Source organism: Sturnira hondurensis, unplaced genomic scaffold (assembly GCF_014824575.4).
Source record: "Sturnira hondurensis isolate 20B ecotype Veracruz unplaced genomic scaffold, ASM1482457v3 Scaffold0001989, whole genome shotgun sequence".
NCBI classification, from domain to species: Eukaryota; Metazoa; Chordata; class Mammalia; order Chiroptera; family Phyllostomidae; genus Sturnira; species Sturnira hondurensis.
Window position 1 is genome coordinate 733,549 of NW_028074620.1, and position 72,089 is coordinate 805,637.

At 35.2% G+C, this 72,089-nt stretch overlaps 1 long non-coding RNA gene across 1 annotated transcript; it reads left to right on the plus strand.

Annotated features, from left to right (window-relative positions):
• The first annotated feature begins 1,634 nt into the window (after positions 1-1,634).
• Positions 1,635-10,167, plus strand: LOC118981607 (uncharacterized). Its single transcript, XR_005065376.1, has 3 exons — positions 1,635-1,714; positions 1,836-1,842; positions 10,155-10,167. It is a non-coding gene; the product is annotated as an uncharacterized LOC118981607 (long non-coding RNA).
• The last annotated feature ends 61,922 nt before the right edge of the window (positions 10,168-72,089 follow it).

The following is a 72,089-nucleotide window of genomic DNA, read 5'->3' on the forward strand; positions in this document are numbered from 1 at the left end:
TCTGAAAACATATTTTTAACCTACAGTAACCTATGTCCAATTTTCTTTGAATGAGTTTATCATATCAATTTCAGTTGACTTTTCAATATTTAGTATTTTAAAATATTATTTATCTACATTTAAATATTAATATAAATGAGATTGCACTTAAGTGGCGCAATGTGTTGGAAATAAGTTGTTCCTCTTCTAAGCAAAATTTAAGGCTGTATACTATGAAAAGATAAAAGAACAGAAGCTTGAATTGAGGAGATGCCTCAAACACTTAAAATTTGGGAACGCTTTATCTCTAAAATAGTGGAGATTTTATTAAATAGTATATAAATAATTAGATTAACAAAACTTTTTTCAATGACAAAAATTTAATCATTTGAAATCCTGATTTAGTTATTACTCTGAGTAACTTAGTTATTTCTGGTATCCTTAAATTAGGAAGGTGTGTTGGGATTGTTTGTAGAATTGCATTAATTATTTTATAAATAAAGCCATCTTGGTTTTTATGGTCTTTTTCGGGCTTTTTTTTTTTATTACGGACCTGCCGTAACATGCATCTACCACTCCATCTTCATTTTCAGTCCAATGAGAGCTTAAACAAACTTGCCAGGATCTTGAAGACCAGCAGATCGTTCAAGAAATCTCCAAGGAATCACTCAATTTTTTTTCTCCAGCCAGAATCTCATCTGTTTCAAAAGTGGAATCTGCAAGGATAAAGGGGTGCGGTGCATGTCTTCAGTGTAAGAGAAGCAACGGCAGTTTTGACTTTCATACACTTTATTATCTTAGTCCTTCTGAAAATGTAAGCAGATACAGAACTGTGAGCTCCTGACTGCCTTCTTTCTCTCCACAACGCCCCCCTACCTTCAGGACCTGGCAAAAGTAGGAATAGATTCTGAATGTAGCATGCTCCTGACTTCAGTAACCCATATTTGTTAGCTTATCTTTTTTTACAGGTAGCTATTAGCAAGTAGAAAGACTATTACAGCCCTGGCTTGTGTACTCAGTGGGTTGAGCATGGGCCTTCAAAGCAGATGATCATGGTTCGATTCCCAGTCGGGGCACATGCCTGGGTTGCAGGCCAGTTCCCAGCAGGGGATACATGAGAGGCAACCATACATTGATATTTCTCTCCCTCTCTCCTTCGTTTCCCCTCTAAAGATAAATAAATGAAAAATTTTTAAAAAGACTTACATTTCTGAAAGACAAATATATCAGAGAGAGTATTAAGCATTCACTATGTTTCAAAGGGCATCTCAAGGACTTATATTTTATTTAAAACTCACCTAGCCCTGAAGTTGTATGTTTTATTACATTTTACAATCATTTAGTCAATTTATCTGAAAACTAAGTAAATGAAAAAAAGAGCAAAGAAAGATGCATGCATGTGGTCCCTCGGTGCGTGACCCAACAATTAGTGTTGAGAGAAAGAGGTTTTTATTTATAGGATTCCAACCTCCAGGGGCTGGGCGGGGGGGCACACTGGGAGCACTGCAGTACAGAGACCTATTCTTCCATGAGACCCAGCACTTCCCTTGCTCTCCACCAGGCTGTAAAGCCAAAAAAAAAAGCCCAATAGTTCCCCATATCCTTATCTGTTCTTAAACTGCATCACAAACAGTTCTCCATCTCCGCTAGAATGTACACTCGGATTTCAAAGTTGCCATCTTTTTGTAGCAGCTCTGTCCTTCAGGATCTGGGGTATGTTGTCCTCAACCTCCATGTAACAGTCCAGGAAAACATGTGCTATGTTGCACTGGATTATGGTGAAGTCCAGGAAGGCACAAGTCCCGAAAGAGTGGCCTCTTTGTGTGTCCCAAGTCCCAGGAGTGCAGGTCTGTGAGGCAGCAGGTTAGCATCTTATAAGACAGAGTTCTTAGTGGCTTCAGAATCAGCTAGAGCAGGCACAATCAGAGCAGCAGCTTTCAGTGTCCAATAGCTACTGGCTGCTCCCTCACAGCTATTCCTCTTTCATATTCACCCAGGCCACATGGCTGGATCTTCAGAGAAATAGGCATAGCTCCTCCCTCATGACTACCTCCCTTTCAGGCTGCATGGCTGCATCTTTCTTTCTCCCATGGTGGACCAGCCTTTCACTCTCTGCCTGCCCTTAATTTAATCTCTGACTTGGAGTTTTCTATGTGACCTTATCTTCATCCCCCTCTATAATGAGTTACATTTGCCAGTTTCCCATATCTTCTACCTTCTCTTGGCTGCCATCTTTAGTCAGGGCAAGAATGACTCAAGGATCTGGGTCCTTGCCTTCCTCCCTCTCATGTAGGTGCTGTACAAACCCCTGGCTATGTCGTGACTCCCTGAATACTCTCTGGAAGTCCTGTATGCCTTTTGCTCAGGGTGGTAGCCCACTGTTATTTGGCTACCGACTTGCCATAGTTATGCCAACTATCTTAAGTTACATATTGTCCACTTCCCTGTCCCCCAACCAAGGGCTATGGGGGCTTTCTGCGGATCTCCCTGTTCTGTACCCCATTTCAAATATATCAAGTGATAGCAAAGAAAGGTTTTTATTCTAGGAGAAATAACTCCTGTCCCCATGCCTTCAACCTTTATGCTTTGCCCTTATGACAAATATATTAACTGGGTGGTATGGTAGCCTATGGGAAGAAATCTCAGCCCAAGCAATGGAGCCTGGAGGAAGCAGCTGGAAGGAGATGTTGTGGAAGAGATGACATGCTTAGATTTATTGAAGGAGCAACATGGGATAGTAGTTAAGTTTAACATCTCTGGAGGCAGGCTGCCTATCTTCTATCATGAATTCACTATTTACTACTAATCGTGGCACCTTGGATACATTCTTGCCTCTCAGCACCTCACATTCCCAATTCCACATCTATAAAATGGGCATAAAGGTACTTACCTCACAGTCTGCAAGGGTTCAATGAGAAAGTTAGTCTAAAGCACTCAGTACATATATGAATGTTCAATAAATATTAACCAAATTATTGACAGTTTAATATGAGTCGGCTATTTGAAAGGTAAGAAGTGGGGCACTGGTAGGGAGAGTGTTATAGGCAGGACTGGCATGCTTTTTTCTTTTTTGTTCTCTGCCCCATAATTTTTTGTTTGTCTATAAAAAGGAGATAAAGAATGCAGAGTTTAGTTCTGGCCAGTGTGACTGTGCTGGTTGAGGGTTATTTCATAAACCAAAATGTTGCCTGTTCAATTTCTGATCAGGGCATGTGCCCAGGTTTCCAGTTTGGTCCCAGTCAGGGGCACTGTAGGAGGCAACCCATCAACGTTTCTCACATCAATGTTTCTCTCCCTCACTCTCTCCCTTGCTTCCTCTCTCTTTAAAATTAGTGAGCATGTTCTTGGGAGAAGATAAAAAAAGAATACACAGTCCAGAATATGTCTAAGATGACAGAGATGAGTTCATTTACATACTAGGAAAAGACAATGTAAGAAAGAAGATATTAAAAATTGTGGGTCTCCTCTGAGAGTCTGTGAATATGGTTTCCAAGTGTGGAAAGAAAGTACATTAGATATTTAAAACAAGTTTGTTCCTTTATAAATATCTAAGATATACTTCCAAGTGAAATGTCCACTGTTGAAAAGGCCAGCAATTATGTAGATTTGATAAAAATTAATTCAATAACAATTTGTGAAAAAAGAGCACACATTTTAGAATCAGGTCACAGAGCATCTTAAATTCATCATTCCTTATCAACTGTGTGACCTTGAGTAAGTTACTCATTGTCTCTGACTTTTACTTTCTGTTGTAAACATATAATAAAAGGATTATTATGTGAAATATATATGCACAATTAGGAATACAAAGACCATTTACATTTTGAAAAAAACAACCAAGCACTAGAGTATAGTTATTGACTTTTAAAAAAAATCTGCACAGCCCTCCCTCCAATTTGCTGCTAACCCCGCCCTGCCCTGAAGTAATGCATTTTTGTGTTAATTCCTCTATTTTTATTTATAGTTTTATCCTACCTGTATGGATCCTCTAATAGTACAGTACACTTTTGGTTTCCTTCAATGAAGATCACATTGACTTCTTGTTTTGTGACTTCTTTTGCTTAATATATTTTTAGGATTGGTCTGTATTGAATATATAACTTTAGTTAATTTATCTGCTATGTTGCATGGTGATCAATGACATGAATATGCCACTGTTTATTTATTATGTGTATATTTTATTGTCTGTGGCATCCTACCCTTCCATACCCCTGCTCTGTACTTGCCCACATGCATCTCTCAGCATGTGGATATAAACCTGGGAGTAGATGTGCTGGATGATGCCAGGTGTGCATCTGTGGGTTTATTATTGAATTAATGCCTGCGTTGTTCCAAAATAGGTGTACCAATTTATATCGTTACCAATAGTGAAACTACCTAGTTCTTGTATTTGACTGTTTTAATGTCGATGACTATATCATCATTGTCATTTTTTAGTGGCATGTTAGGTTGGTGACCTTATCACATGGTATTGATTTGCATTTTCCTGATTGTTAATGTGGTTGACTATTTTATCATATGCCTATTGTGCATATGAGCTTTCCTTCTGTGAAAATCCTTTTTAAGACCCCAAGAGATTCTTATTTTAATTAGTTTTAGGTACTAGATCTTAATTGGTCATATGTGTTTCAACTATCTTGGCTCAGTATGTGATGTGTTATTTCACTCATTTACAATATCTATTGAGGAACATGAATTCTTAATTTAATGTAGCAAAATTTGTCAATGTTTTTCTGTATGTTATTATTTTACATGCCTTATGTAAGAAAATCTTCCCTACTCCAAAGCTGGAAAGATATTTTTTATATTGTTTTCTAAATCATTTGTTGTTTTTCCTTCATTATTAATACACCAATCCACCATGAAGTGATTCCCCTGTTGTATGAAGTCAGGGTGTGTGGTGGCCATGAAAATGTGCTACTCAAATATCCACCCCTGGGGAGTGGAACTGAATCTACTGCACTGGTGTGAGGACTCACTTCCTGATGAATTAGTGGGCAGGGATAATGAGGTGCATTCCTGTGACAGAGCAAACACCCCTTACTGGTGACTTTACGTTAAGGCTGCCCGATTGATTTTTCCAAACTTTAAAAAAATTGAACTGCAGTGTGGGACTCTACCAGGTTTCATCTTTTTTTTTCTCCCAGATGTTAGACCTACATTACAGTATCATGTTTATTTCTGCCACTGCCAAGCCTTTTACCTTTTCCACTCCTGTGTGTTTCTCCCAACACATTTCCCACATAGCAAATCTTATGTTTGCTTCTTTGAGGATCTAGTTTTAATTATTTATTTTTAAATAGATAACCAATTGTCCTTACACGTAAGCTTCAGTTTTATTATCTGTAAAATGCAACTTTTAACATCTGTCCAACAAATTTGCTTTGAGAGTCAAGAGCTAAAATAATCATCACAGTGCCACAAAGTTTTATGTGGGTGAATTGTAGTTGGTTGTCATGAACTAAGTCTACTCTTAGGTGTACTGGACCGTAGGTTGTGTCTGTGCATTTGGGCAAGCCCCATGACATTGAGTCTTCACCATTTGAAAAATTTAAAGAAGATAATATCTAGTTGGTTAGTTTGTTTTAGCTGATTAATTACTGTATTTGACAGTTTTGTACTCTGTAACTAATTAAACATTTTAATGTGCATGAAAATATTTTAAGACTGTGAAGAATTATACAAAAGTAAGTGGCAAGTAGGCATTAGTAATATGAAATTAATACTTACAAGCCAGTGCTATACACAGTATCACCTTGTATTTGTTTACATCTTTTCCACTTATTCCTTAGTCCATCAATTATATGCAAGTTAATTTTTCTCAGTGACAGCTAAAGGTAGATAGGTCTGTACATAGATAGAGATATTACTGTAGTAAATATTTCTTAACTCCATAATGGAACATTTACTTGGTGTAACACTATAAAATATAGCTACACATTTATGAATTATATATAGTTTTCTATTTCTTGATTTCTACTCTGATAGTTTCCTTGGTGTGATGATAGCACACTATGTAATATATGATAGTTTCAAACTTTGAAAAATGGCATCAAGTACTCATATTGAATATAAATACATTTCCAATATTTAGGCACTGATTGACTAAACTAGAAATAAGAAATATGGAGGATGACTTTGTTTACCTGCAATTACAGAAATTGTCTTGACCTTCAGAGATATGATTCAAACCTCATTTAATTTGATTAAAACCTTGATTTAATTTTAACTTTATGTTACTTAATGTTAGTATTATATTTGATATTATGTGTATTTCAATATTTTTCTCCATCGAATTTCATTTCTACAAATATTGCTTCTTAAAATATTCTCCATTTAAATATAAAGTAAAGATTTGTAATATCTGGTTGCTGTATTCAGATAGCAATCTCAAGAAATATTTGACACAGATTCCCATATAGCCAAATAATACAGTGAGTATTCAAATGATTATTACAGTGGAGTTCTACCAATATTTGCTTGTGCATATGTATCTATATATAACTGATTCTGAGGTAACTCTGAAATGGATTTTATGGCTTGATGACTGATGTCCAAATAGGCCGATTAATTCACTAATGAATTTTAGAACTCAGCATTGCCATCGTGATAGTATTTCTAAATAATTGTAAGCCCCACCTTTTTAGTAAAATAAAATTTTAATGGATCAAAAATTAAGGTGTAAAATCACTTGGTTTCCTGTAAAAAATTTTATTTATTTGTTTGTTTTATCTTATTCTGAGAAGAAAATTTGTAAGGAAGATAAGAAAATCATAAAACCTGAATAACTTCAAAATGTACAAAATGCATTATCATTACCCGGTAAAACTGAAAACTTTGAACGATGTTCTCACACTGTGTGCCCAGAAATTAGATGTATGTAGATATATCTAATATATATTAGATATAGTCCAATATGGCTCTCTAATGCTCTTCTAATGAAGGGTTCTGTGGCTAAATGTTTACTTCAACAAAGTTAATCAGTTGTTCATCATTGCTATGAAATGAAATGATCATTTATTCTCCACTTTTGGTTAATACCATATCTCCAAATATGGTATTGCCTAAGCCATATTTCCAAATATGTATTTCTGTGCTATTTCATTCCATTAGTCTGTTCAACATCATTATGCCAATAACTCAAAATCTTAAATACTAAAGTTAAGAAAAGTCTGTTTACTTTGATCTTCTTCAGGAGTATCTTAGGGTACTTTTTTATTTCTCTTATTATGTTCTATAAAAACAGAATGAATAAACAAAAATAAACTTTGATTGATATTACATCGAATCTATTGCTTAATTTTGCAGTTTTTGACATTGTTATGCTATTAAATATCCAAATTAATTAAAATGGATTTATTGAAGGGATTGTAATATGTAATTCTATTTAGGTCATTTTTAATCATTTTAATAGAGCTTATAACATTCTCCTAATAATTGTACACATGGTTTATTAGATTTATTCCAATGCATTGAATATTTAATTGGTATTTAAATAGTACATTTTATATATTATCAAATTATTTTGTGGGCTAATTTGTTATCAAGCAAATTTGTAACAATCTCTTATTAATTAATACAAGTAGTTCTTTTTTTTTAAGGATTTTCACCATACACAAACATCACCTGTTAAAGTCATAATGTAGTTTTTGCCTTTTAAATTCAATCCTTACTGTGATGGTATGGTCATTGTTTCACCAAAAAGCATAGTTTGCTTTAATAAGTCAAAGATATGTCTTTTCATTCTTAGTTTGCTAAAGCTTTTTAATGAATGGTAATTAATTTTTCAAAGAAATGTTGTGTGTAATTTATAAATTATATGATTTTTAAGTTTATTAAAAGGTAAATTACTTATTTTCTCAAGGCAATATGTCCTAGAATAAACTCAATCTGTCATGATATGTACATTTTTAAAACTTTTTTTTATTTAACTCTTGTTCAAGTACAGTTTTCTTTCTTGTATTCCCAGTCCTGTCCCTCCCCCAGTGCTCCCCACCTCCCTCCCATCTCTGTCCCCCACCTTAGTTATTGTCCATGTGTCCTTTATACTTGTTCATGTGAGAACTTTCTTAATTTAGTTTACCAAATTTTAAGATTCATGTATTTATTATTATAAATTGAATTGTTTTTAGTTTCCATGTCTCATAAGTTCCTCTCAATTTTATCATTGAATACTTCCTAAAATCAGTTGAGAACTATTATTTCTTTGTTTCATAACTTATAAGAACTTGTGTATGATTGGAAATATAAAGGAATTCACCAATAAGTACTTTAGGCTTAGAATTTCATGATTTCACTGACTAGTTTCTTTAATGATCCTTCAAGTCTCTAAGTCTCTATGTTGTGTTTTTCTGAGACAGTTTTTTTTGTTATTCTTGTTATTGTTATGTGTTTTAGGATGTTTCCATTTCACCAAAGTTTAAAAATGTATTGGTAATAAAATCACTCATGATATCTTTTTATCTCTTTATCTCTTTAATGCCTTCAAAATATACAGGTATAGTGCTCATTTCATGACTAGTCATGTATTTATACCTTTTTGTTGTTTTTACTTGAGTTTGTCACATTATAATTTGCAGGACTACTTTTTGGCTCTGATCATCTTGTCTATTGATTTTTTTTCTATTAGCAACATTTCTTAAATTTTCTATTTTATTATTTTGTTCTAATTATGTTTTGCTATTTTATCTTGTTGACATCTACTTCTGTCTTCAATGAAATATCATCTTTGACCTACTTAACTTGGGGGATATTTTAAAATTATTAATCCCATTGATATTTTTAGTTATCTTCTTGTTATTGGTTTATAAATTAATCACTTTGCTGCTAGAAAATATTTTTCATATGATTTCAAACCTTTGAAATTTAAATCTGCTTAGTGTATAGAAATATAATAAATTTTTACTTTTCTTAAGTGTTTCATTTGTATTCAATATATGTATTGTTGAGTCATTTCATATCCATCAGATTAAGGTTTTTATCATCAAAATAGTAAAAATTTACATTTTATCTTAATGTATCAATTATCATTTCCTATTATATTGAGTGAATGAAAGTTTAACCTTATAACGCCTTACTAAAAAATGAACTTTCATCTTTTTCTGTTATTTTATATTATTTTAGAACACGTTTTTTTTCATCTTTTTTTAAACTGGCATAACCGTTTTACTAAGTCAATGTGTACAAATGTAGTCTTGTCTCTCATATTATGCCAGTGTACTTTTAAGCCCCCACTGTTTCTCATTGGTCAGAATTTCAGGATATCTTTCTGGAAGCTTTTCCCACACTTCAATTTATCCAAGAACTCAAGGGACTCAATCTAATCTAAAGTTAGTCTAGCTTCGAAAACTCTAAATCGGTAGGTTCTGGAGCCTGGTCTGTTTATTTATGTCACTAGTGCAGCCACTATGGAAAACAGTATGGAATTTCCTCAGAAAACTAAAAATGGAACTCTTTTTTTTTTTTTTTTTTGCCATCTTATAGGGGCTCTGCTGATTTCCAAAGTTGTTTTTCTGTGCTACTCTCATTTCTCCAGCACTTTGTCCTGAGACCTCTATCCCACTTTGTCTCCCTGAACTCAAAACAGCCTCTTAACTTGGGGAGTTTGCAAGCATCCTCCTGACTTTCCTCTTTTTTTGTCAGGGTTGCAAACATTTCAAGGAAGCGAACTGGGTCAATCAGAGGGCTCAATTTGTTTGTTTCATCTCTCATGAATGTGGTCTACATTGCTTGATATCCAGTGTCTGGCAAGCATTTGTTTCTATCATGTCTTTGTTTTTGTTTTTTGTTTTGTTTTGTTTGGCTTGGTTGATTCAAATGAAAGGATAAATCCAGTATTTGAAAGGATAAATCCAGTCTCCTTTCATTGTAGTCAGAAGACAAGTCCTTGTGCTTCTAATTCTCATTTTTATTGTTTTCATACTTGGAAATATTTGGTCTATTTTTAATTTTCCTACTAATTTATTTTTAATCTATTTTTTTTAGTTTTGTTTGACATTCTCATTCATCTTTAAATTATATTAACATATTGTTTTATATTCTGTCTATAAATATTATTTTTATTATATGTGCACCTGTTTAATTTTGTCTTTGTGTTTTGATAGTTTTGTTGAAAACCACATTTCTTTGAACCTAATCTGTAAATTTAGATAGTTGGTGTTTGGGAGGAGGTTCAGTTATTCCAGGAAAAAATTTGCAGTGGATTTTGTAAAGTGTTTTAGCAATGTTGTGTTCCTGACCCACCATGTATGTCCTTGGCCTAAGTTCACCTGTAGCCAACTGTACATAAAGACAGCTTCTAACAACTAGAAGTTTGTTAACTAAAGTGACTGGATCTCTTGTTCCCTAGCTGTAGGCTTTCTATAACACCACACCAACTGGCTGGGCATCAGAAAGGCAACACTCAGAAATATTAAAGAGTAAATTTCTAAAACAGTTTTTAAACAATAGGGGTAGAAGTCAATGAATTGGTCCTACACCCTTTATTTCCTCAACTGAAATTGCTGTTGGGACATGTTCCAAAGGATTTCTGGGGTAGCAACTGTAATTGAGCCCCAGTTGCTGGCAACTATTTACTAATGGCTTTTTTACTGGTTTTCTCTTTTTTGTGCTTTGCTTTTTTTTTCACTTCATTACTTGCCCTTCCTGGAATCACCTTCAAAGTAAACTACTTGCTTCTAGGTTTATTTTAAAGTCTTCCTTTTTGCATTTGCTAATGTATTAGCCTTTTCTATAGAAAGAGAACCAGCAGGACGTGTGTGTGTTTATAGATACATAGATGATAATGATGATGATGATAGATAGATAGATAGTATATAGATCCTATAAGATATGTATTTATCTACTGAGACTATCTACTGAGACTTATTATATGGAATAGGCTAATGCAATTATTGAAGTTGGGAAGTCCCACAATCTTCCATGTGCAAAATAGAGACTCAGGAGAATCAGTGATACAGTTCTAGCTTGAGTATGAAATGCTGAGAATCAGAAGACCTGATGGTATAAGTTCTAGTTCAAGTGCAGAAGACCACTGTCCTAGCTCGAAAAATGAGATGGAAAGAGCAAATTTCCATTTACACTACTCTTTTTCATACTCAGGCCTCCAACACTTTGGATAAGACCCAGCCTCATTGGAAGGAAAATCTACTTTACTCAGTCTACTAATTCAAATGTAAATTGTATCAGAAGACACCCTCACAGATGCAACTATAATAATATTTAACCAAATATGTGGTCACCCTGTATCCCAGTCAAGTTGACACAAAAAGTAACTATCAGAGGTAGGAAACTACTATATGACTTCCCCCCGCCCCACTTAGGAAGGCGGAAATTGTCCCTTTTCAATAAAGGGTAGAGTGTAGATATCCTTTATTTAACAGAAGTATCTCCTACTACACTGCTTAACTTGAATGAACCTAGTTCTTGTTATCTTCAAGTCAATTAGAATTTCAAAAGTGGAGATCAAATTTATGAGGTTTAGGAATGATCACAAGACAAGGGCTTGCTTGAGGACATAGCATTTTTTTCTGGGTTCCCTTATTGGCTTAGTCTTTGCTTATAGTATTTTGAATAAACTTTTGTCTTTGACAACTTGGAAATTAATTTAAGAAAATATATGGTTTTATGTCTGCAATATTTGCATATATGTATAAATCATTCAGTACAGGAGTCAGTAATGTGCCTGGTGTGGCATACTGATGGACATAGCTAATCATAGCTTTTTCACATTAAATTGAATGATGGTCTTTTTTAAAATTATATTTGCATACACCAGGTTAAATTTTAATTTAAATTCACCTAAAATATGTTCTACTGAATTTTTAAACATGAAGTTATAGACAACAACAAACTCTCTCTAGAATTAATAGCAATGTTTCTCAAGGATTTACATATATATGATCTTTATGGTAGATATCCAGTAGAGATTGTATTAGTCCTTGGTTTTGTTTGTTACATTATCATTCAGTAAAGTTACACTTGAAGTTAATTGGGGTAGTGGATTGAAATTCACCATGCAACACTTTTAAAAAAACTAGAAATGTGCAAAATTGACCGATTCTCATGATATTTAAATATATGCCAATGTACAATATATTTGGACTCTATTCATTTTGTTGGACATATATTATTCTTTAGGATTCATTTTATTAAATGTAAAATGCATGCAAATATATACCTCATCAAATTTTTGCTTTTGATTTTGTTGGTTGCTTTAGATGCCAGCTTTTCCTAAAGTATATAAAATATCAGTAGTGTGGCTTATGATTATTTGAAAATTCATCATATATTACCCTGATCAAAAATTAAAACCCACCTGCTCAATAATAAAATGTTTATTTTTTGCAGTGGCACCATGGGGTTTTGTTAATTTATTTGTTCAGCAATTATGAATTGATCACTTATTATTATTTTATTATTTTTTTCATTTTACTTATTTATTTATCTTTAGAGGGGAGGGAGAGAGGGAGAGAAACATCAATGTATGGTTGCCTTTTGTGCATCTCCTGCTGAGAGTTGGCCTGCAGGGAACTGGACTACAACCCAGGCATGTGCCCTGACTGGGAATCGAACCGCGATCCTTTGGTTCGCAGACCCGCGCTCAATCCACTGAGCTACACCAGCCAGGGCCTTGATCACTTATTATGATCAAGGCATAAGGACTGTAACAGTGACAAGTTAAACAGAAATAGTGTCTACTTTCATGAAGTTTACAGTTCAGCAAATGAGACACGATACATAAAAGTAACAGCATGCAATTACACATTTTAGTAAATTTAATGAAGGAAAATAAAGGTTATCCCAAGAAACAGTATCAGCAATATCTGCCTTAGATTCATAGTCAGGGTGTTCTCTGTTGCAGTAGTGCTAAGACGTGAAAGACAAGGTGCATCAGTAAAGATTTTGGCCAAGAGTGGTTCTATAAAAGGAAAGAATAGGAGACAAAGAAGAGCTTTCTTGAAAGAGGACAGGGTGGTATGAGGGGAAGTAACATATAAATGAAAATCATGTGGTGGTCAGAGGCCAGATCAAATGAGATCTTTATGCCATGTTCAAATATTTGAGATACATTTAAAGTAAAATGGAAAGCGAGCTGTTTGGGTTTTTAAACTAGAAAATTATATGATAAAACTTTTACTTCTGAAACTTACTTTGGCTGCTTTGTGGAGAAAGGATGAAAAGAAACAACATTGGAAAAACAGAGGACTGGTTAGAAATACAGAGAAAGCTTAGACTCAAAAGACGAACTGACTGAATTTCATTTCACCATTCTATGATTCCACGTTGACAGTTTAATCCTTGTTGCTACATTGTTAAGTTTAAATAATACTTCTAATATATGTGATATTTTCTCAAGTTGTGGCATCATATATAAAAACATCATTTACATACTAATCTCTGTAAAAAAAGAGAAAGTTGCTAGCAATTACAAAAGCTGATTTTTACAGTTCTACTATAGGAAAAGAAAAAAAAAGATCCAGGAAGCCAGGGTAAATAGAAACTCAGTTGTAGGGGAGACTTTGCCTTCAAGTCCCCCCATCCACCACAGATGAAAGTAAACACTATCTAGACATGATCTGCTTGGGGAGGAGAGGTGGTCAGTTTCTCAGAGGAAAAAGGCCAAGAACCCCTTCTTCCCGGGGCTTTTATTGGGTTGTAATACACAGGAATACAGGTTGTAAGGATCAAACAGTAGATAACATTGCAAAGAAATCTGAGGGCTTAGTCTGAGTCAGTATCTGTCAGGTAAGGGGGTTGCAGAAACTCTGGGAGACATACTCATTTCCTGCTCAGACCCTTAACATATGAATGAAAACACTCTTAGCAAAGCAGGTTTCACAGGATTTTTAGGAATTCTTTCTTATGCCTGATTACCCAGATACCTCTCTAGCAAGGTAAGGAGCTGCACCCCTCCCCATCACAGGTTTTCAGACTTAAGTGGATTAGAGCCAGGAAGCACTTCTCCCAGAGGACATGAGGACTTGGGCTATGTCAGAATAGCAGGGGGGCAAGGGTCCATTGCTCCCTCTTTGTCTCAGCCCCCCTAGTCCTTCCATGATGATCTCCCAAGTGATCGAGTCTGGCTTAGGTTGCCCCTCGCTGTGAGGGGTCTTACCCGTCATGGACATCGACCATGCTTTGGGGGCAGGGGAGTAAGCTGAGGCAGCCTTTGCTACAAGAGACAAGGTTTGTCTCCTGCGGCTCACATTCCAGAGGTTGCTCACTGAGTTGTAGCCATGGGAGGCAGTTACAATTCCTGAAACCAGGCAGAGCAGTTCCCAACACTCAGTACCCAAGAAGGATGTTGTTGGGAAAAGAAAAGTTCAGGTAGCGTGGTAAAAAACAGACTAATTAATTTCCCCATCCCCTTTATTACCCTAAGTATGTAAATGTGCAAAACTAGTAGAGAGATATCTCATTACTTTTATTTTTGTCATTTTAATAAAATATCATTCAATACAAAATACTTTATTGTTTTTGTTTTGCTTTCTGTCCTTCCTGATCAAGATACTGCTAAAAAATAAGCAGGGTGAAACCCTTACTTCTATTAACATACTTTTAAAAATAATGCCATTTCAAACATATAAGGTATTATGAAAATGCTGATTTGTAGAATATAATGGAAAATTCATAGTTTTTATTTTTTTATTTTTTAAAGATTTTATTTATTTATCTTAGAGGGGAATGGAAGGAGAGAGAAAGAGAGAGAAATATCAATGTATGGTTGCCTCCCATGCGTCCCCCGCTGGGAACCGGGAACTGGCCTGCAACCCAGGCATGTGCCCCGACTGGGAATCGAACCGCGATCGTGTGATTCATAGGCTTGTGCTCAATCCACTGAGCTACACCAGCTAGGGCAAAATTCATAGTTTTTAAATCCTTCATCTTTGCTGGTTTTAGCTTTTACCCCTTCCTAAATATCTTCTTATTAGACTTACTTTAAAGTAATCAAGCTAACAGACATTCATACTTGACAAAGCTAATTAATATTTTTAAATATCTGGTTTCTCAATTATACTCAATGATTCTTTGAAAAAATGCAAAAGTAAACATATTATATGATCCAACAATGGTATCCTTAGTATTTACCCGATGACACTGAAAACTTATGTCTGCCAAAGAACCAGCGCATTGGTATTCATACCAGCTTTATTCATAATTGTCAAATATTGAAAGCAATCAAAATCTACTTCAGTAGGTGAATGGATAATAAACTGGTATATCCAGACAACAGAATATTGTTCAGTGCTAGAAAGAAATTTGATCCATGGAAAGACATGGAGAAACTTAAATGCCCATTACTAAGTGAAAGAAGTCATGTGAAATAGCTGCACAGTGCCTGATTTAAATTACAGTGCCTGATATTCTAGAAAAGGCAAAACTATGAAAACAGTGAAAAATATCAGTGATTGCCAGGGGTTGGGGCGGGGTAAGGATGAACAGATATAAGGATGAGCAAAGGATTTGGAGGACACTAGAAACATTCTGTATATCATAATAATAAATACATGTCATTATACATCTGTGAACTACAGTGTAAATTGTAGACCTTAGAGGATTATAATGAGTTAATGGAGGGTCATCAAATGTAACAAATGAACCACTGTAATGGGATGCTGTTAAATGAGTACATATGAGAAATCTATGTATGTTTTACTCACTTTTACTATGAAAGTTAAACTGACTCCAAAAATTGTCCTGATAAAAACATGTGTACAGATAAATATTGCTCTGGAAAATTTATTAATTTATTCTAAAAAGAAATAAAATAATTTTAAGTTATTCTGATTGATGTTAACACATTATTATAATTTCTGTTACTCAACTAGGTTTTAAAATTATTATAAAAATATTATTTTGATGAAATCCCATTTGTTTATTCTTTCCTTTATGCCTCTTGCTTTAGAGGACATATCAGTGAAAATATTGCTGTGTGGAATGTCTGAGATTTTCCTGCCGATGTTTTCCTCTAGGACTTCCATGGTGTCACAACTTATATTTAAGTCTTTCATCCACCTTGAATTTATTTTTGCATATGGTGTACTTACACAAATTGCTTACTCAATCACCTACTTAGGTGATTGAGTTTCATTTTTTGCATGTAGCTGTTCACATCTTCCAACACCATTTGTTGAAGAGGTTATTTTTACTCCATTTTCTGCATCTGCCCCTGTTGTCAAATATTATTGACCATAGAGACTTCCGCTTATTTTTGGACTCTCTATCCATTTCCATTGGTCTGTGTCTATTTTTAAGCCAGTACCAGACTGTTTTGATTATAGTGGACTTGTAATATAGTTTGATATCAGGTATTGTGATCCTTTCTACTTTGTTCTTCTTTCTCAAAATCACTGTGGCTATTTGGTGTTGTTTATGGTTCCATATAAAGTTTTGAAATGTTTGTTCTATATCTGTGATATCATTGGTATTATATTAGGGATTGTGTTGAATCTATGGATTGCTTTGGGTATATAGACATTTTGATGATGTTAATTCTTCCAAGTCATGAACACAGTATATGCATCCATTTGTTTGTACCTTCCTTAATTTTGTTCTTCTTTCTTCAGTGTTACAGTTTTTCTGAGTACAGGTCTTTTACCTCTTTGGTTAGGTTTATTCCACAGTACTTTATTTTTCTTGTTGTTATAGCAAATTTGATTTTTTCCCCTAAAGTCTTTTTCTGCTGTTTTATTGTTGGTGTACTTTGATTTCTGAATATTGATTTTGTATGCTGCTGTTTTGCCAAACTCACTTATTAGGTCGAGTAGTCTTTACTGGAGTCTGCAGGGTTTTCTGTGTATACTATCACATCATCTGCAAACAATGACAATTTTACTTCCACAGCAGAAAGGAAGAAGGAGTTTCTACCCTTCTCAATAGCATGGATGGAACTGGAGAGAGCATTTTGCTGAGTGAAATAAGTAAGGTAGTGAAAGACAAATACCATGTGAGCTCACCTGTAAGTGTAACCTAAGCCAAAAAATAAACAAACAAGCAAAATAGAACCAGAGACTTGCAAATAAAGAACAAACTGACATGTATAATAATATTATACATTATACATATATAATGACATGTATCTAGAGGGGAGGGGTAAGGGGGATAATGTGAAAAGAAGGCAGAGGGTCATCAAGGAACAGGTATAAAGCACCCATGGACAAACACAACAGGGGAGGGAGGATTGCATGTGGTAGATAGGGGGTGAGTAGGGTGGGAAGAGTAATGGGGGACAACTGTAAGTGCATGGCAACAAAAATAAATAAACAAAATTATTATATATAATAATTACTTTACTTTATAATAGTTAATAATAGTTAATAATAGTTACTTTACTTAATAATAGTTACTTTCTGTGTTGACATTAAAGGACTTTCATAGGCTACCCTCTTGTGAAGGGTACCACTGTTTGGGCCACATTTTAGCCTTTTGTTTTTAAACATTTATTTATTGCAATTTATTGACTACTTTCTATAAACTTATAATGTGTTAGAAAATTTTCAAGGTTCTGGATACATCAGTGAACAAAGCAAGTAAAATTCCAAGACCTTATAGAGACACAAAAGTGTTTTTTGCTTCTTATTAAAATAAGAGATTTCTGTAAATAGAATCACCATATAATTCACTTTGTAATCAAAAACTTTCTGATAGTGTAAGGCAATACTATTAAAAATGGGCAAAAACGGGTGGATGGTAATCCTACTATAAACAATATTGGTTCATAGGATTGGAAGGAAGAATGTTGAAAGAATCTAAATCACTTATGAAAATGTACATTCAAAATATGGAGACAACTGTACTTGAACAATAAAAAAAGTTTTAAAAAAGGATGATGGGCAGTAATGAACTACATATAAACTACCTTCTGAATTCAGGTAATATGCACTGCAATGTGTGAAGAATATACACACCTAAATATAGCCATTCTTTTTGAATGCAAAAAATAAAAAAATAAAATAAAACCAAAAAATTTTCAAAACTGTTATCTGCAGATTCACATATGTTTCTGAGGAACTTGGCACATGTACCATTTGTATTTTATTTTCAAGGAAACGTTTTTACAGGGGATGCTTCCATTCAAACCACTACAACTGCGACTTAGGCATAGCTTGGAGCGATAATGCAATGTTCTCCCCTGTGGTTCTGGCTCAGAATCTTAAGACTTTTGTTCAGAAATACTCTATTGCTTAATATCCCCAAACAGCCTTTACTTTTCCCTCCAGGACACAGTGAAGGCAGTCCTGAGAGGGAAGTTCATAGCAGTACAGGCTTACCTAAAGAAAATAGTGTTAGGGATTTTTTAAAAATTTTATGATCCAAGACAACCCATTTTCAAAAGTGTGTTCAATAAATTATCAAAGATCTCCCTGAAATTTCTTCAGGATATAGTGGGCTTTCTTTTGCACAATTACTTTATTTGAGAGTTTTATGTTACAAAGAAAGCAAGCAGGAAAGAGAAAATGGGTGAGTTAATCACATTTTTTCTAATATATAATTCTATTTTATTTAGTCAAAATAAACTTCTAATAACTCGGGATGTATTTTGTTATTATATTTTTGTGTGTTTGTAGGAAGAGTAAGAGTTGGAGTTATTTATTTAAACAAAGGAAAATTCATTTTGCTTTAATTGAAAAATATAATTAAATTCCTTAGAACTCATAATTTATAGTGCTTATTGTGGGTTTCTTTCCCCCCCTGTGTTATAGCTCTTATATTTCTTTTTGTGAGCTGGTGATCCATTAGTAGAAATTGATCTGGAAGAGAGAATATGACAAAATTACACAGCACGATACTCTCTAGTTAGATTTTTAGTTCAGTGCTGACTGAACTAAATAGAATACCAGTAAGTTCAGAATACCAGTAAGTTATCTGACATTATCAGAGAGTGTCATCTGAGGGCTGCACTTTATTGGCATACTTTACTATATTTTACTACTTAAGGTTTTCTGTCTTATTACTGATTTATTTAAAGCCAGGGGATCATAATTAATAGAGGCAGCAAAATGAGCCCTCAGCAAATTATAATTATGCATTCGATGTGTGTGAATAATAATCTGGTTGATAAATTTATAATTGTAGAAACTATTGTGTGCATTGAAATGATAAAGGCCGTTTTAGTAGGGGATTGGGAAGAATAGATAACTTAAGATTCTTACACACTGTCTTTCAATCTAATTTGGTTTCCAGCTGTGATTCAGGTTTTGATATGAAGCTATTTATTTTTAGTGTAATTGTAATAAACACTCAGTCAGAGATGTTATGTGGCGGCATTGTGTAATATCTGAGCAGTGTACTGTTCCAAAATACAATATTGTATTTTTGGAATCATTCACTTTGCCAGAATTTTCCAACATTAAACCAGACTTTAAAAAATCCTTTATGTATAAATCACCATTTGCAATAACATAACCAAACATTATTTTATACACTAAATGTTAATGATAAGATAGCAGCTTAAATGTATGTGTAAAATTCTTAGGATTGCTTGGTAGCAATTTTTAGTCAGTGGTTGGTTGAGTTAATCAATTAACTTTGCCATTTTTTATGACAAAGTTTGCCTAGCATTATGTTAAGAAAATAATTCTAGAGAGTTGGTTGTCTTTCCTCCTCCTCATATATACAGTAGTTGTGTTTTGGGAAAGATAGTCATGTCACAGTCATGTATGTTCGAGTGACCTAACTGACCTTCTTATGCCCTTTCCACATTGCGTATCAAGGCCAACCATATGACCAGTGGGGATGCTTAAATTCCAGTTTAGAATTGAGCAGGGGATTCCTATCTGAGAGAATAAGAGAAAGTAAATGCTGGAGAAGTAAACAACAGCATAGCCCAGTCATGGAAACAATTCTATGTAGTGGTATTAAATGAATGCCAAACCCAGTGAGTTCAAAATAAGAGTCATAAAGGTCACAGAGACAAGAACCAAGATCTAGTGAGATTCCGTCAAGTGATACTAGGGAGAATTGGCTGCATGTGTGTGTTTGTGTGAGTGTGCTGGAACTGGGTGCTGAGTGAGCATGGGGAGTTAGTTGCTTATTAAGCACTTACAAACGAGTTTTACGATAGTGTTTCTCAAACTTGGCTGCACTTTAGAATCACTTGGGAGATTTTAAAAGATACGGATGCTAGGGTCCGGTGCATAACCAATTTTACCATCATCTCTGGGAATGAGCACATGTACGAGTATCTTTAAAAGCAGATATTTTTGTACATCGAGGACAAAATAGAAAAATCCTGCTTTATTACAGTGATATGCAATTAGAAAGGTTTGAGTAAGTATCCTACTCTTTTTTCATTGTTTTTCTGTTACAATTTATATTGAATGAGCCAAAGAAAGTGAAGGGTTGGTAACTCTATCCAGGTGGATTGTGCATAAGGGAAACTATATGGTGCTATCATAAGTAAATATTCCTAGAAACTATGTTTTACCAGTTGCATCATTTATTTTGCCTCTTCATTTGGAAGACCATGTGATAAGTCATACAGATTATGAAGGAGAACAAGTTGTTATGATAGGCAATAAAGCTAGAGTGTTCATGTTTTCATGTGCACATAAATAATTTGAAGAAGTTTTAACAATACAAAACCAAAATGATTGCATGCACATATGGTTATGTCCTGAGGGGGTTGCCCATATGATCTTCATTATAGTACTGCCTGTGAACTAATTTGCATCTCTTCTTCATTTTTATATTTACTGGTATAGAGACTTTATGGGAAAAGGCATAAGTTTCTGTCAAATGTATGAATTAAAGCTATGTACAAACCTACTGTACAAATTTAATTGACTATGTAATTAGCTTAATACACATATTGATGTTTCTCAAGTTTGTTTTTTAATCCATGAAGTATAGGTTATGAACTTTTACTGATAGCATTATAATGATTAAGTTACAGATTAAGGAAGAAAGTCAGATGAGAAATCATCTGGCTTAAAGTATAACTCAAAATATTTCTATATTATAAAATATAATTTATATTTTATGAATTACAAATGACCTGCAGCTCATTTAGCACAGGTGTTTCACAGAGTAGTCAATTAAAATGTGTCAGCATCCCCCTTGTCTCCCATACTCTCCATTTCCAGGAAGATTTCAAGACATATTATGATGGAAATCTACCTATATTAATGTAAACAAATACACATTCAAGTAAAATTTATGAGGCAACTATACTAGTCATAAGGATTTATTTGATTACGTGAGTTAGTATTACATACAACTCTGAGCTTCCTGGCATCCAGGAAAAAAACCCAGAAACACATTTTCTTTTCATGAATAGTAAGAGAATGACAATCAGTCTGACAGAAGACACTTTTCCCCTGATATGATGTTCTAAAAGGATATCACTCAAGGTCTTTTTCACAGGGACACTGAATAATGTAAATGCAATGCTTTCAAATAAGATTTTATAGCTGATGCAGAAGCCATGCGCATATGGCTGTTCCTTGCATTAACCCTCAATAAAACCCAAGGGCATTACTTTTAAGGGTACCAACCTGATTTTATTACATGTTTATGGATGACTCAAACATCCTTTTTCATTTTTGTACAGGAAGAAAGTCAGATGAAGGATCATCTGGCTTAGGGTATAACTCAAAATATTTCTGTATTATGTAATAGAATTCATCTCATGGTTGTAATTATGACACTCTTCTGTATATGTCTGTATACTTTATCTCTCCTATATCTTAGACAATTAAGATATGCAACATTGTAATATTTTAGTAGTACTAAAATGCTTTTATGTTCCATAGGCCATTCTATCATGTAACAAAAACCAGTCGCGTCCTCAGTCCTCAAAATCAAACAGTTATAAAACATACTGAATTATATGTGTGCTAAAGTTGTATTTCATGAAAAGAAATACAGATTAGCAAAGTAAACAAAGTGAGCAACATCTTTATGTTAATATTGACTGTCAAATGACATGAAATGCCTCTGTAAGTATATAAAACTTCAGACAATTTAACTAATTACTAGGTAGTTGTCACAGGCAAAAAGTAGTGAGATAAGAAACATTTCTCTTTCCTTGCTTTACAAAAGATTTTTACTTTTGTTTATGTCTAAAGTATTTCTTTCTGGTTACATTTGTCCAGTTGCAGAATGTATGGTGTTTATAAATGTAACACCACAAACTCTAAAAAGCATTCACCCATGTAGAATTGCAAAGGTCAGAATGATACTAAGTATAATACTCAGATACAGTGGCAGGGCCATGAAAATATTTGAACTATTTTGAAGTACCAACACAATATTTTCAATGTTTCATGACATTTTGGTAAAGTTGAAGGGGAATAGATAGTCATTCATGAATAAATTATTAATTTATTACAAATTTTTCAACTTCTTAAATGATTAAAGAATTTATATAATTTATCTGAGACCGCCTAGCCAGTTAGTGGCAGAATGAATAATTTTTGTCCCCTTGTTTATTTCCCCAGAAGGCTTCCGTCTGGTAGGTTGGTGTCACATGGATAACAATTTCTAGGTAACCATGCCTACAATATTGCTTTCAAAGCTGAGAATTTGGTTTCTTTTAAATTGTAGGGGCAGGAATTAGATTGTGCATTCAATTTTTTTAAATATTCTGCATTTCAAAGTGGATAACTGAAGAACACAAATGACACACACACTGGTATAGATACCTTTGTCATGGGGCTCACACACACAGTTGCAATCCTGCCCCATTGAGACCACTACAGGAGTTGTAGTCACCCTTTGTACTACAGTCATCTATTGGAAACATTGTACTATCTCCCACTGTCAGAACTTCTCCAAAGCTCTGCAAAGTCCTAAACTCTTCGTTAAACTTGAGAAGGAAAATTGAGAATAGCCCCTTGCTCTATCCCAGGTATGGGAAGATGTGTTCCTCATTGTTCAAGATTGAATTCAGAAGACTGCATTTCGTATTTGAAACTTTGAGAAATGTTACACACTCTTCTGTGAATGGGGGCAAAATTCCCATAGCCTCCCTAAGTATCAATTGCCCACCTATAAAATGGCGTTAATATAACCACTCTGATAAGGTATCTATGCCAAGATAACACATGTACTAAAGTGCTTGGTATAGTGAATTAAATATCTAACAGACATCAATAAATAGGAACTATTATTATTATTATCAGACAAATATTATAAATGTTTTAGTTCTGGATTATTTTTTAAGATTTATTTATTTAATTTTCCTTAGAGGGGAAGGGAAGTAGAGGAGAGAAATATCAATGTATGGTTGTCCCTCGTGAGTCCCCTGCTGGGAACTGGCCTGCAACCCAGGCATATGTCCTGACTGGGAACTGAACCAATGATCCTTTGGTTCACAGGTGGCACTTAATCCGCTGAGCTACACCAGCCAGGACTAGTTCTGGATTATTAGAATTGTACAGGAGATAAAATGATTTTAAAATAAATGTTAATGGACTAACCAGGTAATTAACTTCAAAGAAAATCAAGGAATTTTAGAATGAAAGGAGCTTTTGGATTTATCCAGGCTATAGATTCTAAGAATGGAAAGGTACCTTAAAATAGGTCTGGCCCAACTGTCTTACAATTTAATACTCAATAAAATAAAATAAAATGATTACTCATGAAGACTGCCACTAGTAGGAAAACCACTACCTCTAAAATCATGTTCACACCTGGACCTCTAAACACATTTAAATATTATTAAAATATGCTTCTTTATTTTGAAAGTGATATGTAATTGACATTTTATTATTATTTTTATTTAAAAATTATATCATTGACTACCCATAAAAATAGGCACATTTTAGAAAAATGTCTCTTGTTTTAAAGAAAACCATTGTCAATATTTTCTCATGTTCCATTTCCTTATTTTTATGAACTTTTTCATTGTGTACATATTATGTAATCAAACACTTTTTAGTTATGAATTGTATTAAGAAATTAATTGTGTGAAACAATTACATGATTTAATGACCACATACGTTTTCATTGTATGAATTTGTTCTATTATTTTACAGCAAGTTCTTTATTTGTGTTACCATAACCTCATTAGGAATATATTATATAGGTGAATACTTATATGATATATACAAAATACACTTTTGAATGGTCTCTGAGATTTGTAGTTAATGCATCCAGGGTATAATCACTTTAGGGTTCTTGATTCCCGTACTTACAAGTCCCCTTCCGCACAGGCTGTGGCACTCTAGCCAGCATGGGCACGAGCGCGGGCGCCACTGCCATCTCCACGCGGTTACCGTTCACTTTCGTTCAGAAACACTAATTGTGTAAAACATTTAATTCCAAATCACAGTTTTCCTTTAAAAATGAACTTGTGCCTTACGTGTTCTACAAAATAAGAAAAATAATTAGATGACAAAACCAGCCAGGTTCGTCATACTAATTTTAACAGATATAAAACTAGAAATGCAAAGAGGTTAAGTGCTTTACTGTTTGCCATGAAGCTGGCAAGGGCAGAACCAAGATGAACATTTAGACCTGCTCATTGCCCAGCCATTCCAACTGAAGAAAAATGGCCTGCATTTCCATTATATTTATGAACCAATATCTGCAACCTAACACAGTCAATACATTTTTTTAATAAAATGCATTATTTGAACAAAATGAACATCATGATGAGCATAGAAAAATGGTTGTTGTGAAAATGCGTGGATTCCTTAAATATTTGCAGAACAGTTTAAATATGCATACAATATTGAAATGATGGGGATAATTGGGAGGAAATTAACATTTTGTATATAAAAGGGAAAAAAAAGAAATAATAATGGACTAAAGGATCTGTAGCCTAAAGGTAGCATGTGGATTTAACTTACATTTATTAAGATTCTGATGTTTAGTAAGATAATTTTAGCATATAATAAATGTATTGTTATAGAATTATATGTATTATTATAATAGGACCTACAAAAATATATTACAAAATTCTGTCTATGTTTATGTAGGGGCTTTTAGTTTGTAATAGTTGATATGCATCATATAATATTACTTATGCATTCTTACTTAATTCTCCAAACAATCCTCCTATGTACCTGTTATGCAGATGACTACATTGAAATTCAGACGGGATATATGGATACACAAGCATATCTTTCTAATCAGTGAGGGATTGAAAAATAGAGAAGAATTTTTACACTGTTGAAAGATCAATCTCATTTTCTTCTATTTTAAGAAATACTTCCTGCTGTTGTTTGCTCCAGTTGCTTAGCATACAGGATTATTAGCTGACTCAAGATGTATTTTACTTAAAATGTTCCAAATATGAGGCATGCCATACATTTATATATGTTAAAGTATTAGGCTGAAAGTTTGTCTTATAATCCTTTTGTCACAAATGTATTAAGCACCTACTCTGTGCTTGGCATTCTAGTAATTATTCAGAAAATGACAAATTATGTTTAAAATATAAACCCTTCTCAAATAACTGTTCAGCATATTGTGGTAATAAGAACATTGAACTCATTAATAGGAATGGGGGGATTTTTTTCTTAGCATCATGTATAACTAGTAAAATAGATCTAAATAAAATATTGTACCTCTATGAGCCTTAATATATATTTTAATCTCTCATTCTATACTGTATATATATACCTCTACTACATTTGATAACTATATTGCATTATTACATAATTAAATGTCATATGTTTATATAACTAGTTATAAATACATAATTATATTCATTTATAAGTTATATATAATCTATAGTATGATCTCATTAAATATACAGTAGTCATATGTATTATATGCAGCATATATACATGATTTATTAGAGTATGCTACATACACATTTTATAGTAGCTACAACTATATATTCTATATGTAATTACTCTATGTAGAATGAATAATATAATAAAAGTATATTCGATATTTTATTGACTCCTTCTTCTATAGAGTTGATAGTAAGACTTTCAAGTCCAGTGTTAGGGAAAGCAGAGGGCATACCAGACATTGTTAGGTTGGTTATTAATGCATTACCTAGTCAATACACACAAAAAACACATGTCGGTCACCAATTATGCACAGGTACTGGATCTGTAAGTTTTAGTTCCTCAGTTTAAAAAATTAAATATGTACCACTGACCTTTCACTGTAGTAATATTATAATATAGAAAATGCCTCTGTGACATACAGGTGAACGTGCAGAGAAGAATAAGTCTAGAAATCAGAGCAATGATAGGGATAGAAACTTATGAAGATTTTCACTTTATTTTTTGCTTGTACTTTTTCTATCCTATTATATTTGTTTTGTCTTTATTCTTTTTATTTAATTTATTGGAGTGACACTAGTTAACACATTTTTACAGGTTTCATGTGCACGTTCTACAATACATCATCTGTGCACTGTATTGTGTACTCACCACCCCAAGTCTAGTCTCTGTCCATCACCATTTATTCCCCTTTCACCCTCCTCCACCTCTACCCATCTCCCCCTCCCCTGGGAATCACCACACTGCTGTTCATGTCTAAGAGCTTTCTCTCTCTGTCTCTTTTTTATTTTTGCACAATCCCTCTACCTCTACCATCACCCAGCCCTCCTACCTCCACAACTGTCAGCCGGTACTATGTCAGTGAGCCTGACTCTACTTTGTTTGTTAGTTCATTTTGCTCATTACATTCCACTTTTGATGAAATCATGACTGATCCCACGACCTTGTACAAGGGAGCCATTCTAAAGAACTGAGCTACCTGGTAAGGGTGTAACCAAGATTTAAGTTTACTAACGTGTGAGAGGTATGTTGGGGCTTGAGAATGGCCAGATTTAGAATAAAAACCAGGAAAGAGAAGGTTGGAAAAACACTTAAGAAGTGCAAAGAAAATATGACTACCAGAAAAAGACAGGAATAAATGTTCTGAAAAGGAAATAAAAAGATAGGGAAAATTAAAAAATAGGTGTGTTCACTGAAACTTTAAGGATAAGATAGTTTCAGGAGTGATCCAACTATCCAATGCAACACATAGATTAAGATGGTCTGAAAATTTCCATTGGATTTGATCCAAGGTTAGTCATAGTTCAATTACAAATACCCCACAATTGTGTAATTAGGATTCCAGTTCAATAACTTTCACAAATTGTGGAATCTTGATCAAGTTAATTCCTCTTATTTTTCATTATTCCCTCATCTATAAATTAAGATTCTGAGTTTGTGAGAGCAAGGTGAGAGGGCAGAGGAAGAGGGAGAATAAAAAGCAGTTGATACTCAATTAAACTGGTATGAATCTGCCCCCTTACACTTATGAACCAATATGTTCTTTCTAATTTCATAATTCCAGAAGTTCCAGATAAGGCATTTTCTAGATCTGGCCTGAGAAGACCTGCTACTGACTTATGCTAGGAATATCTTCCATGAGGATCTAAGGAGTCAGCATTCCAAATAAGCTGTCAACATAAGAAACGGAAACATCAAAATCTGTAAGAATTTTTAGTTAGGAGCTTATTCGAGCCAAACTGATGACAATTGCTGGGAAACGAAATCCCAATGAATTGAGAAAATCTAGAGAATGGCTATTTAACACCTTATTTTATACATCAGAATCAAAGGAAAAGACATAGGGAGTTACATAAAACCCACTGGTTATTGATCAGAGAGGCAGGAGAAAGCGAAGTGAGGAAATCTCTGGGATTGGATAAAAGTTAAAGTGAAAGACACATACTTTTACACAGGATGATATAAGATAGGTAACATTTTACAATCTGCACGATAATAGCAATGAGGGGATTTGTGGTCTTCTCCTGGTGCAGTGCCTGTGCTTTGAGGGGCCCAGGAAAAGGGGATTTGACATTGCAAAGGTATGTTATCCTAGATAGAAAAAGACAACAGCCAGGCTCTGGTAAAGGTAAACACTGACCTTTGTTAGGAAAAAATGCCAGCCTTGGAAATGACTACCCACCATGAACTGCTTTTGGTTAATAGGTTTTAATTTTGAATCATCCTTTGTGGTTAATTTAGGTCTCTTAGTTTATAGGGCTGCCACACAAGCCTCCCTTGACCTTGTCATGTTTAATACGTGGCCCCTTTCCTTCCACAAAGCAGTGTGTGTGGTGGGAGTCACCTTTGGATTCCTTTCGGTTCCCTTTTTCTTCAGCATTGGGATTATTTTACAGGCTTCTGTCATCCTGAATTCTGTCTTTGACCCCAAATGCTTTATTTTGGCTATCTTTTACCTGATACGCAACAATTATATAATTTTGGGATTCATATTGAGGCTGAAATAGAGATTACCTCCAGTGTTATTATAATAACATGCAGAGCAAAAAGTCCCCAAACTACAGCATACTTCCCACAGCCCTTTGTTGGGGGTTGGGGGAAGGGGATGAAATGGCTTAAGATACTTTGCATATCTATGGCAAGTTGATAGCCATAAGCAAGTTTTGCATATCTATGGCTTGTTAATAGTTGTGCTATCACCCTGGGCAAAAGGACATATGACCTCAAGAACATTCAGGACTCAGGACAGAGCCAGGAGAGGGTGAAGCCCCTTTTGCATGAGTCACTCTTGGCCTGACTAAAGATGGAAGCCAAAAGAATGTGAAAGACACATGGGAACTGGCAAATGGAGCACATCGTAAAAGGGACCAGGGATAAGGTCACATATGAAGCTCTGGGTTAGGATTTAAAATAAGGGCTGGAAGAGATTCAGCCATGCCATTCCTAGTGGTTGAGCAGCTACTTCCACTCCTAATAGAATTTGCCATAAGAGCTGGTCCACCATGGGAGAGAGAAAGATGCAGCCATGCTGTTTGCAAGGGAGGTAGCCATGAGGAGATGCCGCTAGGTGGGCTGTAGTGTATTCAGCGGCCATGCCACTCTGTGATAAGGAAGGAACTCTAGTAGGAAAGAAAAGACTCACTGAGAAACCTGCCTGGAGAGCATGGTGGCATGGTGGCAAAGCTGAAGCAGCTGTGCAGGTATGTGCAGAACCAAGCCTGGATTAGTGGGGGATGCCTGGAATGCTGAACTGTGGCCAGGAATGCTGAGACTATAGACTTTTTCTTCTCTGAAGGACATACAGAGAAGCCACTTTCTACAGATGTGTGCCTTCCTGGATTTCACCTTGGTCCAGTGTGACACGGCACATGTTTTTCAGGACTGTTACATGGAGGCTCAGGACAACATATGCAAGACCTTTGGGGAAAAAATGCTGCAAGAGGATGGCAACTTTAAAACCCACAAGGGTACTTTCCAGAGAGGATAATCTGCTTGCACAGTCAGTTAAAGAACAAATAAGGATATGGGGAGTTATTGGACTTGATTTTTGGGTAATATCCTGATGGAAAGCAAGGGAAGTGATGGGTCTCTTGGAAGAACAAAGCTCCAAGCAGAAGTACTCCCAGCATCACCCCCTACCCAAGTTGGAATCCTGTAAATAAAACCTGTTTCTCTCAACACTAACGTTGGGTCACATACCAAGGAGCCACTGCACAGGCCCTGGTTCGCTGGGTTGCATTATCATTGGTGTTAAAGTATTGGGTAAGCTCAGTTCTACGCAGAAAAATCTTTTAGTGCTGAGTGAGTGCTGACAACTTCAGAGTGGGAAATTATAAGTAATCTCAAAGGACATAATAGGACCTAAATATATTCTTCCTGTCTCTTGGTACAACTCTCTGCCTTAGTCATTGATTGCATATTGAGATGAGAAGATGCAGGAGTGGTGGAAAAAGAACCAAGAAATAAACAAACAAAAAAGAGAGATTTTGAAACAGGGTGCAGACAAGAGGGGGGCCCCAAATAGGGATATGGAATGGGGTTCAGAACTCAGGAAATATTAGAAAGATATATAAGATGGCCTCACCCCTTCCTCCAACAGGTGTGAGTTGGGAGAAGGGAGACATGGAGCAAGAACACACAGGGCTGTTTTGTACAGCAACAGCTTTGCAGCTAACCTCTGGCATGGTCATTTAACATATCTATAACCTTTAACTGGTTGCATATATATGTTAAATAGCTTTGGCCATGCCTTGAGCCAAGGAGATGCAAGTGACTTCCACCCAGGATGTAATTGGGGGCAGCTGTCCCTGGTTACTGTGCCTGCATAAGAGCTTGGAGAAGATTGGCTCCATGACATGGGGATACACCTGCCTAGACTCACAATGGCAGCCCAGTAACCTTGGAACAATACGGGAATGCTGGCAGATGTAACTGATTGTAGGAGAAGTCAGAAATGGGGGGACAGAGGAAGATTGGCACAGGGATTTAAACCCAGCCATGGCAGCCATTAAAGAGGGAACTATGCAGTTTTGCCAGAGTGGGGATCCCTGCAGCTTTGGTGGGGGAAAACCATGTGGCTTTGGCCACAGCTTTAGGGTGCACTCCTTGGTCATGTGGCTTAGGAAGCAGGAGAGACTTTGCCTGGAAGAAAAAGGGTGAAAAGACTGTTGTGGATGCTCCATGAGAAGGTGCCACATGACTTTGGATTAACTGGGGTCCCAAGCTGGAGATCCTGACAGCGACACAGCTGATGGTGCTGGAAGCCTGAATCTACTTCTTTTCCTGAGATACGGTTCCCCAAATTAGGGAAGAGGGAGAAAGAAGGACTGTGCCCGTCTGCGGGCATCTTAAAGGACTTTGATGTTTTAATGAAGACATCGGGTCACTACTTTAAGTCTACATAGCTTTAAATAAACATTTCCTTTCCTTTTCACAAATCTCTGGCAACATATGAGTCCTGAGAGATGTCTTTCCTCTGTTGGCAGACAATGCGAACCTAGTAGGGGGTCCTTTTGGTAATAGTATATTGTACCCCCATTGACCCTGTTCTGTAACTGTTTGGTGACATATTAGCACCATTAGCAATGTATCCCATTGCACAAAGATGGAGATACTTATGTCCAGCCGGTATAATGGTCCAGACAAACTGATATAAAAATAGGAATAAAATTTTCCAATCTACTATAGTGAAACTGGTCCTTTGTGTCTCTGGGATCCCATAGAGCTATGATTGTTTACAAAGGGTATCTTGAAATTGTAATAGAAATGACCTCTTGCCTACATGATACATTGTATATGATGGGGGAATGACAAAAATGAACAAGTGAAGGAAAATAAAGCATCTTTTGCTGAATGTTGGAACTATAAATAATATGATGTGCTCATGTGTCTCTCAAATATAAAAAGCAGCTTTTGTAAATCTCCCCTCTCCAGATTTCCCTGGGAAGGAAACAGAATCTCTGCATTTCAATCTTGCATTTTTTTTCTGTAATATAGATACATCCTGAGTGATTTACTAGGTGTTTTTTGCTTCTTGTTTTCAGGACTGTCTGACAGGTGAAGGAGATAGAGTCTGTCACAGTGTAACATTTGAGAGGTCAGATTGAGACAGAGTAGAATTCATTCTTCTGACAAAGGTATAACAAGACAAAATGGATTTTTAGTTGTACAGATATCTCTACAATGCAATAAATGAGACACTTTTTAAAAGAGTTGTGGAAGAAGAAACCAAAGCTATGCATAGGAAAGCCATTTTTATGCATAACTACCAATAATGAAATAAATAAAAGAATAAAACATGAAGCTTGTCTTTAAAGAAAATAGTTGTCATTCATACCATGTCTTGTCTCTGCTGACAAATAAGTAAGAGTCAGCAAAAAGAAATATAATTAAAGGCACCTGGATGATAGAAAACACAGGACAAAATGAAAGTGAAGATAGGAGTGGTCAAATGCAAGCAACATATAAAACATAAGCTCATAAACTCGAGAACTTGAACTAAGTCCTGATTTCCATGGACCTTACCATGCTTTCATGGTAAGCATTCTTGAGGTCATTGCAAAGACAGGTTCATATTCACTTGTGAAATTCATAGAACTCATTGCATAAAATAAAACTAGCCATTCAAAAGAATCACAGTAATTTCTAATACTGGTATAAAATTTTATTTCAAAATTAAGTTTACTTTAAAGGGACATGTGTTAGGTTATAAACAGCTCTCTTAGTGTAAATACTGTATAGCAACACATTTTGTCAGAATATTCCATAGAATGCATCCCAAAGGCCAACTGCAGGATGCAAATTTGTAATACAGTAGATGTAGCACTGGCTTTGGTTTGGGAAAGAAAAGGGCTCAGGTGTTTTTTCTTGGGAAAGGTACCTTGATCTATGTGAGTCTTAGTTTCTCATCTGTTAAAATAAAGATAATTATGTCTCCTGACACATAGGTAGTCTATCTAGCCCCAAGCATATAGAATATGCCAAATAAAGATTAAGTAGTTTCCTTTGCCAAGAAGTTCTTTATAGAATTCTACTACACTGTAGCATTTCAATAGTACTGTCACGTCATTAAAAATGATTTTGGTGACCTGTTGTTTTTGATGGGGTTACCAGATTCTTAACGTAGATGGACTGCCTTTTGCAATGAGTACCCCCTCCTGTATTTCCAGCACTCAAACATGCTGAACTCCAGAACTGTGGGACCTTTCAAGTCTTCCTTACTTTTATTCTATGAAAAGATCTTGGCTACCATGGAAACAGTCCCGAGTGCTCATTGAGCACATTTTGTCCCCCGTGTGTTAATCAGCCACAGCAAGAAGATAGCATCAAGCACCCTATGTGTGCTCACTTTAAAAAGGAATCTAAGACTTCTTGCTACTACCTTTACCTTTGCGATCTTAAATAGAGAAAGGTGACAGAATACGTGATATATTTTACATTGATTCAACATTTCTCAGACAAAGAGAAGGCACTAAAATTCAGGAAGACTATTTGGAGGCTGGCACACATTTCTACAGAAGTGATGGGTGTCTTGTTTATTTCATCTAAAAGTGCTATTAAGTGTGATTTCACATAGTGAGATTCAGCATTATGTTTCATTCCATGGAAGGTGTTAAGGCAATGGAGTGTGTATAACAAAACAGAAAAAGAAGATATTAATATTGAGCAATATGTAGGCATCACTGAGTATTTTCACCAATTGAGTATGGTTTATAGTAGAAAATAGGAACTAAAGAGGGAGCTGCCATTAGCTTAAAAATAATGAAGAGAAAACCCTTAAAATAAACGTAGGTGAATCTTTCTAATGTTAATTCTTCCTATCCATGAACATGGTATGTGTTTCCACTTATGTGTATCTTCTTCAGTTTCTTTCTTCAGTGCTTTATAATTTTCTGAGTACAAGATTTTACATCATTGGTTAGATTTATTCCTATGTATTTTATTCTTTTTGAAGAAATTGTGAATGGGACTGTTCTCTTAATTTCCCTTTCTGTTAGTTCATTTTTGGCATATAAAAAAGCAACTGATTTCTGGATATTAATTTTTATGCTGCTATATTACTCAACTTATGTATTAGTTCTAGTAGTTTCTTGCTGAAATAATTGGGGTTTCTTGTGTATAGTATCATATCATCTATCAATAAAATGTCCATGCTGCCCAAAGCAAGCTACGGATTCAACACAACTCCTATTAAGGTTTCAGTGGTGTATTTCAAAGAAGCAGAACAAATGTTCCAACATTTATGTGAAACCACAAAAGTCCCTACATAGGGATATGGATGCTGTGGAGAAAAAAAAAAAAACAAAGTTGAAGGAATCATGCTGCTTAATATCAAAGTATACTGTAAGGCAATAGGAAACAAAACAGCATGGTACTGGCATAAAAACAGACGCATAGATCAATGGAAGAGAATAGAGAACCCAGAAATAAACACACACCTTTGTAGTCAATTAATATTCAACAATGGAAGCAAGCACATACAATGGGCTAAAGATAGTTTATTAAATAAAGAATGATAGGAAATTAGATAGACATGCAGAAAAATGAAACTACACCACTTTCTTACATCACACATGAGAATAAATTCAAAATGGATTAAATACTTAAATGTAAGGCTCAAAACCATAAAAATCCTAGAAGAAATCTTAGGCAATAAAATTTTGGACACTGATCATAGGAACATTTTATCCAGTTTACCTCCTCAGGCAAGGGAAACAAAAGAAAAAATAAACAAATGGGGCTACTAAGAAGTTTTTGCACAGCAAAGGAGACCATCAACAAATTAAAAAGACAACCCACAAAATGGGAAAAGATATTTGCCAATATATCTGATAAGGGGTTAATACACAAAACTTATAAAGAACTTACAAAACTCAACAGCAAAAAACAAACAATCCAATTTAAAAAATGGGCAAAGGACCTGAATAAACATTTTTCAAAGAGGACGTACTGAGGGCCTATAGACATATGGAAAGATGCTCAATGCACTAATCATCAGAGGAATGCAAATTAAAACCACAATGAGATATCAACTCATAACTGCCAGAATGTCTATCATTAATAAATCAACAAACAACAAGTGTTAGTGAGGATGTGGAGAAAAGGGAACCTTTTTTTAGTGTTGGTGGGAATTCAGACTGATGTAGCCACTGCATAAAGCAGTATGGAGATACATCAAAAAATAAAAAATGGATCTGCCTTTTTACCCAGTATTCCTGCTTCTGGGAATATATCCAAAGAAATCCAAAACAATAATTTGTAAGAACATAGGCACCCCTATCTTTACTGCAGCATAATTTACAATCACCAAGATATGGAAACAGCCCAAGTATCCATCAGTAGATGAATGGGTAAAACAACTACAGGACATTTACACAATGGAATAGTACTCAGCCATAAAAAAGAGGAAATTATACCTTCTGAGACAGCATGGATGGCACTGGAGAACATTATGCTAAGTGAAATAAGACAGTCAGAGAAAGACAAATACCATATGATTTCACTCAATTGTGGAATCTAATGAACAAACTGAACTAATAAGCAAAATAGAGACTGACTCAGAGAACAGGCTGACAGCTGTTGGTAGGGGTGGGGAGTTTACAGGGTGGGGGCATTGAGCAAAAAGGAAAAAGGACCCATGGACATAGACAACAGTGTGCCAACTGCAATAGAGAGGGGTTGCCAGGGGATTAAACAGTAATGGAAACATACATAATTTTTCTGAAGTAGGTGAAACCTAACAGTGAACAACAGATTGTCTCCCTTTGCTATAATCATATTCTATATTTTGTGATTATAACTTTCTTTTTAAAATAAATATATGTATTTTAAGCATGTAATGAATTGTGCTTCAGGTTAAACCTTATATAAATCAAATTACTTCATATGTATTATTTTGTGCCTACTTCTATTACTTAAAATTAAATTTTTGTAATTCAATTATGTGTCAGTAATAGTTTGTTCCATTTCATTGATGTATAGTACTCCATTAAATGACTTTGTTACAATTTATTAATTCATTTTGGTGGTGACTATTTGAGTGATTTCCAGATTGGAACTATTATGAACAATGTTGCTAACAGCAAACCTGTACATGTGCAACAATCACTAATTTTTAGAGAGGAAATACATTAAGGAATGAAATTGTTGGTACATAATATCTGTGCATCTTCAAATTAACCAACAAATGCCAATTTTTTCCCACAGTGATTTATTAATTTTCCCTCCAAAAATATATGAGAATTCTCATGGCTTCACATACCCACTAATATAGTACTGTTGTTGAATTTAACAGTACTTGGAAAAGGGGTCCTATCTGGACCTACTCAGCAGGACTTTCCAGGGAGTGGGTCCTTTAAATACTTCCAAAACTTCCGAGGTATATACTGATCATTAGTCTATAAAGGTAAAATCTAAAATCACAATTCTTAGTTTTCAGTTTTTTTTTAATTTTATTTATTTATCTTTAGAGGGGAAAGGAAGGAGAGAGGGAGAGAAATATCAATGTATGGTTGCCTCTACCAAGGACACACAATGTATCTTGTGTCCCCTGCCAGGAACTGGCCTGCAACCCAGGCATGTGCCCTGACTGGGAACCGAACCGCGATCCTCTGGTTTGCAGGCCCGTGCTCAATCCACTGAGCTACACCAGCCAGGGCGAAGTTTTCAGTTTTAATGTCTATGTCTTCCTGAAAATAGAAAAAAAATATATATGTATTTTGTTTCATTTGTTTACCATTTTGAAATTTATTAAGAAGCATTTATTATGTATATTTAAAGAAAATCAAAATTAATTACACCCTTTCTAGAGAAAGGAAGTATATAAACCCTTTACAGAAATATATTCTTTAAATATTTTATAATCAATGAGTTTAATATAAATTTTAATATTTAATTTAAAATAAAATTTATGGAGAAAACAAGTTATTTCTGTTTCATTTCATTTTATAAAGCAATAAATAAGGTAATAATAGATGAAGCTGGAAATGTGTGGAATTTAAAATCCACAAAGTCACATTACATATTTCCTAGCTATATGTTGTTTCTTAGCTTCAGGAATAGGGCAAACACAATGAAGGGGAAAATTTCCCAATATGTCTGATTAAACTCATGCCTGGGCTCATGCACTCCAGATACAAACCCCCCATTGAGTAGCTAAACCTGACTGGTTGCGGGACATGGTGGCCTGCTGCTGCTCCATCTTTACTCACAGCACTGCTGCCCTCCTGCACAACAAGTCTCATTATGTTCCTTTTGTTATTTCATTTTCTGTGAGGTCAGCAAAACCATCCTGTTGTCACAGTGTCTATTGGAACTCCAGGATCCAAAACAGAGAAATAGACTTTTCTGAACACGAGGGCTGTGTGTTCCGGGCACTGCCACTTCTTTCACTGACTGGTTGATTTACTATATTGTAACAGAAAGTGCTGTAAAGGCAGCTGTAATTTGAAAAGAAGCCTTTTATCTATCACCAAAAATCAGAGCACACTCATGCACCTTCTTACACAGCACTCCTTGTTATCAGGGAATTCAAGGAGAAATTTCCAGATTCACAGAATTGTTGTTGTCTTCAGTCCCCAGAGCTCCCATCTAAGAAACAAATGGCCAAAGAGTTGTTGTATTATATAGAACTGGAGAATTTACCTATGTTTTTTTTGTCAGACACACAGCTTTCATAGGGGCTTCTGAAACAGAATGGGGCTGTGCCCCTGGCCTTTGTCCATATGTATCCTTTATGACTTTATTCTATTTAAGATCCATAAAAAGACTTTAATTAACCAGAACTCTTTATGGTATTTTTTCTTAGATTATAAACAGGTTGTGTTTTGTAACCAGGATTTTTATAATCACTTCACAATTTTTTTTAAGATGAGGAACATGCAAAGAAATACAATGATATCTGACATCTTTTAAAAAATCAGTTCCATTAATATACTGATGTCAATGCTATCTCCTATAGTTTCACAACTTCTAGTCCTATCAAGCCGTTTGGAAACCACTGAATGATGAAGTTTTAAATACCATGTCTAATTGAATATACAAAATGAAGAAGCAGGGCTTGTTTAGCCTGAAGACCAACTGCTTTCAAACCAATTTATTTACCATTCAAACATGCAAAATCTATATTTTAAGGCCTACTACATTGCAAAGAGTAAATATCTAGTATTAGTTTTCAGTTGAGATGTAGGATCAAAGGTTAGGAATTATAAATCTACTGACTCAGTGTACAGTAAAATGTCTAATAGCTAAATGGAAAGAATACTGGTCATTGAGCCTTGAACTGTTTTTATTTTACTTACCAGCTGAATGGCATTTCCTATGGTACTTGAACTCTCCATGCCTGTTTTTTAAAATATTTTATTTATTTTTAGAGAGGGGAGATGAGAAGGACAAAGAGAGGGAGAGAAACATCAAGGTGTGGTTACCTCTTGAGTGCCCCTAATGGGGACCTGTCCTGCAACCCAGGCATGTGCCCTGATTGGAAATCAAACAACTCTCTGTTTTACATTTCTGTCACATTTAATGGAATCAGAATTTGAGTCGAAATATCTGACATTATTCTGTATCTGATGTGGCAGATGTATTATTTTTAGTAGTACATTATCTAAAAAAGATCATATTATTGTGCAGAGCCTATACATTTGGAACAGAATGACTGCTAGTGGATTATGCATATGCCTCTAGCTCTATGTGGTTAAAATACATAATCCTTTAGTTACAGAACTTATTTAAACACAGGAATCATAATCTACTGATAGTGAATGCTACACTTTCTATTTGTAATAGTGGAGAAGGAATGTTTTATTTTTTTGTTCTTTATTTCAATATCTCTGGTTATATTTTGCTTGCTTGTTCATTTTGTTGATTAGGTTTCACTTATAGGTGAGATCATATGGTATTTGTCTTTTACCACCTGGCTTATTCCACTTCGCATAATGCTCTCTACCCATGCCGTCATGAAAGGTAGGAGTTCCTTCTCTTTCTGCTGGGTAGTATTCCATCATGTAAATGTACCACAGTTTTTTGATCCACTCATTTACTGATGGGCACTTAGGTTGCTCCCAGCATTTGGCTATTGTAAATTGTTCTTCTATCAACATTGAGGTGTATAGTGTATAGGTTCTTTTGAATTGGTGTTTCAGGATTCAGCAGTGGAATTGCTGGGTCAAAGGGCAGTTCCATTTGTAGTTTTTTGAGGAAATCTCGTACAGTTTTTCACAGTGGATTTACCAGTCGGCATTCCCACCAACAGTGCACCAGAGTTCCCTTTTCTCCACAACCTTGCCAGCACTTGTTGTTTGTCAGTTTGTTTGTGATGGCCATTCTGACCAATGTAAAGTGGTGTCTCATTGTGGTTTTAATTTGCATCTCTCTGATGGCTAGAGATGTTGAGCATTCTTTCATATGTCTCTGTGCCCTCTGTATGTCCTCCTTGGAGAAGTGTCCATTCAGATCCTTTGCCCATATTTTATTTGGAATGCATGTCTTCTTGGAGTGGAGTCATTTGAGTTCTTTATATATTTTGAAGATCAAACCCTTTCCGAGGTATCATTGGCAAATATGTTTTCCTATACTGTTGGTTCCATTTTCCTGATGTTTTCTTTAGCCATGCAAAAGATTTTTAATTTGATGAAGTCCCATTTGTTTATTCTTTCCTTTTTGTTCCTTGCTCTAGGGGACATATCAGTGAAAATATTGCTGTGTGGAATATCTGAGATTTTCCTACCTATTGAGCCAGCAACCCTTTGTTGCACTGGCCAGCATTCAATCCACTGAGCCACACTAGCCAGGGTTCCATGATTGTTTTTTCATTGACTTACTACAAAATGCTTTTGGGAGAAGTAACTACTTTTGTACTTTTTAAATGTCATTTTTATATTTAATATAAAAATATATCATAATAAACTAGCATATGATGAATATTATTAACTTTATAAAATGTGTTATACTAAACACAAAATAAGCTATTATGCATTATATGATCAATATTATACAACAAATAGTATTTGTTATATATGTGTGTGATATGTGTGTATATATTGCATGTTACACATAAAACATAATATAATTATATGTTTTATAAACACTATGTGTGGTAGTGTGTGTGTATATGTTGTATGTTATATATAAAACATATAATATACTTAAACTATATATCATAGTAGTAGTATCTATATCCTACAATATATTATTTATATAAATCAATTTTATATAGACATACACATGAATCAGACACTCTACCAGTGAAAAAGCAAAGTATCAATGGAAATGCAAGCAGAGATTCAATTTGTATTTATAAAAAATATTATTAGAAACTTAAGCAATTTATTACACCACCTCCGACTATGATAATTCAATAGTTGTCGGAAATTATGAGGTTAGATGAAAAGAATGAGATGTGTATATAATGGAGAGGTTTAATCTAAATCTCAGTTCAGCAGATTTATGATAATATACAGGTTCTTTCATATCATAATTGTAGACTTTGGATATAATATTTTATATTTCTGAGCATCAGTTGTCTTACCTGTAAAATGGGGATCCATTACAGTATCTATTTAATATGAATTTTAATGATCAAAGAGAACATGAATTTTGATCATTTGGGATTCTTAATTGCTCAGAATTGTTAGATATCTCACGGGATTTGTAGAAATGTTAAAGGACCAATCTTGAGTGCTACATAACCAAAAACAATAAAGCAAGGATTAGTCTAGTCGAGGGAAAGGCAAAACTTTAAAAGAGTGTCCTCATATAACAACACTTTGTGTCTATAATGCCATGGATTGGGTGCTAAAAACTCCACTGTAGAGGAACCATATATATTTTAAACATAGTGGTTGTCACATACTTTCAACATGCAGTACTTTTTAGTGCCCTAAATAGTTTTAAGATAGACATTATTATTATTCTTGTTTGAATAATAAGTAAACAAAACCTCAAACAGGAAGAACATTTCATGCAAGTTTCCTCATCTCTAACATATGAGATTCTACATATACCAGTAATGCAATATTAATGGAAATATAATTTATCATGATTTCAAAATTGAATGTGAATATTTCATTCATTTATTCATTTCATTACTCATAGCATGTATTAAACATTTTGAAAAGTGGTAGAAATATTACCATATGTGAGTATCTCTTCATCTTCTAAACTAGTGGGAGAACTAAATTTGTATTCTGAATTACCTTTTCAAGGAAATCTTCTCAGTAACTTTTTGTATTTTATACATATATATTGACTGCTCTTTTAAAGTGTGTTAGGCTGCATGAGGGTATGATCCCTGTATTCTTTACACCTGTGTTTGCCAGGTAGATGACAATAGTGAATCATCCATCGCCCCTATGGATATAAAAGCCATAGGGTTAAAAAGAAGACCTTATCTGTCTTGGTGGTTGCAGAAGTTTTCCCTAGAAGTGATACTCAAGCTGGATTATAAATAGTAAATAGAATTTCCCCAGTGAAAATAGGTGAGAAAGAAGAATTTACTAGGTGTTTTGCTGATACCACAGATTAGAGAAGGTCATTGACACTAAATCAGTAATAAGTCAATGAGAAGGATGGTGCAAAACTAGGTCCTCAAGTCAGAGCCTTAGGTTCTCCTACCCTCAGACTTCAGAATTTGGCCAACTACTGATCCTTTGAAAAGTATGTTCCAACATGGAGGGCATGAATGTTGATAGGGTTAGGGGGTTCTGCTTTCCCATTAATGCTAACAGCCAACCACAAGTCCTGCATGAAAGAGTAATAAACAGGCAGAGGGCGGAGTGTGATCCCGCTATTTTTTTAGACAAAGGCTTAAACCCTTTTCCCAAAGATTGTATTCATTTATCTTTAGAGGGGAAGGAAGGAGAGAGGGAGAGAAATATCAATGGTCATCTCTCATTTGTCCTTCGGTGGGAACTGGCCTGCAACCCAGGCACCTGCCCTGACTGGGAATTAAACCATGATCCCTTAGTTCGCAGGCCGGCACTCAATCCACTGAGCTACAGCAGCCAGGGTTGACCCCGCTATTTTATTGCCAGGGCTATTGAATTCATTCCTTCTAAATAAAAAGCTATACTTTGCTTGAATCAAAATGCTTAATACACAGCAATTTTATTAGGCCTCTGTTATTAGGTTTGATTGCCACTTTATAACAACATAGGTAAAAGTTTTAAAGCAAATATGAAAATATAGTTAATTCTTTTATAAATGTTTCTTTCTAGAAATAAAACATGCAAAAATAAATTTTCTATGTTAAACCTAAACATGCTACAGAAAGAAACAAAGTAGAATCTGGATAAAAACGGTATAAAAACAACTCAGGATGCTATTACTTATTTTTCCTTCTAGAAATTATTCCATTTCTGAAGGCAAAAAGAAATCCTTCTTTTTAAGGTCTTGTATTTTTTTCTTTTCTTTATTATGTTCCAGAGTTGAACTTTAAATTTGCATTACCAAGTCTGTAATTGGAAGTCTAACTTGAAAATATGAGCTGCTTTCCACTTTAATTTCCATGAAAACTCAGAATCAATCTGTGGAAATAAGTCTGTGGAGATTTTATAAAATGTATACGTGATAATTTCAGCTTATAAAAACTTTTGTACATAGTTTGGAAGATACTCAAAAAAAGAAGAAGAAAATATTTAAAACTGATTTTTTTCATGATGTTACAGGCATATTTCCCATTGACTCATGGACTGTTCTAGCTGGAAGGAACATTAAAGATTATGAAACCCCAATCCTTCAGTTGACAGGTTTGGGGCCCAGCAAGTTGAAATAAATGTGAAGGGATAAGGTTGAAGTGAGGAATTTGGGGTAAAACTCAGGGCTGTGGCTCATGTTGATCTCATAGACTACTCACCCATATATTCTGGGGTAGGTAGGTGCCTGTGCAAGTACCTCTGCTAATTGGTACGTACACAAAAGCCCTGACTTTTTGTCCAATGATCTGTTCTTTATAACCACTTTACCTCATTTCTGCATAAAATAATAATTATAATTATTTTTTTCTTACACAGTTGTGGGAACTAAATAATATAATGTAGGTAAGGTAACATTCTAGAGTGTTGGTAGATGGTAAAAGATCAGTACATGCATCTATTTTTTTTAAAGTATGTACTTTGTGTTGGTCCTCATTATAATTACATAGATTAACTTATATAATATTTTATAGTTAACAAAACTATTATATATATTAGCATGTATATATATATCATATATAATATATGAATATATTCCTTTATGTTCTACTTATGCTCCCTAGTCCAAAAGGATATTTAAATAAAAGTACCAACCACAAAATTAATCCCTAACTGAGGGAAGGAGTTACAAAACAAGGTTGTGAAGGAAAATAGTACCTGACAGGTTTGAGCAAGTTTTTCAGTGGTTTTGAGAAATATGCAACAGGTGACTAAGCAAGCAAAATGGCAAGGCTCAGGAGATTTTGTTCTTCTCCTATATTGTCAAAATGAATGACTAAATGATTTTATTGAGGATATTTAACACTCAAAACATTGACATTTAAGTGGAATTTCCCAAGCGCTATCCTTTTTCCTATTCTCCATAAATTGCTATGATGATTTTATTCATTTTTGTTTAATGTCTGTTCTCCTCCAAAGACTTTAAAAATCCTCAAAGTAAACATAAGCCTCTAAATCACCATGCATAGTATGTAAATTTACAATTATTTCATTAAAATTCTAATTAAATTAAAAGAAAATCAACAAGAAACATACATACTGTGACTACTGATGAAGAAAGTGACTGTAGTTGTTAAGCATTAATGCTGTGTTAGGAAAGGGAAGGGAGAAGATGATATGAAGCAGATAAGAAAAGACTAGAATCAAAAAATTATGTCAAAAAAAAAGCAAAAAAAAAACCCAAATCTGCTTTGCCTAGCATCACAGTTTGCATTTGGATAAGGTTTGCAACATTGTCAATATACTTCCTCATCTGCCAGTTCACTTAAATCTATGCTGCTGAGGACCCCTGACTTTGTTGTTGTAATGCTGGAGCTCCATACCAGGGAGCTGCTTAAATGTCTGTGATATTCTGAAAATAACCACCCATTGAACTAGCAAATGTGGGCATTATTATTTATTATTCACATTACAAGAAAGTGCCCTGATATTGGTGGGCCAATGCAAGACAGACTGCACCTCCTCCAGCCTCAGCCAAAGGAGGCACATGTCCTGCACTTGACTGTAAACTACAGTACCTCAGTGTGTATATGCAGAAAGAAAAGTCAATAAGCAGTCACAGGACAAGAAGCAGTTCTCAAAAGGAGATGAAGATGGAGTTACGATCCATACCCAAAACAACATACACTCCTTCTGGCCAGAGTTCCCTATAGGAGACCATTCTGAGTGGCATGGGCCCAGCTCCCACTTGGAGATGCACAGGGCACTTGCCCACGGATAAGTTCTCCAATGGGGAATCAGGCCTGCATTGTTCCTAGGCCGCTATCAGACTTGCTTTTGATAAAACTCCCTCACCCTGAATTGAGGGAGCAAGTGCTTACTGTAACTTCCTAAAATCCACACTAAACCTTCTAAGGATGAGTGTAACTGGTTCAACCACTTTTCCCTTTGTATTTGCAAATATTCTTCTTCTGTGATGTGATTAGAGACATTCTCTTCTTTGTTTTCTATAAAAGGTAACCACCTAAAGCGAACCTGTGCATAGTAAATGAGGACCATCATGTAATGTGCTGAGAAAAGAAATAAAGGACAGTCAAGGCAAGGGCCAAGTTTTTTTCTCCTCTTGAGAGATAAGCTATGCTCGCCCTTTTCCTCCACAGAACTCAATAGTCCATGTGAATTTCTTGTGCCTCATCCACAATGTGGTGGACCCCATGAGCTGGGGTCCATATCAGTTCCTTTCTTCAAGGGTGGTGGGAGAGCCATGCCAGCACTGACCCCACATTCCAACTCGACACTCATCTTCCATTTCACATTCTTTGTGTTAATATGGTAGGGTACCTGTGTGATGATCATGTTGGCATGTGTAATCCATATACCACACAAACAGTAAAGGCTATATCCCAAGACTAAAAGTGTAATACAGAGGCCAAAGAGATCCAGGAGGAGGGAACACTGCCAATAGTCTGTAGCAGTCAATATTATAATAATTCTTGTACAGAATTGCTGATACCCACCCTATGAGTTGCACAGTTTTATTTGCAGTCCTGTTTCTGCATTCAATAAATATGGGTATTGGCCATCATACTTCTACCTATAATGCTGACAGTCACCCCATAGCATCCCAAACTACACACATGAGCTATGGCTTGAAGCTGTTAGAGGACATTGGAGGGCATTGTCACTCCTGCAGAATCCAACCAGACAACCCCCAAAAATTTGACAAAGAAACTAAACAAGGTCAGAGTACACATCCTATTTAAAAAGAAAGAACACAAAGGTCAATGAACACAGCAAATTAAAAACCAGTTTGAGTCTGTAAGACTGTCAGATGAGAAAACTTTCAAACTCAAGGCTTTTGTTGGAATGAAATTAAGCAGTGACAATCTGATACATCCTCTTTATCTGAAGTTTAAATGTCTCTGATCATATCAGCAGGTGCTAAGGTAAATTTTGTCACAAACAATTTGTGAATTGAAGTCTACTCTCCACAATTTTGTGTAATAGATTTTACTGAAACATAATCTTCCCCCTAAAATCACCCTCATATTTATCAAAGAGCCATATTAAAACAAATTCTTTTATTATATTAACCAGTTTCAATTTGGCCTGATTATTTGCATAAACACAACAAAAATAGCAATTGATAATACAGTCTTTCTTAAATCTACTTTGCTGGAATGTTACAAGGAATTCCCAGATTGAGCTTTAACTAGTCCCTCAGCACTCAGAAGGCAAGTCACACAGTTGCCATAAGGCTTTGCCTGCAGTACCTGTAGATTTGGATGAGTTTCTCAAATTCTTGAGAACCCAAGATATCTTGAGGTTCTTCCCTGCCACCCTTCAGGAAAGTAAACTCCTTACTTTCACTCCTTACTTTAAAAGACTGCCATGAATCACACAAAAAAGCAAAGTACCTGGCCATTTCTCCAAGGAGCTTTCATTGACTTCAAAGTCAGTCTTAATTTCTTATGGGTTTCTGATGACATGTAAAATCCAAGCGACACTTCTTTGACCATAACTTTTCAGACGAAGACTTAGTTGATAAAATCACAATTGAAAACTGACTTCATGAGTCTTGTTATGAAGAAATCATACCTCCATTGGGTTTATGCAAACAAACATATTGCTACGGGGTGAATAATACTAACCTATTAAGGGCTTCTAAACTCCAAAGAAATCAGGTAAGGAAAAAAATACAAATGTCTCAATATTGCTTATGAAAGTATACTTTACCAAATTTCTTTCATAAACAGAAAAGTTTTCTTATGTCTGAATAACAAATGATTAAAACTTAGCAATATTTTTAACAAAAATATAAAAGCCACAATTATCTTCAATTTGTTATGCCCCATAATTGATTTTTGTTTATCCTGAATATCTGCAAGCACCTGTATAAATCCAGTCATTTCACAGAGCTCCAGTGATCTTCACTCAGTTCAAAAATGTGACCCAAAAATCTACTCTCAGAAATACGCAATTCAAAACAAGTCAGAGTCCTCTCTATGAACCTTTCCCAAGACATAATATATTTTTGTAAATGCATTAAAACAAAACAATGACTGTGTATAAATGACAAAACTTAAAATGACATGGTTATAGAGTTGAGAATAGCACAATTGACAAAGAAAATTGCTTTCCTGCAACAACATTTTAGGATAATACTAAAATTATGAATGAAAATATATTAGAATTTATGTAATCCCTAGAATGTCTACTTTAATAATAGAAATATGCATAAACAAATAGAACATACTTATTCTTTATTTGACAGAGCTCTCAATGTACTTTAAGAATACTAAATGGGCCTAATTAGTTCCAAAACTTATCTTATATAAAAAAGAAAGAACAAATACTTGAGGTATTTTGGAGCATATTAGAATAATCTCAAGTCATTGAACTTTAGGAAGGGTGTCAAATGAACTTAACGAAAAAATTATAAAATAAACTTTTTGTAAAACAATGTATTTTATGGTAATAACTTTAAAAGACATTAATTCAACTTAAAACCAATTTTTATATCAAATAATTTGTCCACAACACAGGATCCACCTTAATTTATGTAAGTGTTTACTTTCTTTAGGCCAATAAAATATTATGCCCTAATTATGCTATCTGAAGGCAGAAAACCCACCACATGCAATATGCTAAAAATACAGATTACATAAAGACCATACACCTGAAGAATGAACTCATGAAGACTACACACATAATTTAACTCATGTACAAATTAGAACACTCTACCTTAAATTATATATCCTTTAAAATATATTGCCATAATTTGTAACCTTTATTATGAAAGACATATATTTTTTCCAAACTTAAACATAAGTAATTAACCCTTTTTGATGTGGCTCAGTGGATTGATTGCCAGCCATTCTGCAAACCAAAGCATTGGTTTGATTCCCAGTCAGGGCACATGCCTGGGTTGTGAGCCAGGTTCCCAGTCGGGGTGTGCAAAAGATAACCACATACTGACATTTCTCTCTTGCTCTCTCTCCTTCCCTCCCCATTCTCTAAAAAAATAAATAAATATTTAAATATTTAAAAAATAAGTAACTAGCATGATCTCACCTCTAACAGAAAGCTAAACAACAAAGCAAACAAGCAAGCAAAATATAACCAAAGACACTGAAATAGAGAACAGGCTGACAGTGACCAGAGGGGAGAGGGGAGGGAATTTCAGGGGAAATAAGGGAGGGATTTAGAGGAACCTATATAAAGGATACATGGACAACAACTGAGAAGGGTGGAAATGGGAGGGAGGGGGAAAGGATGGGGGGTGGGATGGGATGGGAGTAATAGACAGAAAACTGTACTTGAAAAATAATTAAATAAAAAAATTGGAAAAAAAATAAAAAATAAAAAAATAAATTGAAGTGGAGATAAAAAAATAAGTAACTAGCATTCTTTAGATTGACAAATTCATTAATACATTTACTGGCCTTTAATAAAACAATTCTAGGTAGTATAAAATGTGACCCAAGCTAGTTCTTTGCAAAACAGAAATACAAACAAAATCTAAAGCAAAGGCAAAAGAGGGGCAAAGGGGTCAAATGGGGACACTGTAGTAGCATATTCAATAAAATATAATTTTTTTAAAGGGACTAGGATTGTACTCAGAATTTTGTCTTCTTATTTTTTTCTCTAACTTTTTAAGTTCACCTTCTAATTACCAAACTGTGGCTTCATGTGGGTCTTCCTTTTCTTCCAGGTATGTCCTCTGCAAGGCCCATGGGAATACTGGGGGGATGCCCCCCAATACTGGCTGTACCACACTAGGATTCCCCCCTGTTATTCCAAGGATTTCCTCCTGGTTTCCCCTACCTGGCATGTGATCATATGTAGTCTACTCACAAGGGTATTTTCTGGAATATCGTGTTCATGACAACTGTAATACATAAGCTCCAAAACATGGAGCTGCTTAAGTGTTTGTGAAATTTGGAAAAAAAACTACCCAGAGGACTAGCAGATGTGGACATGTCATTTATTACTCACATTACAGGGGAGTGCTATAATGGCAGTGGATCAGTGAGAGACAGACCACACCTCTTTCAGTCTGAGGCTTGTTATAAGGGGTCTCAGACAAAGGAGGCATGTGTCCCATGTGCTACTGTAAATTACATTATCTCAGTGTGTGCATGTAGAAAAGAAAGGGCAAGAAGCAGCCCTAAGAGAAGAAGCCACTCCCCAAAGGATTCCCAAAGCAATATACATTCCTTCTGTCCAGAGCCCCCTGGACAGCCCTCCTCATGGGTAGTGGGAGAGTCTGGTCAGCAATGACCCCACAACTGTTATCATATTTTGTAGCTAATGAAGTTTAAGAAGCAAGTACAAAATAGTTTGAGGGATTGTGGTAAAAACTAGAACTAAAGATCAGTTTTCTCTAGTTCTTGAAGTCAGTATTTCTTTTTCTATAAACTTTGCAGTATATAATCACCACATGGCATAAATGGAGAGGATAATTAGTCTATATGTACCAGCTTCTCATCCAAGTCCAAAGTTATATTGAATATTTACTATTTAAATGAGAGAGAGAGGGAGAGGTAAAGAATATTTCTCTAGAAAATAACAAATTATACCATTATGTCTTTAAATAATTGTAGCCCTAGGAAGCATGACTAAGAGAATGAAGGAAATGTTTTTATGAAGAAAAAGTCATCTTTTCTTCCAGTAGACATGACCCAGGGTCAGGAATCGAGCCTTTCATTGTGGCTTGCAATTGCTACTCAAAACTTGACTGCGTTTTTGTGCAATTCACAGCATATTCACAGGGCTCATTCTCTTCTACCCTACCTTTCCTGTTTTTTCTACTTTAAAAAAAAATCTCCAATTGGACTTCAGGTAAAAGAAAACCAACAAAAAACTCCAGGACTACCATGGGGGTTAAATGATCACAGAAAATTCAGTGTTGCCTGGTTTTCCAGGAAACAAAGAATGTTAGTAAATTAAAGATTTAGAGTTACATTATCCTGGATTAAGATCATGCTGTTGTGATCTTTGGCAAACAAAGTCCACTCATAGAATAATTCTGGTTCTTTTTAAAGGGTTAGAGCCACCAGTCAACAGACAAGACCACATCATATGGAAAGCGTGATCATCCCTAAATACTTCACCAGCACTTCCCAAGGTGTCACATTTAAGTTATTCTTTTAAACAATGAAGATGACTTATGTGGAAAGCAGATGGTCTACATGATTATCTGTTAATGAATGGTGAGTTAGGAAATGTAATGTTTGTGGTAAAAGACCGGACATAGTGTCACTCGAATCTATTTTAATTTGATCTGAAGACTAGTTTTATGAAGAAATCAAATACAAACAGAACTACATTTAAAATTAAAAACATTAATTTTGTATCACAATTACTGATTTATCTGAACCTTGTAGTTTGAGACCCAGTAACCACTAACATTTTGGGATTAAAGGTAAAAGAAAAATTGCACTAGTGCTTGTAAAAAATGGTAAGGAAGACTTTATTTAAAACTATTGCAACAGGGAAAAAAGAGTGAACTCAACTGCATTAAACAAAAGGCTGGTTAATTGTTGTTGTTGTCTTTTTTAAATCCTCACCTGAAGACATGTTCACTGATTTCAGAGAGAAAAGGAGAGAGACGGAAAATTGATCAGTTGCCTCTGACTGGAGATGGAACCCGCAACCTTTTGGTGTACAGGTCAACACCCCAATTGACTGAACCACCAGGCCAGGGCTGGAGAGTTTTGAAGCACTGGATAAGTTAGTGGATAAGTACTGGAAGACACTCGAAGTGTTACAACTGTTATAAGTAAAGGGAGATCAAGGGCCTATAGTCAGGAAGACACTTGTATAAAGTTCAGCCCCAGCTGGTATGGCCGAGTGGTTTGAGTGCCAGCTTGTGAACCAAAAGGTTGCTGGTTCAATCCCCAGTCAGGGCCCATCCTGGTTTGTGGGCCAGGTCTCCAGTAGGGGGTGTATGAGAGACAACCACACATTGATGTTTCTCTTCTTCTCTTTCCCTCTGTCTAAAAATAAATAATAAATAAAAATCTTTAAAAATAAAGTTCTACCAAGTTGCAGGGGCATTAAGATCCTTTCGATTTTCTCAGAGAGGGGTAATAGATAATAAATAAATAAAAATCTTGGAAGCAGCATTGCCTTAAAATATGTAGTAAGTACCCAGATTATTATGAAATTTAAAGTGAGGATCACCAATTATGGACACAAAATAAACATCGCTCATTACATTTTTTGCATGTTTGTTTGTTCCAAACACTTTAGTCTGTATTTCCAAAGAAAAGAATATGTTTCTATAGTATCATAATACCATGACCCTATGCAAGAAATTTAACATCAATATAGTAATATTATTTCTTGTGCAATCAATATTCAGATATATCAAATTGTCCACAAATTTTCTTTTAGAAGTGTTTTTTTTAAAATTCATTCATTAGTAATTCTAAGCTTATATTTTGCTTTAGTTATCAAGTCTCTTTAGTCTCCTTTAATTTGGAACAATTCTTTCCCACAACACACCTTTGTTGAGGGGTCCAGGTCAGTTATTTTTTAGAATATTATGTAACCTAGATTTGTCTTTTTGTTTCTTTATCAATAGATCTGCATAAAACCTATCTCCATTTTTTGTAAAGTTTTACAGGACACAGGAGTCCTTATTAATTTAAGTACTGTCTATTACCATTTTCATGCAACTGTGACAGAGACTATATGGCCCACAACTCCTAAAATATTTTTTTTATTTTATCTCAAAAAAGTTTGTTGGCCCTTATTTAAGGATTTCGTCTTTGACAGGTCAGAGTTCGAATTTTTGAGCTATCCATATTTAGCTGAGTGACCTTGAGAAAAGTACCTAACCCCTCTGAGTTTCACTTTAGTTTTACCTACCTTACCTCATAAAGTTTTTCATGAATATTAAATGTGAAAATGCATCTAGCACCTGCTCATTTTAATTGTCTTGTTGAACTTATTAGCAATGATTAATTCCCAGAGATATGAAATCCCCAAAGAAGAAACATGTTTTACTAAAAGTAGAAACAGAAATTTATATAAGGCATAAAATAATGCTTAAAAAGGTCTACACTCTGCTAACAGTGGAATTTCACAGGATATTTTAGAGTTCATCATACTAGTGAATGTAGTATATGTGCCAATATTTTCATTGAACATATTCCTCTTGTGAAAAAGAGATTTTGTTCACTCTCAGGAATTCCTAAGAGACATGAACCCCTAAAGAATTTTAGACTTTCTTCAGCACCGGAGTGTGAATTTGATTGTTTTCAGCTCATCAAAGTTATTTCGTTCTTTTAGCCGTAAACCAACCAGCAGGTGTGGAAAAATGAAATAAAGTGGAGTTATTGATTATGTTATTCAACCAATAAATTAACTAAAACTAAAAAATCTCTACCTCAAGATTTCTTGTTATTTGAGATGATAAAAATTCATTCTTATTGCTCATGTAATTTATATTACTTCTAGACTTAGCCTCTAGAAGAAAGAAATACTGCAGCTTTTCTATTTCAAAGCATATTAAAGAACAATAAAAGCACCTTAAACTTTTTCAAATGATCATTTAGCATTTTAATAGTCTGTCATTAATTTTCCAGATCAAAGATATCAATGTTCTTATATTTTCCTTAATGTTTTCTTTAAATTTCCCCATGATATGTGCCTTATAATCCATGTTAAATTTCTTATTTTTTAGATTTTACTTATAATTTCATATTTACTTTTTAAAGACTTTATTTATTTTTTATAGAGGAAAAGGTAGGGAGAAAGAGAAGGAATGAAACATCAATGTGTGGTTGCCTCTCACATGTCCCCACCTGAGGACCTGGCCCACAACCCAGACGTGTGCCAAGACTGGGAATTGAACTGGCGACTCGGGTTGAAAAGCTGGTGCTCAACCCATTGAACCACACTAGCCAGAACTCATGTTTAAATACACATTTATAAAGTTCATGGGTCTTGCCCTGGCCAGGTGTCTCAGTTGGTTGGAGTATCTTTCTGCACACCAAAAAGTTTTGTTGAAGCCCCAGTCAGGGTTAATACCTAGGGTGTGGGCTCAGTCCCAGTTAGGGTCACCTACAGCAGGCAACCAAAAGATGTCTCTCCATGTCTGTGTGTGTGTGTGTGCTTCTCCCCCCCCCCACCTTTCCCTCCCTTCCTCTCTATCTAAAATCAAAATCAATAAACATATCCTTGGTGAGAATTAAAAAATAAATAAATAACACAGGTTTTGAGTGTCTAATTCAATGAAATATCACAAAGTGAACACACCCATTTAAGCAGCTCAAACTGAAAAACAGAAATTACCAGCAGTCCTTTAACCCATCTCTTAGTCCCTGCTTCAACTTTTCCTCTTCAGATATAAGCAATATTCTAACCTCTATCATTACAGATTAGATTTTTTCCTCTCCTTGACTTAATATATGGGAATTAAATAATAATTACTCACTCTTTTGTATCTGGCTTTTGTGAAACATGCATGCTATTGTATTTATCTGTAGTACATTATCTTACTTGCTTTACGGTATTTGATTGCATTGATATACCACAACTTTGTTATATGTTCTAATGTTTATAGACATTTGTGCTATTTCTGATGGAAAGTTATTATGAATAATGCTGTCAAGGACACTCTTGTAGATGCCTTAAAGGGATATTTGTGCACCTTTTTATTAAAATATACTTACAAATAGCATTGCAGGAGTTGTAGAGTATTTGTATGATTGACTTCAGTAAATATTGCCAAATTTCCAAAATAGGGCTACCAATTTATACTCTCATCACTGGCATCTCAAAATAGTATATAAAAGCAGTGCATGAGAATTCTAGTTACTCCACATCCTCATTTACACCTGACATTTCTAATATTTTAATTTTTATTCTGGTTGTTATATAATAGTACCTCATAGTACTATTATATAGTACTATTACTATAGTACTATTACATAGTAATAGTACTATTACATAGTACTATTTTTAATTTCCATTTTCCTCATAATGGATCATGGTGAGTGCCTTTTCACAAACTTATTAGACATCAGAATACATTCTTTGTAAAATATTTGATCAAGCTCTTCATCGATTTTAGTACAGCATATGAAATATAGTCAATAATATTATAAAAACTATGTAGAATGCCAGTTGGGTACTGGAAATATCAGGGGGGCCACTTTATAAGTATATGATGGTCTAACCACTATGCTGTACATCTAATTAATACAGAACAATATTGAATGCAAACTGTAACTGAAAACATAATAAGAAAACAATCTTTTATCCATTTTAAGGAGTTAGGTTTTTATCTTTTACTATTGATTTATAGGAACTCTTTTACATATTTTGGTATTATTTGTTCATTTATTATGTGGAGCTTCTAAATCTAATTCACTCTCTCTTGCCTTTGCACTCTTACTGTTCTTTTTTTATGAACTGAGGTTCTTAATTTTGATGAAATCAAATTACCAGTTTTTTTCTCTTTTATTGTTGGATGATTCTTTCCCAATAGTAAGAAAGAATCTAGTCTTTGACTACCAAACATCAGGAAGATGTTCTGCTATCTTATTTTCTAGAAGTCTAATCATTATTCCTTTAACAGTTAGGTCTTCAGTCCTGTTAGAGTTTATTTTTATGTATAGTGTGAGGAATGGGTGATTATCCACTTTTTATATCCAGGTTGTATGTCCAAGAGAGTAAACTTTAAAGTATTAAACTTTGCTTTTATTTTACACCTTGATATTTTTAAGCAGTCATATCCTTTTCATTTGCGGTGCTGATCTTTTTCAATTAAGTAATTATTTTTCTGTTGGGTGATTGCTCTATGTCTATGATTATGTTTAATTGAAATATTTTCTTTGCTCACTTTTTAAATACTCTAAAAACTTTAAAATTTTAGATATGCTTCTATCGAAATTTTTTCAAAACTGTTTCTGGCCCATCTATTCATCATTGTCTTTGCTTTATAGAGATCTTCACTGGAGCAAAAGTGAGTCTTTTTTTTTGTAGTCTAGATAATATGGATTTTTAGAATAATTATCTATTCAGGGTTTTCTAATGAATAGCAGAAATGGCTACATCCAAATCCTCCTTCTTTGCTGCTGCTAAGATTAATATACTGATTAACACCTTTTCCAAGTTGGATTGGAGTTGAAAGTAATTCCATTTGGCAAAGCCTCATCCCATTTGCTGACATCTTCATTAACCTCACTGATAAGGAGACTATTTCACAATACAAATTTCTCAAGGCTGGAGATTTTATCTTCACAGAGTCACCTAACAATACTAATTTGAAGTATGAAACATGCAGGTTCAATTGCCTCAATAATTTCACTGTGCCCTATCTTTTTATTTTTCCTGTTTAAAGGTTGACAAAAAAAAACAATTACTCCTTACTCACTAGAAAAAGTTGATTTTCAAAAGGACATTTTCAGAAAGTTGAGTGCAGAGGTATAACTTCAATTGAATGGAAGTGTCATAGTAAGTAAAAGACAAAAGGATAAAAATCTGTGAAGAGAAAGTAATGTAGTTCTGTTAAGCACAGGAAAAAGTTCTAGAGTTTTTAAAAAGACTGCATTTTAACTAACCACCCTTTGCTGCACATTAAGTTTTTGATTAAATAAAAATGTCATTTTTTCATAATCAGTAAATAGGTTAAGTAATAAAATTTTTATACTCAGTTAAATCAGAACATTTTTAACTGAGTAACTTTGACTTTCACAAACTACATGACATTTCCTCAGCTATATGTGACTTTCCAGTGCCTATTGTCCATTCCACAAGAACAAATTTTAATAGGATTTATAGAAATCTTTAGCCATTGCCAGTGCTGTGCAGGTAAATATTTAACATTGACCCTCTAGAGAGGAAAAAAACACCATGATTTGTGATGTCTTCCAATTTTTATGGAAGAAATACTCTCTGTGACCTGTTTGGACTATAAATGTGATGCCACTGATGCAGAGCTGGGAGGAAAGTGAAGTACACTGTTATGTAGTGTTACACTCTATGGCCACAGTTGATACTGATGACCTTAAATCTGAGATAACTGTAAAACCGAGTAAAGTAATTATGACATAGTGATCTTTCAGTTTATACTACTTTTATTTTAATAGTGCATTCATATATTTATTAGTAAATGGCTATATTTAACAACTAGCCTGTGAGATTCTTTAAATTTAATAATCAGTTCTGAGGAGAAGGTATGGTTCAGTTCTAGCACACTAGTTCATAGCTGTGGCCAAAAAGAACAGCAATGACCTTTTAGTAATGGCTTGAAATCTTATTTTAAATATCATGTTGGGGACACCCAAGTTGATTTTCATTTAGGTTTTTAGCTGCATTCCTGAGATTAAAGTACTTGCTTTTATCTCATGGTAGAAAACTTTCTATTCTGTATTCTTGGTAGATTATAGTCCTGAGTCCCCAGGCTATGAACCATGTAGAAACTCAGATATAAGACCTCGAGATGCCTCATCACTAGCAATCCAGTTCCCAGAGAGTTCAACCTCAGGGCTCTGGCTATAGGACTCTGATAGAATTCAGGGTGTTAGGCAAAAAAGAATTGTAAACTGCAGCTGCAAGATTTGATTATTGTGCCATCTCAGAAACATTATCTCGCTATTGTCTGAACAAAACATGCAGATTAATCTGCCTAAAAAGATATAGTTTAAAAAAGAGGTTTCTAAACTTAGGGTGTACTAGTACCACCTGGAGTTTCTGATTCAGTGAGTGTTCCTGTGGGACTTAAGAATTTATATGTCTAACAAGTATATCCTGATATATTGTAGGTGTTTATATAGAAATATACTACAGTGACAGTCTCTGAATATAACACTACCTGAGAAACAGAGTCTGCGTGTTATTTGATATAAAATGGAAAAGAAAAAGGGAAGTAGAAGTCAGGCATTTCAAAGTATATTTTTAAAGAATGAATTTGGGATCACAAGAAAACAAAACACTGTTAACTGTGAATTTTATTGAAGAATTGGCCAGATTCTGAAATTTGGATCCATAAGGCCACAGAGAGACTAGATAGGAAATCAACATGGGCTAAACTGCAATGTTTTTCCCAGAAGGTACAGAAAGATAGCAGCTAAGCTACTGATTTTACCTTCTTGGCTTCAGAGGCATCTAAGGGTTTGGCTGCGGGGAAGGACTGAGTCACTCACTCCAGCAAAGATACATCCATCCTGAGTAGTGAGAGAGGGCAGCACATACACTTTAGGCCTGGGGAAACTGAAATAGAAAGAAACAAGTGAGTGCTGAAATCTTTAGTTGCTAATTCACAAACGAATTTACATATCCAGTAGATTCACATAATTTTTGAATCATCAAATGTAGAGTACTCTGTATATTGGGAATATATTGATAATTTTCTTTTTCTTTTTTTAGCTATCTCTAGAAGTGCTCAGAGTTATATGTCCTAAAATATGCCACATTACCGATTACTGGAAAAAATTTATATGCCGAAAGCAGGAGAGACTTTGTGATATCTACTTCTCTAAGCTTAGAAAAAGAAGTAAAACAATTATGCAACCATTACACATTATTCTGAAAATATTATATTTTAAACTATACGTTTTGTTATATTGTTATGCTGCATCTCTATGACATTATTGTAAGCTATTTCCTTAGCTACTAATTTAGGAAAATCACTGATTTAATGTTACTGTGGCTCAACACTCTCGAGCACTTATTCAGTGTAGCATAGACAGTGTTATGCTCCAACACGTTGCCAGAATTCTGTGTTAGATTCCTAGGGCTGCTGTAACAAATAGCATGGGCAGAGTCCTTTGAAAGAGTAGACATTTTTTTCTCAGTTATGGAGGATAGATCTCTGAAATCAAGGTGTTGGCAGGGTTGATTCCCTCTGGAGTTTCTGAGGGAGTGTCTATGTCATACATTTCTCCTACTTGTGGGTGACTTCCAGTAGTCCTTGCCATTCTTTGGCTTATAGACATAGTATTGCAGTCTCTGTCTCCACCTTTATCTAGTGTTCTCCAATCTATGTGCTTTTCACACCTTTTTATATGGACAACAGCCATTGGATTTAATCTAGTATGACTTCATCTTAGCTAATTACATTAGCATGCATGTTATTTCCAAATAAGGTCACATTTCAAGGATCCATATAGACATACATTTTGAGAGACACTATTCAACCCACTACAAAATCAACAAAATGCTGTCAAAGTTTACCAAATAAAAATCTATGTTATGTATATCAACTATTATTTTTAAGGGAATGTATATATGCTAAAATTTCCTCTGACATTGGATTTGTTGAAATATTCAGAAATGTTTGGGCATTGTAAAAGACTAAATTGTATCCTGCTATAATTCTAGAAGCCAGATCTTACATGTCCATCACTGCTAAACCCTATATAGTTAATACTTTGATAATTAGTATTTCTTTAATGACCGCATTTTTGCTTTTCCGTTCTAGGATCTTTTAAAACATTCCTCATTCTGCCTTTCCTTTTTCACCAAAATAGAATATTTGATCTTTGTTATGGCATTTTGCTATAAATAAGTTATTTTCGGTTTCAAAGTCCTTCAAAGAATCTTTGCCACTATTAGATTACTCATGTACTCTTCTACCCCAGGTTCACACTTTCAAAGTCCCTCACACAGATAGATACTGTGGAGCAAAATGTTTGCTTGATTTTTGTGGCCAAAATCCTGAAACTATATTTTATATACACATATACACTAATATACATATATATATACATAAATATAGTATTTTACATATTATATAGCATTATAATCTAGCACCCCCTTTTATAGTACATGGTATAAAAGGGGATATGTAGTATTATATAGTATTATATATGAAAGGGTTGATTATTTTTTTATTTTCAAATAATAGTAAATTATTAAATATATGGTTACTTCCACAAAGAAACATATGGTGATATTAAGCACGAATTTCTATATGAGTAATGTCAAATATTTATTAGCCCTAATGCTAACCTTAAGGTCTTGGATTCTGTAGGATTCTGTGTAGTTCTTATTGAATTAAAGAATATATGATGTTTTGAAAGTGTCATGCAAACATAATCATTCTCTAATATTTTCAGTGATTATAAAATATTTCCAGGAGTATGTAAAATTGAAGCTGTGTATGCAATCATAATGTTAAATATACCAAAAATAATTTTCAATGTGAAAATAATAAAAATTAAAAATGGATAAGTGACTATAGAATTTTCTTTGCTAATAATTTAAAGGCTGAGATTTCATAATTATCTAATACTCTGACAAGGTCTTTTGGACATTCCTCTCCATGGATAGCTTTTAAAAATATGAAAGTCTTTTAGTGTCAGTTTTCTGCTTCCTCTATTATAACAAAAATTTTAAAATAATGTCATAGGTGGCAATGATTGGTGATCCTATTAGTAAAAATAATATTTTATAAAACAAGAATTTTAAGAAATTATTTCAAACCATGGCATCTTTAGAAGGTCAGTAGCAAATTTCTTAGTGTCTAAATGATGTGTATGAGTGACAGAAAGAGGGTGAGGAAGAAAAAAACTCTGTGTGTGAGTGTGTTATTCTGTTTGGTGGAGGGGTAGAGAGTGTCTACTTAGTAGGACGATAGGGTATTCATAGCAGGAAATATGTACTTTACATTAGAAAAAGTTTTAATTTATTTGGGGGGAATTTGTTTTAAGGTTGTGTTTAAGAGAACGCTAGAGTTTAAGCTAACTATACCTGCTGTGCAATAAAAACACCAGATATTTGTTACATAGGTAGAAATAGAATTGCTATTGAAAACATCTGGGAAATATCAGTTCAGATCTTCCATTAATAGAATTTAAAAACTGTTTAATATATTTCACAGGTAAATTTGCTATTATGTCCTTAATTTGAAGATTATGAATCAACAGGACCCTCCAATTTTAGGTATATATGAAATCCCTCCTATTTTCTTTAATATCCCTCTTATTATTTTAGGCCTCAGTGCATATATAACCATATTTTAGGGCAAAAAGAATAGTCTCTTAGAACATGTGTCCAGCCTCTTTAATTTTTAAAACTACAAGCTTGCAATCACCTCACATCTTCCAAGTCACAGATATTTAGTGCTTCAACCAAATTTAGAATCTATGTTTCTTGACCACTAGTCCAATTGATCCACACTCCACTATACCAAGATGCTGCAATCAATACACTACCCATTTTCCACTTTTGAATCTCCATTACCACTTCCTTGCTAAGATACTCTTCAAGTCGCTCTGGATCATTGTTTCCTGTGTGTGCCTAGTCAATATGAGTAGCTGCATATACATTTTATTTTTTATCTTTTTATAAACTAGACATTATGAGGTATACCATTATGTGAAACCTAACTAAAGAGCATTGTAACTTTTTACTGAGGAATAATTTGTAATATACGATAGGGTTTTGGAGAACATATTCAAGTTATTAATAGGTAATTTTAATTACCTATCTTTTCTTATTGTTGAAAAGTTTTTACATTAAAATGGAAAAAATCACATATGTCCTGTTTTTTTTTTCTTTACAAAGATTGGAATATTCATAGGACATTTGACTTTTAGCTATATTGGTTACTTGTGTTTAGCATATTTATTTTACTTATTTGGCATAATATCTTCATTGTAATTTTTAAAATAAGTATTTCTATGATAAAAATAGTAAATTTATCAAACTTTACCTTTAGTGACAGAGGGTTTTTGTGTATCTTTTAGTTCATAAATAATCTTAAAATGCTGAAATTAAAATTTAATTTTTACCTTTAAAAACACGGCATCTTTTTTAAAAAATATTTTATTTATTTACCTTTAGAGGGGGAGGGAAGGAGAGAGGAAGAGAAACATCAATGTATGGTTGCTTCTCGTGCATCCACCGCTGGGAACTGGCCCCTGCTGGGAACTGGCCTGCAACCCAGGCATGTGCCCTGACTGGGAATCAAACCACAATCGTCTGGTTCGCAGGCCCGCGCTCAATCCACTGAGCTACACCAGCCAGGGTTAAAACACAGCATCTTTAGAGATTTCTGGACAAGACTGGGGCATGAACATATTTTTGGCTCTTTTTTCCTAACCATGGGTAAACTGATTAAGGGGAAGAAAACAGCAAAACTATATCAGCATTAGAGCTCATAAAGGATATTAAGTACATGTGAAGAACTTTAGGGAGGCAATAGATGATTAAGAGAAGCAATTATAGAATATTTTTAAAATTTTAGAGGAGCTTTATTAGAGGAGTAAGGACTGGATAGGAAGGAGTCCTCTGAGAAAACAGAGAAGGCAACTTGGAATGGCTGCTGTACAATGGAATTGGTTGGTAGCATTACTGGTGGTGGGGGCAGTGGCTATGTATTCTTTGATGATTATACAGGTGCTTTTCCTATGGGAGTTTTACTGTGTCTTCCATAAATTTCACCAATAAACATAAAATATGTTGTAACCAGGAAAATTTGTAACAGTTATACATAAATTTGATAGTATTTCCTAGTTTTATTTTATTTTTTATTCTTTTAAAGATTTTATTTATTTATCTTTAGAGGGGAAGGAAGGAGAGGGGGAGAGAAATATCAATGTATGATTGCCTCTCATGAGTCCCCAGGAGGAAATGGCCTGCAAGCCAGGCATGTGCCCTGGCTGGTAATCGAACCATTATCCTTTGGTTCCCAGGCCTGCACTCAATCCACTGAGCTACACTAGCCAGGGCCTAGTTTTATTATTTTTTGAAATTCTATGAGATGTGTTAAATTGAAATTTACTCTGAAGAAAAATGATTCAGATTATCTGAAGCTTTTAATATTTACTAGGTCAAAGTTTATAATGAAATTGTTTTCTTGTCCTAGCCACTTTCTTGTTTATGTTGAACTCAGCCCTGGCAGGTTATAAAATAATATATTAATTGCATCTTTTTCAGTCTGGTAGGTAAGGTAACAGTATCAGAAAAAAGTATCAACTTGCTGACATTTTTTATATATATTTTATTGATTATGCCATTAGAGTTGTTCTATTCCCCCCCTTCATTCCCCTCCACCCTGCACACTCCGTCCCCCGCCATTCCCCCCTTTAGTTTATGACCCTGTGTCTCAAGTGTCTTTAGATGTCCCTGTGTCTTTAGATTCTATATTTCCCCCACTATTCTTGCCCTTCCCCCTATCTATTTTCTACCTACCGTCTNTGAAATTGTTTTCTTGTCCTAGCCACTTTCTTGTTTATGTTGAACTCAGCCCTGGCAGGTTATAAAATAATATATTAATTGCATCTTTTTCAGTCTGGTAGGTAAGGTAACAGTATCAGAAAAAAGTATCAACTTGTTGACATTTTTATATATATTTTATTGATTATGCCATTAGAGTTGTTCTATTCCCCCCCTTCATTCCCCTCCACCCTGCACACTCCCTCCCCCGCCATTCCCCCCTTTAGTTTATGACCCTGTGTTTCAAGTGTCTTTAGATGTCCCTGTGTCTTTAGATTCTATATTTCTCCCACTATTCTTGCCCTTCCCCCTATTTTCTACCTACCGTCTATACTGCTTATTTTATGTATCTTCTCCCCCCTTCTCTTCCTCCAACTCCCCTGTTGCTAACCCTCCATGTGTTCTTCATTTCTATGGTTCTGCTCCTCATCTAGCTGTCCTCTTGGTTTGCTTTTGTTTTAGGTGTGGTTGTTAATAACTGTGAGTTTGTTGTCCTTTCACTGTTCATATTTTTATCTTCTTTTTTTTAGATAAGTCCCTTTAACATTTCATATAATAAGGGCTTGGTGTTGATGAACTCCTTGAATTTGATCTTATCTGAGAAGCACTTTATCTGTCCTTCCATTCTAAAGGAAAGCTTTGCTGGATAGAGCAGTCTTGGATGTATGTCTTTGGATTTCATGGCTTGGGATACTTCTTTCCAGCTCCTTCTTGCCTGTAAGGGCTCTTTTGAGAAATTGGCTGACAGTTTGATGAGAAATCCTTTGTAGATGACTGTCCTCTTATTTCTTGCTGCTTCTAGGATTCTCTCTTTCATTTTAGTCTTGGCTAATGTAATGATAATGTGCCTTGGTGTGTTCCTTCTTGGGTCCAACTTCTTTGGCACCCTCTGAGCTTCCTGGATTTCCTGGAAGTCTATTTCCTTTGCCAGACTGGGGAAGTTCTCCTTTATTATTTGTTCAAATAAGTTTTCCACTCGTGGCTGTTTCTTTTCTCCTTCTGGTACCCCTATAATTCGGATGTTGGAACGTTTAAAGATGTCCTAGAGGTTCCTAAGCCGCTCCTCATTTTTTTGAATTCTTGTAACTTCACTGTTTTTCTGTTTGGTCATTTCTTCCTTCTTCTGGTCCACCCCCTTGATTTGAGTCCCAGTTTCCTTTCCATCACTATTGGTTTCCTGTGCATTTCCTTTCATTTCAATTAGTTTAGCCTTCATATGTTCCTCAAATTTGTGACTAAAATCAACCATTTCTGTGAGCATCGTGATCACCAATATTTTGAACTGTGCATCTGAGAGGTTTGCTATTTCTTTTTTGCTTAGAGTTGTCGGCTCTGGGGCTTTGAGTTCTTCTTGAGCCATATTTTGGACTGTTCATGCCTATTATGTACGTATGAGGAGCGGAGCCCTAGGTGTTCACCAGGGCGGGGCAACTCAGTCGCTGGGTTGTGATGCTGTATCTGGGGCGAGGTCAGAGGACAGCAATGGAGGTCCCCTCTGCTGCATTCCACCACAGGGGCCCACATGGTCAGTCCCACTGCGCACAAATGTGCAACCGTGGTCAGCCTGCCACCTGGCGTCCTCACTGGATTCACCACTGGGGCCTGCATGGTCCATCTCACTGCTCACTCCTCTGCTGGTTTATCTGCACAGGAATGTGTGACTGCGGTCAGCCTGCCACCCTGCACCCTCATTGGGTCCGCCCGATGCTGCCCCAGCTGCCTGTGTGCTTGGGGTTGGGGGATCCTTCCTGCCTGACCCGGCTCTGCTGCTGGCTCCGCCCCTCTTACCAATCTGGTTGAACGGTTGGTTGTTGTCAGACTTCTGCATAGTTCAATTTTTCTGTTCTTTGGCTGTGTCTTTGTTTACTAAATCTTTGTTGTATTCAAACTTGGTTGTGGGAGAAGGCACAGTGTTTCCACCTACACCTCCATCTTGGCGGAAGTCAACATGTTGACATTTTTGAGGTAAGCTTCCTACACTTTATTGAAAGAAAAAGCTCAGAGGAACATAAAAATGAAATCACAATGTGTATGATTGACTAGTATATAAATTCTAAATCTAAAAGTCTTATTTAAACTTATAATTTTCTCTGTAGAAGTAAAATTTATACTCTTTTGTGGACAATGTAATCTAATTGTAATAATATACTTTTTACATCCCTACAGGGTCTTCCCATGTTAAAATAATATATCCAAGACTATGGTATAGGTTGTTATCAGCGGTATCAAAGTGAGGCTGAAGAAACAAAAATGGTTTCTTGAGTTCCCAAAAGATGAAGTGCATAAGGAAATGAAGAGGATAAATATTAGGCCCTGGCTGGTGTAGCTCAGTGGATTAAGTGGGGGCTGCGAACCAAAGTGTCACGGGTTTGACTTCCAGTCAGGGTACATGCATAGGTTGTGGGCCAGGTCCCCTAGTGGGGCCCATGTGAGAGGCAACCACACATTGATATTTCTCCCTCCCTTCCCCTCTCTCTAAAAATAAATAAATAAAATCTTTAAAGAAAGAGGATAAAGATTAGAAGAATTTTCTAGATGAAAAACATCTCTATACCAAAAGATTGCTGCTCCCAAAGTAAGAATTTAACAGAAAAAAATATTCTCCATCACAATAGGAAATGCGAACCTCTATAAAAATGTTTAATTTTGTTTTCAGCTATTTTTGTCCCATCTTACTTCAGACAAATTATTTAAATAATGACATAAAATTTCTTAGCCTTCAAGAGTTATTTTAAAGATTAAAAGCTGAGATAACTCTTTAAAATAACTCTTGAAATTTGAAATTGCTTCTGTTTAAGACACAGTTGAACCCTGGCTGGTGTAGCTCAGTGAATTGAGCGCAGGCTTGTGAACCAAAGAATCATGGTTCGATTCCCAGTCAGGGCACATGCCTGGATTGCAGAGCAATTCCCAGCAAGGGACACACAAGAGGCAACCATACATTGACATTTCTCTCCCTCTCTCCTTCTCTTCCCCTCTAAAGATAAGTAAATATAATCTTTAAAAAAAGACGCAGTTGAGAATAAGTCTTAAGACCTGGTTTCTTATTCAATGTCTACTATTCATTTACTATATAATTGCATGTAAGTTCCTAAAATAGAGCTATTTTGTGTGAAAGCACTTTGAAATATAAGTGGTTATTATTATATATTATTGTTATATGATGGAACAAACAAATACATTTCAATTAAGTTAGCTTAGGTCATTACAAGATATGTGAAGAATAGAGAGTTTTTCTTTTAAAAAGCTGTTAAACCAAGTTAGTAGTATATAAAGTAATAGACAATAAATATTTTATAAAAATTTGCATACTAATTTTTATTGTTGTCCGGTTACAGTTTTCCTGTTTTTTTCACAATTGCTTTTCCCGGCCCCATCGCCCCCACTCCCACAGTCAATCCCCCACATTGTCTGTGCCTATGAGTCCTTTATGTGTATTTCTTGGCTTACCCCTTCTCCTTTCCTCATTATCCTCATCATCCCTCTACTCTGGTCACTGTCAGTTTCTTCTGTATTTCCAGGTCTCTGGTTCTACTTTGCTCATTTTTGTTTTGTTGAGTAGGTTTCACTTATAGGTGAGATCGTATAACATTTGTCTTTCATCACCTGGTTTATTTAATTTACCATAATGCTCTCCAGTTCTATCCATGCTGTCATGGAGGGTAGGAGCTCCTTCTTTCTGCTGCATCGTATTCCATAGTGTAAATGTACCATAATTTTTTGAACCACTCATTTATGATGGGTACTTAGGCTATTTTCAGCAGTTGGCTATGGTAAGTAATGCTGCTATGAACATTGGGGTGCATAGGTTCTTTTGAACTGGTGATTCAGGATTCTTATGGTATGGTATAGTCTTAGCAATGGGATCACTGGATAGAAAGACAGTTCCATCTTTAGCTTTTTGAAGAAATTTCATATTGTTTTCCACAGTGGCTTCACCAGTCTTTATTCCCACCAACACGTTTCTAGGGTTCCCTTTTCTTCACATCCTCACCAGCACTTGTTGTTTCTTGATCTATTAATGATGGCCATTCTGACTGGTATGAAGTGGTATCTCATTGTGCTTTTAATTTGTATTTCTCTAATACCTAGTGCTGTTGAGGACTTTTTCAGGTGTCTAAGAGCCCTCTGTATGTCCTTCTCAAAGAAGTGTCTGTTCAGATCCTTCACCCATTTTTTAAATTGGATTGTTTGTTGAGTGGAGTCATGTGAGTTCTTTATGTATTTTGAAGATCAAACCCTTGCCAGAGTATCATTGGCAGATATGTTTTTTCATACAATTGGTTCCCTTTACATATTGTTGTGTTATTTTTGCTGTGCAGAAACTTTTTTATCTGGTGTAGTCCCATTTGTTTATTCTTTCTTTTATAACTCTTGTGCTAGGGGATGCATTAATGAAAATATGGCTGTGTGGGATATCTGAAATTTTCCTGCCCATGTTTTCCTATAGGACTTTTATAGTGCCATGACTTATATTTAAGTCTTTTATTCACCTTGAGTTTATTTTGTTGTATGGTGCAAGTTGGTGGTCTATTTTTTTTATTTGTATGTACTTGTCCAGATCTCCCATCACCATTTATTCAAGAGGCCATTTTTACTACATTTTATGTTCCTGCCCACTTTGTCAAATACTAACTGACCATATTGTCATGGGTTTATTTCTGGGCTCTATATTCTGTTCCATTGATCTATGTGTCTGTTCTTATGCCAATATCAGATTGTTTTGATTACAGTGGCATTGTAATATTGTTTGATATTGTAATCCCTCCTACTTTGTTCTTCTTTATCAAAGTTGCTGAGGCTATTCATGATTTTCTATGGTTCCATATAATTTTTTGAAATATTTATACTATATTTGTGAAATACACCATTGGCATTTTGATAGGGATGGTGTGGAATCTATAGATTGCTTTGGGTAGTATGGACATTTTAATGATGCTAATTTTTCTAATCTATGAACATGGTATAGGTGTCCATTTATTTTTGTCTTCCTTAATTTCTTTCTTTAGTGTTGATCTACTGTTTTCTGAATACAGATCTTTTATTTCCTTGGTTAAGTTATTCCTAAGTATTTTATTATTGTTGTGGTTATAGTAAATGGGAATTTTTCCTAATTTCTGTTTCTGATATTTCATTGTTTATATTCAAAAATCTTTAATTTCTTAATGTTTACTTTGTATCCCAGTATACCAAATTCATTTATAATTTGAGTAGCTTTTGGTGGAGTCTATAGGATTTTCTATGTACAGTATCATGTCATTTGCAAACAGCGACAGAATTACTTCCTCTGTTCCAATTTGAATGTCTTTTATTTATTTTTCTGGTCTGATCGCTGTGGTTAGAATTTCCAGTACTATGTTGAATAAAAGGGGTGAAAGTGGACACCCTTATCTTATGCCTGGTCTTAGGGGGAAAGCTTTTATTTTTTGCCCATTGAGTATGATGTTAATTGTAGGTCTCTCATATATGGACTTTATTATATTGAGAAATGCTCCCTCTATTCCCAGTCTGCTGAGTGTTTTATCATAAATGGGTGCTGTACCTTATCTAATGCTTTTTTCCAGAATCTGTTGATATGATCATGTGATTTTTGTCTTTGGTATTATTTATGTAATGTATCACATGTATTGGTTTGTGTATATTGTACCATTCTTGCATCTCTGGGATGAACCCCAATTGATCATGATGTATGATCTTTGTAATGAATTGCTGAATATAATTTGCCAATATTTTCTTGGGGAGTTTAGCACCTATGTTCATTTAGCAATACGGCCTGTAAATTTCTTTCTCTGTTGTGTTTTTACCAGGCTTTGGAATTAGGATAATACTGGCCTTATAAAAAAAAGTTTGGGAGTCTTCCCTCTTCTTGGATTTTTTTGGAAGAGTCTGAGAAGGATAGGTGTTAGCTCTTCTTAAATGTTTAGTAAAATTCTCTTGTGAATGTGTCTGGCCCCTGTAATTTGTTTGATAGTAATTTTTTGATTACTGCTTCAATTTCACTAGCTGATACCAATCTATTCAGGCATTCTCCTTTTTCTTGACTCAGTTTTGGGGCATTATATGTTTCTAAATATTTGTTTGTTTCACCCACATTTTCCAATTTCCTGGCATATAGTTGTTTATAGTAATGTCTTACAATCCTTTGTATTTCTGTGTTATCTGTTGTAATTTTTTCTCTTTTGTTTCTGATTTTATTTATGTAGGTCCTCCAGCTTTTTTCCTTGATGAGTCTGGTTAAAGGTTTATCAATTTTGTTTATCTTTTTAAAGAACCAGCTCCTGGATTTATTAATCCTTTGAAATGTTCTTTTAGTCTGTATGTCATTTAATTCTGCTCTGATCATGGTTATTTCCTTCCTTCTACCCCTCTAGGCTTATTTTGTTGTTGTTCCTCCAGTTCTTATAGATGTAGAGTTAGGTTGTTTATTTGAAATGCTTCTGTCTTTTTTTAGATAGGCCTGTATTGCTATGAACTTCCCTCTCAAAACTGCCTTCACTGTGTCCCATAGGTTTTGGACTGTTGTGTGTTCATTCTTATTTGTTTCCAGAATCTTTTTTGATTATGTCTTTAGTCACATTGTTATCCCATTTATTGTTTAAAAACATATTATTCAGTCTCCACTGATTTGATTGTTTTTGAGTTTTTTCCTTAAGGTCAGTTTCCAGTTTGAAGCCATTGTGATCTAAGAAAATGCTTGCTATGATTTCAATTTTCTTGAGTTTTTTTGAGGCATGTTTTGCATCCTATTGTGTGTTCTATTTTTGAAAATACACCAAGTGCATTTGAGAAGAATGTACATTTTGCTTCTATGGAGTAAAAAAATCTGTATATATCAGTTAAGTATATTTGACCCAGTGTGCTATTCAGTGCCACAGTTCCTTGTTGGTTATTTGTTTGGAAGATCTGCCCATTGTTGACAGTGGGGTGTTAAAATCCCCTACTGTGAGTGTGTTGCCATCTATCTTTCTTGAAGTTCTCCAAGATTTTCCTTATATATTTGGGTGCTCCTATTTTGGATGCATATGTGTTTGCAATGCATATAGCTTCTGGATGGATTCTTCCCTTTAGAATTATGAAGTGACTTTCTTTTATTTAGAAATCTATTTTGTCTGGTATAAATATTGCTATCTGATTTTTTTCCTGTCCATTTGCTTGGAAACTTTCTCCCAACCTTTCACTTTTAGTCTTTGCATGTCTTTTGTTCTGAGGCGGGTCTCCTGTAGACAGTATATATGCTGGTCATGCCTTCTCATCTATTCAGCTGCCCTATGTCTTTTGATTGAAGCATTTAACCCATTTATATTTAAGGTAATTATTGGTAGGTACTTATTCATTGCTATTTTTCCCTGTGTTCCTCTCTCTCTCACTCTGTTCCTTCATCAATCCTAAAACAGTCCCTTTAGCATGTTTTGTAATGCTGGTTTCACAGTTATATTCTTTTAACTTCTTTTGTTTGGGAAACTCCTTATTTCATCTTTCATCTTAAATGAAAGCTTTGCTGTGTAGAGTAGTCTTGGCTGCAGGCCTTTGCTTTTCATTACTTAGAATAGTTCTTGCCATTTAGTTCTGGCTTGTAATGTTTCTGTTGAGAAATCAGCTGCTAGCCTTATACAAAGCCCTCCCTTGTATGCAACGTCCTATTTCTCCCTTGATGCCTTTAAGGTTCTCTCTTTGACTTTAAAATTTGCCATTTTATTTATGATGTGTCTTTGAGTAGGCCTCTTTGGGTTCTTTTTGATTGTGACCTTCTGTGCTTCCTGAACTCATTTAGCTTTCCCCCCCTCCAAGTTAAGGAAGTTTTCTGTCACTATTTTTTCAAACAAGTTTTTTATCCCTTGCTCTTTTCCTTCTCCATCAGGTATTGTTATGATTCTAATATTGTTATGTTTCATATTGTCCTGAAGTTCCCCCTTAAACTATCCTTATTCTTTTTGGTCTTTTTTAATTTTGTTGCTCTACATGGGCATTTCTTTCTGCCTTGTGTTCCAGCTCATTGATTCATTTCTCAGCTTCCTCCAGCCTGCTTGTAATTCCTTGTAGTGTTTTTTTTCTTATTTCGGATATTGTCTTTTATTTCTTCCTGGTCATGTTTATTGTTTCTATTTTCGTTTTCATGTTGTAGTTCCCACACAGTTCCAAGTAGCTGTTACTGATTTCTTTATGCATCCTTATAACCATTTTTTAAAAACTTCAATGTCTGATAGGTTGGTTGCCTCAGTTTCATTTAGCTCTTTTACTGGGGATTCTTCCATTCCTTTCAATTGGTGGCTCTTCCTTTGTTTCCCTATTTTATGTGATTCTTTTTGTTTGTTTTTGTGTCTCAGGATGCTCTACTTTGCCTACCTCTCTTCGTGGGGTGAATTTTTGAGGGAGGAGTTCTGTGGCACTCAGTGGTACAGTCTCTTTGATCTTGTCTGGCTGTTCTAGGATTGCCCTTTCTTCTGTTTGTGTGAGCTCTCGTGTTGTTGTTGAACTTTACTTGTTGGTGACTTCTTTTTTGGAGGGTTCTCCCCTCCAGCAGGCTTGCTGGTAGTCACAACTTCTACTTTGTCTTGTATGCTGTTTTAAAGTTATTGGTTAATGAAGCAGTCTTACCAGACAAACAATTATGTGAGCAAAAAGAATTCCCATACCTCATCAGCAATCTCAACAACAATTGATTCAATATTAATAAAGGTGAAGAAAGATTATGAATATTATAACATAGGACAGAGGGAATATGAGATGACTTAGAGAGGGAAAATGTTTTTCGTGGGAAGAAGGAGGAGAATTGATAAGAGTAAGGATAGAACTGAGGTTAAAAAAAGGGATAGAACCAAATTTAAAATGTAAGGAAAACATGGGAGGGCAATAGGAAGAATTGGGTAAGAAAAGGGAAGAGTATACTATGGGGTTTGAAATAAAATTAAAAATGTATTGGCCCAATGGGAGCAACATTTCAGAAAAATCACAGCAGGGTCAATAACAATGACAGCTGAATGAAGTGCAATAAAGGTGGAATGGGAATAAGAATATTGTACAAAAAAGAAAAGTGAATATGAGATGTCTACAGTAAAGAAAAACGATTTTGAAAGGAAGGGGGACACAAACTAATAAGAGTAAGGAGTAAAGCCCAACCTGAGCGAGAGGGAAAAATGAAATAAAATTACTTATTCAACTGACCAGGTGCAGGGGGAGGGCAAAATGGAGCAAGACAGTGGGAGAGTACGCTATGGGATTTAAAGTACAAAGAAATAGTGAACAAATAGGAGTTCTGTTGGAAAACTACAGCAATATCCATGATATTTCACCCAACTTGCCACTTTTTATAAATGTGTAAAGGAAATAGGACTCTTATTAGAGGGGGAAAGAATGTGAGCTGACTTAAGAAAGAAGAGCGCGTATGCAAGGTTAGATGGAGGAGAAACAGTGAGAGTAAGTGAGGAATATGGCATAGTGTGAGAGAAAATAAAATTTACAGCAACAGTAATAAAGCTCAGGGAGATGGCAAAATGGATTAAGGCCGGGTTCCCATTGTCCTTGTACCTCCCATTTTAGTCCGTCCCAATTATTTCCAATAGTGTACAATTTCTGCTTAAATAGATGTCCATTTCATGGGGGCAGGGGACAACCTGTGTAAGTGTCAGCTCTCTCATGCTTGATGTAGTCTGCAGCTCTGTGTGCTAGTGAAGTTAGGCAGAGTTCTGAATCCCCCTTGTTATACCCTTTCTTAACTTACTATTTTGATGGCCTCAGTGACATAGGGTCCTAGGACCCAGTGTACTCTGTCTCCCTGTGGGGAGTTAAAAGTTGGCCCTTTAAGGCATTGACCTTGCTGTCTTACCTTGCAAAGAAGAAGAGGGAGAAGGAGAAGAAGGAGAAGCCCTCTGCTGGTTGTTAAGCCTGCCCAGCTGGTTTTGCTGATCTTCCCAGCTCCTACAGGTGGTAGGGGGTTGGGATCGATTTTTTCTTCCCCCTGGTTTCGCCGAGGAAGGGGGCTCAGTTTGTCTTACAGTACTCACAGGTGCACAATTTCCAACCCAATGCCCTCAGAGCACTTTGCAGCACGCACTCTCCACTCTTCGCCATTGTGCCAGGCTGGTGTCAATAAACTGACTACAATAAGTGAATCAATTGACGCAAAGTGAGTCAATAAACTCACTTTGCACCTCTTTGATCAGTCCATCAATTGCACTGAGTGGGAGCAAATTGTGCCCGAAATCCTCCCTCCTTGTTGGCTAGGCAGCTGTGCATGGGCAGTCCCTGCCCAATACACCTTAGTTTCCTTTTTTGAAAAATGTCTGTGTGGGTGTTGCTGCTCCTCTGTGTCCTGCCTAGGTTTCCACACATTCCACCTCTCTGACCGATCTAGCATCTATCTCAGTCATGGCTAGTCATGGCCCTCTTCTTTCCCCAGTTCCAGGTACTGCCAGAATCTCCCCGACCCTAGCACTGTCCTGGCCAGGACCACTGCTCCAGCTAGTTTGCACTTCCAGCTGTGTGTGTGTGCTGCCTGTTTTTCCCTGCGACTGTCCACATTCAAGTTGCTCCTGGCACAGGTCTGTGATATCCCCTCCAATAGGAGTGGAGGGGACCCATAGGCTACTATCACTGCCTCAGCTCTCCTCTGATGTTGTTGCATCTGTGGCTTCTGACACCACTCCAGGGACTTTCCCCAGCTGCCTATAAAAACTTATGCCAGTTAAACCACTTTATTGCCCATTTTGAAATGTCTTCTGCACACTTTGGCTTCCAAACTTCATATCAGCTAAGATTCTGTTGACTCTTCACTTTGAAGATCAACTTAATATCCCAATTGGGTACACAAGCAATGGGTTCAGCTTCCACCTACTTCACCACCATCTTCTGCCTCCACATAGTAGTTTTTAATGTACTTATTTTTGGATGAATCCATATATATATATACATACACATACACATCAGTGAAAACACTGATGTTGTTAACCTGGATTTTATTTTTTATTGATTGATTTTAGAGAGAGGAGGAGAGAGAGACATTAGTTTGTTGTTCTTACTTATGCATTCATTAGTTGATTTTTGTATGTGCCCTAACTAGGGATTGAACCCACAACCTTGGTGCATCAAGATGACCCTCTGATCAATGGAGCTACCC